Raw genomic sequence first — 68,226 nt, forward strand, 5'->3', positions numbered from 1 at the left:
GCGCTGTGGATATTAGCTTCAATAGTAAGATAATTCTTAAATCAGAGGTACTCCCAAAGAGAACCATTACTTAGAGAGAACCCTTTACTTAGAGAGAACCCAAAAGGCTGAGTATAACTGTGATATAATAACAACTAGTTTAAACATTGGCTATAACTCTCAGTATAGTTGCCAGATAACTTGGTCACTACTATAGTAATGATATAGCATTCAAATGTCTTCAATATGAAAACTGTCATCTCATCTAATAGTGTATTACTAATAGTAGACAATTAAGTTAAAAAGAGATAACATTTTCCTAATAGTGTCAAGTTGTCCACACTCTAAACTAATATAGTTCATAAATTGTTGCAGCCTTAAGATTGTATAGGCTCTATTGAATGTTACTAATAGTCTCAGCTTGTCATCTATCTACCAGGACACTCTGATAAAACAAACCAGCCCTCTATTCTCTTCACTCCACTACAAATTTTTTAATAGAGGAATTTAATATTGAAGAGTATGCCATCAGTTTTTTACAAACAAGTGATAAGATTGATCAAACTCATTGAAAGTTAGCTGCCCATTACTGATAATATGTTATGATAATAATATAATATAATAAGTATGTAGATTTGATATGATCTATGGCACATTAATAGCATATAATAATGATATACTACTGTAGCTATGATACTAGGAATTAATGTAAGATGACTGCTCACATTGACATTGTATTAAAGTTAAAAAGAGACATTTTTTTACATTCAGTGCTACTGACCTGAGATACTGGTGTTGGTCTAGATCCATTTCTTTTAGGAACAGCCATTTCTTAGCAAAGTTTAGGATCAAATCTATCAAAGGAAATACAATCAATCATAAGTTATCATACAGGTAGTTGACTCTAGTTAGATCAATAAACATAGACTAGATATCTTCTCAAATAAGGACAACAACAACAACACCACGTCATATTTCTCTTGATATTATTATCAAGCCTCAAGTTTCACTAAAGTAGATTAAATATTGACAGAGTTTGATAACTGTCATTGAATGGGAACTTGGTATGTTGTTACTAAGTGTATTGTGATAAACACAAAGTCAGTATTGATGGAGTACATGAAATACCAATGGTACTCCAATATATAATTGTTGTTGATAAAAATTATCGACAGTACTAGCTTTAGTCTTTGATGATGTTTCATATCATGTAACAGTGTGTATGACAAAGTTATTAGACTATATTAAGTTACTGTGGTTAGTACATATTATAGGCTATCTTGAGTCATTGTGGTAAGTACTGATGTTCACTAGTCTAGAGCTTACTGATGGTAGCTATCCTAGGTCATTGTAGTAAGTACTGATGTTCACTAGTCTAGAGCTTACTAATGGTAGCTATCCTAGGTCACTGTGGTAAGTACTGATGTTCACTAGTCTAGAGCTTACTAATAGTAGCTATCCTAGATCACTGTAGTAAGTACTGATGTTCACTAGTCTAGAGCTTACTAATGGTAGCTATCCTAGATCACTGTGGTAAGTACTGATATTCACTAGTCTAGAGCTTACTAATGGTAGCTATCCTACTGTTGTTCACTAGTCTAGAGCTTACTAATGATAGCTGTTATTGGATAGAGTTTATTGATGATTATAAAGCAGTAATGGTCACAATTGATAAAGTATACTTCTCAGTTTTTAAGTAATCCTCCAAACCCTTTATAAAAACTATCGCAATTATCAAATTGTAAACTAATAGAAGCCAAGTTAACTAACAAGACCATTAACAATATACACATATCGCTACTACTTTGTACGCATATTTTATACATGACTTGTGTACATTTGAATGGACACATTTAAATAACTTTCAATATAGTATAATGGTCAAATTGAGTTATCAAGATTATATGCTCATCACCAAACATACACTAAATGACCACAATCCAGCACTTCCTTAAATGGAAAATACACGGCAGTTTACATGACAATTTTGGGTAGCTACTGCAAGCTAGTTGTGATGGGGACATTACTGACACTTTAATACAATGTATTGAGAATTAGCATCTAATCTATCTTACCACATCACTATACTAAGTGTTAATATTAAGAAATAACAAGCTCTGTTAATTAGTACTTCGTTGCTATGGTGATCTAGAAAACAACTATCACTAACAAAGCTAGTGAACATTATGAGTCAAAGTCATCGTCCTATTAGAGACTCTTAGTATATTATATGATAGTCAGTAGGCTTATTTATAAATGGCAGTCAAATTTATAAGAACTCACAAGTTTTTCGTCAATTACTAGAGGGTTCTCAGCATGAGCATCCAAAATATATTGTACTGTTTCAGCATCTTTAAAAGTAATGAAACCAAAACCACTAGAAGAAAAGAAAAGAAGAAGAGAAGAAAGACAAGGAGAGAGAAATACAATTAATGATAATGAAACTATATCTTTTCCTCTTAGACTTCTCTAAACACATACAAATTTCACTGAATGAATGTATGTATACAAAGTGTGTAGAACTAATGATAAAGGATGAAAAACTAACAATGTTAGTCAACTGATGTTTAGATAGTTAAATGTCAGTAACTAACATGTTATAATTTATAACACTCACCGTGAACGTTTAGCTTGATCTTTCATAATTGTACATTCCAAAATGTCTCCAAACTCAGCGAAAAATGTGCAAAGTGTTTCTGCATGTGTGTGTGTGTGTGTGAGAGAGAGAGAGAGATGGAGAGAGATAGAAAAAGAGAGAGAGAAAGAACATTTTAAAATTGACATACAAATCTATTTTACATCACAAGTACACATAATTATAAATCAAAATTGGTCACTTAAACCACTTGTAAGACTCACCCATAATGAATACTATAATTAACTGAATGAGATAAGGTTTCAATTCATGCCTAAAGCATGGTAGTTGTATGCTTTAGACATAAGTATCATACCACACACATTCTCTAGGGCTGGTATCAAGTACACATATCTTAAAGTCAATACTTATATCCTGAGTCTGATACCACAATTAAGACTGATACCTATACTCGTAATCTGGCTAGCATCCACAAACATTGTACTATGGGTCAGAACATATCACTAGTAATGGACTAAAAAGGTGGCAATAACCATTAACTATCTTGTCAAGTTTACGCAAACATAATACATACCTTCAGTTGTCTCCAAGTTGAGAGCACCTACAAATAGTTTGCTAAAAAATATAGTGCAGAGAAATGATCAGTTTAGTGTAGCAGAAACAGATACAATAATTCACTCAGTCTGTTATATATAATAATTTTGTGTATTTTCACTTTATAATATTATGTATTATCCAATAGTGAGCAAGCATATAATTCTCTTTGATAAACTACAAAGAAATAACCATAACTAGATATTTCCCAGTGAAAACATTTTAGCTGTGAATTAAATAATTAACTCACTTGTGTTGGCTGTCTTCACAAGCTGGGGGGCTTTCTGGTGGAGAAGGAGAGCAAGTATCTGAGCTATTCGTCTTCTCGGTGACTTTGTCCTCTTCTGGTTGCAAAGTTAGACTCGAAGGAACCGGCATGTTGAGCAATTATATCTGAAATTATAGTTGTAGTGAGAAGACTTTCAGGGGCAGTGACAGGTTGTCTAAGTTCGTTGTTATTAGTGACAGTGTTATAGCGTTTTTTTCTAGTGTTTTTTGTCCAGTAGACAGGTGAAATAAATTTGCTTTTTGTAGGGATAGTGGACGGGAGGTAAGTGAGACTAATACAAATAGTTGTGGAAGTGAGTTTGACGTGGAAGAGTGTTAAAAACTGCAGCGACGCAACTTGCACTACAATCTAAAGCTAAGAAAAGACGTAGAGAGAGACGGACGATTGCACTAAACTTCAGACTAAAGCGAAGGACACTACGACAGCACAGCACACACAGCTAAAGAACACTGCACTAACAACACACCAACTAACTGCAGAACCCTGGCCTGTGAATGGCTGTTCTAAACGTAGTTGTGGGAGTATTAAATGCCAGCAGTAAGCGGAAATTGAGCGTGGGAGGTAGGATTTTCTCTATGAATAAAATTATTTGCCGTCAATGAAGATTAAAAATAAAATATATATTATTTAGTTAAGACACGTTTCAAGAGTTTTAAAATCTGGTCTTTCTCGAAGTTCCTTCATTCCGTGAGCATATGGGCATTGATCAGATAGTAAACGCGGACAGCCTTGTGGATGATGGTCATAAAACCAGCATAACTTCGTTTTATAAAGTAAACGAGATTCCTCTTTTTTCCAGGGACGAGACTTGTACCGAGAGGAGAGTGGTGTTAACTGAGACCAGTCTCTGAGCTCTACAGTACCTCCATGAACTGTAGGAGAGAAAGGGGGAGAGAGAGAGAGAGAGAAGGAGGAGGGTAAGAGAGCATGTACTAATGTTGTAACTAACATAGTGAACAAGAACATTCCATTAGACAAAAATTTGTTCATACATGTGTGTACATACATTGTATGACACATCCCTTCCTTTCTTATATTAATATGAATTGACATTCATCCATCACTCTATCTATTTATACATTCATCAATTGATATCTCCATCCATCCATTCATCTATTCATCTACCCATCCATTCATCTATCCAGTAACCCATCCACCCATTCATCTACTCATCCATACATCCTGCATCTAATTCATCCATCTGTCCATCCATCCATCCAGTTATAGATACATCCCATTAAAATTATGACCACAATAATAAATTTATTAATTACTTTGAAATATTATAACATATCATAGCCAACTATCTCATACAATTGCTTAATAATGTGGTTTTGTAAGTTATGCAACTTTTCTGTAAACTACTATTAACCAACTAGTAAAAGCAACAAATAACTGACATTAGTAGCATAACAGCCATATTTACCAGTAGTTTAGATTGGTAATATAAATGTTGTTACAGATAAAAATAAGATTATTGAGATTAGATAAGGTCTAAACTAGTGAACATCAGTACTTATCACAGTGATCTAGGATAGCTACCATTAGTAATCTCTAGACTAGTGAACATCAGTACTTACCACAGTGACCTAGGATAGCTACCATTAGTCAGCTCTAGACTAGTGAACATTAGTACTTTTACAGTGACCTAGGATAGCTACCATTAGTAAGTTCTAGACTAGTGAACATCAGTATTTACCACAGTGACCTAGGATAGCTACCATTAGTCAGCTCTAGACTAGTGAACATTAGTATTTACCAGTGACCTAGGATAGCTACCATTAGTAAGTTCTAGACTAGTGAACATCAGTACTTACCACAGTGACCTAGGATAGCTACCATTAGTAAGCTCTAGACTAGTGAACATCAGTACTTACCACAGTGACCTAGGATAGCTAAGCTCTAGGCTAGTGAACATCAGTACTCACCAGTGACCTAGGATAGCTACCACTAGTAAGCTCTAGACATTCACATTAGCAATTGTCCTATTAATGAACTATGAACTGGTGATATCACAACTAAACAAGTCACAATTTATGTAGTAAAGTTGCCACTTCATCATAAACCAGTTATTATATGGATACTGGAGGAATGTGTATTTACTGTATTACTTACTTTTGGGAAATAATTACCTGCTATATTAAAAAACAATAATATTATGTTATTATTAGTTAATTCTATCTGTAGGATATATTATTATTAGAACTAGGACATTGTACTATCAATACTAAATTAGAACTGAATTATTACTCTAAACAATGTAGCCTAATGGTAATTATGTGGTAAGTAGTGATGTTGACTAGTCTAGAGCTTACTAATGGTAGCTATCCTAGGTCACTGTGGTAAGTACTGATGTTCACTAGTCTAGAGCTTATTAATGGTAGCTATCCTAGATCACTGTGATAAGTACTGATGTTCATTAGTCTAGAGCTTACAAATGGTAGCTATCCTAGGTCACTGTGATAAGTACTGATGTTCACTAGTCTAGAGCTTACTAATGGTAGCTATCCTAGATCACTGTGATAAGTACTGATGTTCACTAGTCTGGAGCACTGTGGTAAGTACTGATGTTCACTAGTATAGAGCTTACTAATGGTAGCTATCTTAGGTCACTGTAGTAAGTACTGATGTTTACTAGTCTAGAGCTTACTAATGGTAGCTATCCTACTGACGTTCACTAATCTAGAGCTTACTAATGGTAGCTATCTTAGGTCACTGTGGAAAGTAGTGATGTTCACTAGTCTAGAGCTTACTAATGATAGCTATCCTAGGTCACTGTAGTAAGTAGTGATGTTTATTAGTCTAGTCCAGAACTTACTAATAGTAGCTATCCTAAGTCAGAACCGATTGTTCATCTTATTAGTACTATAATAGTTTTAATAATTAGATCATAAAAGTGACCACAACAAAAATCAGTCATTACCATATATGGTATAGTGCTTAAGATGTTATAGTGACAAATATTCTTAGTGATATATTCAATTTAATCCACCCTCACTATAGAAGAGTTATTAGATTACACATCTTCACATATCATCAAACCATATACCACCTATAACCTTTAATGGTAATACTTGTCTAGTTTACAGAGTATATCAATTGACCATCTGTTACATAAACAGGAGGATATATGGTCTATTAAAGGAGATATATATATATATACATCATGTTTGTTGTCTCTACGTTAATTCATCCAATTATCAATATGTTAGAATTTGTCCATTGTCACAACATTATATTAAAAACAATTTCAATACAAATAGAATGTTAGTAAATTATGAATGGATGGACAGAGAAATTCAAATAAAATGATGAACAAAATTGATGTGTGGGTATTAAAATGGACAGACAGGATGGATGGATAAGTGGATAGACAAGCACACAAATGACAAGGGGATAAAACAGTAGATTCAAGAACACTACATATAGACCACATCATATTTACCACCTGCTACCTAACTCCACAAAATCCCAAATGCACAATATAATAAAATTATATCACTTTATGTAGATATACATAACATATGTACATGTACATGGTATTAAGTGTTAATGCTACACTAGATGACACATTGAGAGAACAGAAATAATTTAAACAGATGTGATCACATCAGCAGATAAACAGGAATAACTAACTAATTAATACACGTGGACTAATATGTACATTTAATTAAAGGAACAATATTAATTACATGTGTACCTTCAAATATTTTGGCAGTAATTGCGTAATAAAGTCTGTAAGCCTCCACACTCATTACGTAATATCACAAGAAGATCTCGATCAATCAGGTCAGGTATTTCACAAAGATGTAATTTTCCTTTAAAAAAAAATTAAAATAAATTATTAGTTATAAAAACTGAGGGCATTATCAGACTGTCATCTATCCATCCATCCATCCTCCCCCACTAAACTATTAAAACTATTAAACAAAATTATTCATTACAACACACACATACACACACACCATAAAAGTGCTTTAGCAAAATCAATTTTTTGGCCAATGGAATGTACTCATTTGTAGTTCTTCTCAATAAAATGTACTACAATAACTGACATTAGTGTGCCAAAGAATGATCATTTCATGTTCAATACCATAAATATCTACTACATATAAAATGTACATATATCTTTTAATGGCTGAATAACTCCAAGAGTATGGCATGCATGTTGTATGTAGTGTGATTTTAACCATCAAAGGATCGAAGTTAATATTTGTTCTGAATAAATGACAATTATGTAATGGACAGTTGAACACTACAAATTAAAGATGTCCATATTTAAAATAATTTAGCTGTTTTTTGATTTATAAGACTATATTATGTCACTATTATAATTAGTTGGCAGACCTAAGCAGTGTCAATTGGGGGTTAAAAACAGAATACAAGTCTGTTTTTAAAGCCAATGGACTCTCTAGGGAGATATTAATAAATACTATTATTGATTAATGTCTATATATAACATTGTGAACTACACTGATGTAGTTCTAACTACATGTAACTATGGTGTATAAATTGTTTCAAATTAAAGGAGCATTGATTACTACCAAATTGAGAGCATGAAATAGCTTTGTAGGAGATTACAAAGTTAATGTATACAATTTGTGTACCTCCTCTGTTCCATAGTTTTACTTCTGTCTTGTCTTGTGATAGCTCTATCCATCTTGGTGGTCCTTCTAATAATGCCTTGGTAACTATGGTAATGATGTCCAATTGGACAGATCGATCCACTTGAGAACAATTTTTGACTACTTCTGTGGTAGGTCGAGGTTTGAAATGTTCAGCCCAAGGTTTAGGTAAAGTGGTGTCATCAGTCTTAGACTTTACCTCCTTAGGGAGTTGATTACTAGGGGTTGTCCTCATTAGATAGGTGATTACTATGGGTTGTCTCATTAGATAGTTGATTACTATGGGTTGTCTCATTAGATAGTTGATTACTATGGGCTATCTCATTAAATAGTTGATTACTAGGGGCTGTCTCATTAAATAGCTGATTACTATGGGCTGTCTCATCAAATAGCTGATTACCATGGGCTGTCTCATCAAATAGCTGATTACTAGGTGTTATCTCATCAGGTAGCTGATTAGTAGGGGTTGCCTCATTAGATAGTTGATTACTAGGTGTTATCTCATCAGGTAGCTGATTACCAAGGGTTCTCTCATCAGACAGTTGACTACTAGGTGTTATTTCATCAGGTAGATGATTAGTAGGGGTTGCCTCATTAAATGGCTGATTACTAGGTGTTATCTCATCAGGTAGCTGATTAGTAGGGGTTGCCTCATTAGATAGTTGATTACTAGGTATTATCTCATCAGGTAACTGATTACCAAGGGCTCTCTCATCAGACAGTTGACTACTAGGTGTTATTTCATCAGGTAGATGATTAGTAGGGGTTGCCTCATTAGATAGTTGACTACTAGGTGTTGCAAGTAGTTGATTATAAGGTTCTTGGTTATCACATTTATCATTAGGTAGCTGATTACAATAGTTCACTTCATTTGGTTTCTCGCAAACAAACTGTTTACCACATCTACTATTGATAAATGCTTCTCTCTCTTCATCAATTCTCAGCTCGTCTTCAGGAGAATAATTTCTCATCAGTCCAATCTGGCATACCTGAAAAAGAGAAGAAATACAACTTGCCTAAACAGATATAAACTTACTCTCTTACTGGATGGTATTCTTAATGTGTCTTCCTCTACATGAAATCCCATCACATGACCAATTTCCCGTACATAATCTAGATAGCAACGATACTGACTTTGTGATGATGTAGTCCGACTGAACTAGATAAAAATAATCATTGTGGTAAATACTAGTATAGAGCTTATTAATGATAGGTCACTGTGGTAAGTACTGAAGTTTACTAGTCTAGAGCTTATTAATGATAGGTCACTGTGGTAAGTACTGAAGTTTACTAGTCTAGAGCTTACTAATAATAGGTCACTGTGGTAATTACTGATGTTTATCAATAGTCTAGAGTTTACTAACGGTAGTTATCCTAGGTTATTATGGTAAGTACTGATGTTCACTGATGTTCATTAGATTCTACTAATGGAAGGAGCTAACTACAATAAACATTATGTCATTGTTAAGACTACCACATAAAGTATGTAAGAAGAGCTTGTACACAATTACAAGTGTAACTTAATCCCAACCTTTTTATCAAAGTCATAAGCACAACATGGTAGAAACAAAATATCTTGTTTTATACGATGACCTAATGATATAACCATATATGGCATAATATGAGATTGTGTATTGTGTACATAAAATAACTGAATGAAATTAATTATTAATTTCCTCCGATAACAAACAAATTTAAACTCATTATCAATCAAATGGTTTCTGTCCATAATAGTGTGTGCCATCGCTTATACACATACCTGGCAGCCATAACCGGTATCCATGGTGTTAGTTCATCACTATGGTTACCAATCAGCCAATCAAATTCGGGAAAGCATGTGGTGCTGGAAGGAGTGAGAGACAATACCTAATAGAAAAGCACTATAATACAGCAATAAACAATAATTTGTTGACTGTACTTCCAATCTTGCTGTTGGTTGTAACAGCTGCCATATTTTTCGCATTCTCAAGTCAATACCTTTGCCATAATGCTAGGAGAGGATAAGTATCTTAAAGGCAGTATAATGCTAACATCAGTACTTAGTATAATATTATATGAACAGTAATAAAAGACGATTGTTTAATACATGATTTATCTGATCAAAGAGACATGGACTCAGACTTCATGTGGTGAGTATACAGATCTTAATCCACAAAGAAAATGGGTATTGTCACAATGATTAGCATACTACATCTAGCAACAATATTGCTGTCAATGATGTTTTCTCTTCTCTATTGAGACAATGCTATCTCTTATTGCTTCTCAAAACTATTGGAAAGCAGTTTTGCAGATAAATTTTAACCTGAAAGTGTCCCAAAAATCATATCATGTCAGTTGTTTACGCATGTCAGTTAAATAAGACCTCAAATGATGGGGGACTTACTCCTTCCGATGATAGAATATAAACCAATAAACCATTTCCACATCCTAGATCAATAAATGACTGTTTCTCTTGTAAACCACACCTCTTTCGCTCGCTCCTCCTCCCATAAAACCTAATTAATTAACACAAAATAAAAATACTACATTGTTTAGTATTACCAATAGATATGTTGCTATGGCGATATCCTCATAGACAAATTTATAAGGATCAGTTGACTCTGGCCAGTTCTAAAATAAGTGATAAGTAATAAATTAATATCTATTATCACATACTTCAATTAACGAGGGTCCATATTTTGTTTTCATTTCTTTATAAAGGCTACTATAACGACCAGTAGGGACCACCTCCTCCTCAATTAATGTGCTACTAGTGGGTGTAGCACTAGGTTCTTGATCTGCCCACTTACATATCTTTGTAACAGAACTGTTTGTAACCATTCTTTTTTAGGATGAGACACACTAATAGTTTTAGGATTGTTGTCCTGCTGGTCTGAAGGAGGTTGAAAGGATAGGTATATACTGGAAAAAGAGAGTAGCAGAAAAAACAATTATATAATGTAGAAAGTTATGTGAAGGATAAATAAATTAATGTTGTGAGTTAAAGAGAAAAAAAGATTAGAAATAGCAAATCAATGCATAGATGGATAAGAATGTATAAATGGATGCATATGAATGTGTAAATGGATGCATAGGAATGAGTAAATGGATGCATAGGAATGATTAAATGGATGTATAGGAATGTGTAAATGGATGCATAGGAATGAGTAAATGGATGCATAGGAATGAGTAAATGGATCAATAATAGGATTATTGTAAGACTAGAGGTTTATAGTGAAAGAAGGTAAGTATAACATAGTGTTTCTAATATACCTGATTGAATTGTTTAACACACAATTGAACACACAAGTCATTTCTTATTTAATATAATAATAAATATAAACCTTGAATTTCCATCTTTATCTGTTACTATATGTTTAAATGAATAACTGGTGTATTCACTTTGAGGAATAAAGGGAGTAAATATTACTTCACCCCTATCATTATCTGTAATAACAAAATAAAACAAGAGTAAATATCACCTTGCCCCTATCATTATATGTGATAACAAAATTTAACAAAGAGTAAATATTATTTTTCTCTTATTAGAAGAGGGAATAAATGTTATCTCACTACTACATAATTTTAGAGCATGATCTTAAAGTTTTAGAATAAAAATAAAAACATTTTGGACACTCTAAATGTTATTGAACTATCTCAAATAAGTGAGTCATTTATAAAGTAAAATTTTTTGTCATATCCTCTAAATTTGTCAAATTAATCATTTGCAAGCATTCGTTTTCATCTTTAAAACTCACCTATGGATTTGCTTAGCTATAATTTAGCAGGTGATTTTTTTAAAAAAAATACAAAACTATATTGTATAATGATGTATTAATAACATAATTGTGTCACATAATTGATTTCTCATTGGAAAGTGTCACTATGAGAAGTTACAAATATAGTATATTGTATAGGACATACCAATACAAACCATTTCTTGTTCTGGCTCAAACATATTAGATTTAGGTATCATTTCCCTTACAAAACATTTCTTGTGGGTGGAGACAATATGAGAGTCATCCTCAAAGTGTGATGAGGTGTTGTCTTTAATAACAGCGCATAGGACGCGCTTGTTAATAACTTGAGGCCTCTTTATCCAACATAGAGAGCAGAGAGAAAGCTACAATAACTTGCTGTGCTGCTAGTCTTGGCCACACAGAACCATTTCATCACATCCAGCCGCCATGTGACTCCACCTGCTACAAGAATTACGGATGTGTACGGAAACATTCTGAAATTTTGTACAGAAATACAATGCGAGAAAACAGCTCCGTATACTTAAGGGCCATGGACAAAATGATATTGACTTTCATACTAATACTTTCCATTGGAGCAGTGCTTTGTGACAAACCTGACTACAAAGATGACATCATTGACACACCAATCTTCAATGTCACTAACTCTGAAGCTAAGAAACCCAATCCAGTACCAGAAGACAAACATCAGACCCAACCCACAAAACAACCCCTTCCAGAATATTACAACCCTCCTTTTGATCCTGAGAACCCATCAGAACCATTATTTACAAAGTCAGGGGCTCGTCTTATAACAATCAATGAACTATCCGCACATGGTAGTGTTAATGGTACCTTACGTCCAATATGGCTGGCAGTAATGGGGCGTGTCTACGATGTAGAAAAAAGGCTATGATAGCCATTATGGTCCAAAAGGAGGATACAATTTTTTCACTGGACGTGACGGATCAAAAGCTTTTGTTACTGGAAAATTTGATGATGAAGGCCTCACAGACGATGTCTCAGAATTAACACCTATACAACTCAAAGATATTGAGGACTGGATACACTTTTATGACAAGGACTACACATATGTTGGTAAACTTATAGGACGTTACTATGACAAAACAGGAAACCCTACCAAAGAATTGTACAAATATCAGAGGAATCTGGCTAAAGCTGAAGAGATCAAAGCAGAGCAGCAAGCCCAAGAAAAGCAGTTCCCTCCTTGTAATTCCCGTTACACACCTGCTGAAGGAGGATTAGTCTACTGTTCTACAAATAGGTATATACTGTATTAATAACTACTTATAACAAGTTAACCACACCCATTAATTTCCTCTTTAGTGGTGGTATTCAACGAGACTGGGAGGGACTTCCTCGAAGGTATTTCATTCCTGGTACAAAGGACTGGTGTTGTGCTTGTGTTAATGACAAAGACTTAGACAATCCTCACATTAAATTGTATCCTGGGTGTGCACCTAATGCTCCTAAATGCAAAGTCGATAAACAAAAAATGAGAGAGGAACTCTGAAACTAAATATCATTGTATTAATGCTATTTATATGCTGCTGCTGTTTATAATGCAATTTCATTTAGGTTGGATAGTACAACCACAATAGTTGTCCGATATTCTTTCAATTTTTTGATGCAATTTCAATATCAAAATTGTGATAGTTTTCTCAAATAAGATAGTAATTAACATCATACAAGACTGACAGTGTATACAAATAATATCTAAAAAGCCTTTGTTATATGAAGAACAAAATATAATAAGTGATAGTAGAAATAATAATGAACATACCCTAACTAAATGATATTATATAATAGGTAATTATTACCTATTGTGTTAGCCAGGGATGAGACTTTATAATTTCTCTACTCCTTTCTCCATAATCATATTGTAATTCTTCTCCAGGTGTTATGTTTCTTGTGGCCATGAGACAAAGGTATGGATGGTCGTCTACTGGAATTAATTTTGTTGTTACGTTTGCTGATGTTTTTGCTGTGGTTTAAAAGACGTCCAAATCTTCCATTATCTTTTGTTGCATCAACACTAAAAATAAATAAAACATACTATACTAAATCTAGTATTTGAAACCAATTCCTATATGATAGTTTAGGAATGAGGCTCCTTGATATATTGTAGACTCATTCCAAACCATTTTCCATTCTATTTATGCAAAAATTGTCATTTCACTATGTTAAGTTTCATACTGAATTGATATTCCGGGAATGAGGTTGTTACAAGACCTTTAAATGTAGAGACTCACTCCCAGGCTCACAATCCAGCATGAAAGTATAAGAATGAATATATTACCATAGTTTTTTATTCTTGTATTCAAAGTAGTACATATAACAGCCAATGGAAGTATCTCTCTCATAATCTTCCTCTCTCTTCTTTTGCCTCCTCAAAAAAGATACCAATTCTCCAGAATACTCACAAACCAGTTCACCTTTTGAGAATGGTCTTGTAGCTACTACACCTCTCCCTTTACCTTCAACATCAACAGCCTATATATTGTACATTTATAATACATGTACATAGTAATTGTTGTATAAGGCCTTTAACACTGGTGTACAAAGGTACATACAATTTGTTATCTACTGGCTACTAAAAATAGAATGATACTATTTATAGAACAACATAACCATCATGAAGCATAGTATAACACGATATAATGTCACTAACTTCTAGTCCATCCTCAATTTTGTTCTTTAATTTGTAGACCACATGTTCAAACTTCTCTGTCTATTAATAAGATAATGAATGTACATTACTCTCTGTCTGTCTGTGTCTTTCTCTCTCTCTCTCTCACACACACACACACACATTCTCTTACTTCAATGTCTGATTTACATCTTCTTGTACTTCTTCTAACTGGAAAATGATCTCTTATACTTTGCTGTACAACTCTATTATAAGTTAAGACAATATGCTATAATATTTTGAACAAACTTGTTAATAATAACTATGAAATATTTGATATAGTAAACTATATTTGATATAACAGATTGCTGATATATATATATATATATATATATATAATTATATATATATAACAGTAGTATTAGCAGGGGTCTATGATTTCAAGGATCTCATTAAGTGATTGGGCAGTTGGAGTAATATTTACCTTCTCTGTGGTTTTGTCTGATCATCTTTCTTGGGTATTGCTGCCTGTGCTTTTTGTTTTGGTCTCTCTCTACGACTACGAACACTAGATGAAGGTTGGATCGTTGATGATGGCAATGTCTTCTTAGTGTGAGGTATGTCTTTTTGTTTCTCTTGTCCTGTTTTCCTGGTAACTATAGCAACGTCTGTTGATGATGGCAACGTCTTCTTAGTGTGGGGTATGTCTTTTCGTTTCTCTTGTCCTGTTTTCCTGGTAACTATAGCAACATCTTTATCAGATAAGGTTAAATCAATCACAGTTTCAGTTTCAGATTTCTTTTCAATTGAAGCAGCTGCTACTGGTTGTCTGTCTGTCTCCTTCTCCTCGGAGATCATGATACATTCACCTGTTGTTGATTTTTTAGAGGAACATGGCACATCATCTTGGAGTGTGTCTTTAGTTGTGTCCTGATGTTTAGTAGAGCCAGACATTCTTATTATCCTTTAAAGAGACCCGCCTAAAATTATTAATTATTATTAAAACCACGCCTTTTAAATAATTAGAGAAGGGCGTGGTTTTGATGGCTACGGAAGAAACTTCGGATACAGAAAGAGATGGGCATTCTTCGTCCAAGTATAAGAATACTTCAGAAAACAAAAAGAAAGTAGCAGCGAAACAGGACAGAGACTGCCTTTGTGGTATGAAAGTTGTCATTACTGGAGGCTGTGGTTTTCTGGGCCTCCATCTTGCTCGACTGCTTTACCAAAAGGTTCAAGACATTCATATAATGTTGTTTGATAAGAGTCCTGCTGATGAAGCTGCCATGAATTTTATTACTAATGGAGTACCTAATGGAGATCGTGTCAGTTATGGTGGAAGACACAATGACATTATGATTCTAGAACATCTCAATGCAGCTTTTCAAGATGCTGATGTTGTCTTCCATTGTGCTGCAATAACATCCTCGTGTGCTAAAATAGATTTCAATAAAAAAATGCAGAGAGTCAATGTAGAAGGCACAGCAAATGTTGTCAAAGCTTGTCAGAGACAAGGTGTACGAGCACTAGTCTTCACTGGTGACTTAGCTCAGGTTTTAAGATCTGGACTTCATGTACAAGAGGGTATCACTGAAGATGTCATAGTTCGTGATCATGAGGAATTAGTAATGGATCATTTTGGACGTTCAAAGACTGAAGCAGAGAGGAAAATCCTCCAAGCAAATGGGTTCAAGACAACCTTATACACGTGTTCAATACGTTGTCCTCCTTTATATGGAGAAAATGATACCACATTCTTACCAAATGCTTTCTGGGCTGCTGAAAAGTTCTACAAATATTTTCCTTTAATTGGGCATCCTTCTGTGAAAATGACTGCTATGTATGTGGAAAATGCAGCCTGGGGTCATATATGTGCAGCAAAGAAGCTCCTGGATGAAAATGCCAGACTTAGAGTTGGTGGTCAGTTTTATTATGTTACAGATGACACTCCTTCTGAAAGCTACAGTGATTTCTTTAAGCGATTTCTTAGCTCTCTTGGTTATAGGACTTTACCTATTCGTCTTCCTGTCCTCCTTCTTACATGTTTTACTTACTTAATGGTTGTCTTGATTGTATTCTTAGTGGCTGTCTTTCAATATAAAAGTCTGGGTCGTGCTTTAAACTATCGTCGTCAACTTAAAATGCTATCTACCAGTCATACTGTTTCAAGAGAAAAGGCAAGGATTGAGTTGGACTATGAGCCTCATGTTCCATTTGATGAGGCATTCAAACAGTCTTCTCGATGGTATCTTTTTAACATTGGAATGCTTCTAACTAGAATATGAGTTAAACGATTTCTTAAGTATCTTTAATTATAGAGTTTTATTTATTCGTCTTCCTGTCCTCCTTCTTACATGTTTTACTTATTTAATGGTCGTCTTGATTGTATTTTTAATGACTGTCTTTCGATATAAAAGTCTGGGTTGTGTGTTCTAAACTATCGTCATCAACTTAAAAATGTTATCTACCAGTCATACTGTTTCAAGAGAAAAGGAAAGGACTGAGTTTGGACTATAAACCTTGTGTTCAATTCGATGAGGCATTCAGACAATCTTCTTGATGGTACAATTTTAATATTAGAATGCTTCTACTAGAATGTAAACAAAAATTAAATATTAATAATTATCATTAATTAATATTTGTTTTTAATTATATTTATTATAGTCAACAAAACGGAAGCGAATAATTAAATTTTAGTTCGTACTCAGGCGGTGTCTTTGTTGCTTGGCAACGCGAGACCACGCCCAATATTCGTGGTTCATGATGGCTCGTCCTCTCAGTTCAAAACAACTAAGTAAGATTGATTGATGTAAATTAATGTGTGATAAGTTGCCAGAACTGATTATATATACTCTTTTGTGTGATTACTTTGCTCTAGCTACTGTTTAACTTAGGTTGAGTCCAGATAACTGGGGCCTAAGAAATACTTAGGGCTAATAGTTGTTGTTTTTTTTTACTATCGTTTAGTTTGCTCTCATCAACTGAGAATGTACCTATCTCATATTCTTACAGATATTACTCATTAAATGAAATACTGGAAGTGTTGAAAGCCAGTCATTTTTTTGGAACGAAACTGGCTAACCCTTGGTCTCAATCTTGGTCTATTAATGGACACATTAACAACTGTTGAGGCACAATATGGGCCAGATATTGGTCGATGTCTTAAGGAATGTTTGTCTTTATGGTTACAAAGAATGGACAGGGTTGACGAGAGAGGTGGAACCACTTGGTATGCATTAGCTACTGCTCTTAGTAAATAGGAGACAATGTTTCTGCTGAAAATGCCAGACAGAAAGGTATGTATTAAATGCTTGCATAAAGTCTGATTAAATTTTTTAGCACAAGAAGTTGAAAAAGAAAGAGAAATTTTCTCAGCACCAGTTTGTCCAAATGCTCAGAAAATACTCCAACAGACTTTCACTTCCAGAGAATATTGTCAAAATATTGTATGAAGAGGGAGTGATCTCAAAAGAGATGTTAGATGAAGTAAATAGATTGGGAGGTGTACTATGTGATGGTCCATTACGAGCACTGTGTACTAGTGTGTATAAAAACCCTTATATATTAAAGGTGTTCGCTAGTGTCTTGTTGAAATCTGAACAAACAGTGTCAATTGCTAAAGATATATTGAAGGAATATGGTAAAATAAATTATAACTATGTATATATAATTAATTATTTTTATAGACCAAGTCTTTCCTTTACAAATCAGTCTCCATCCAACCTACCAATATGATTTTGATCAGATGAGAGTGAACTTTGGCAATCTCATTCACAAGGTTGCACCTCTCATTGAGGCTGGTATTCTTCATTAGAAGAGCTCAAAACATATCTACGGAGATGTTTTAGAGAGCTGAGACCTCAATTATCTGTGGCTAAATCATTTGATGACATTATGGACCTCGTTCAAGATACATGTACTATCATTAATATTTGTTGCTTGGAGGCCATTGTTGACCAGTATGATATCACAGAAGCTAAACACCACATTGAAAAGTTCAAGAAAGCAGTTGATGCATTTTGTGAGAAAGTCAAACTGAGCATATGTTGCAATCAGAATTTAAAGATAACTTCCTCATCTGTGTCATCTCATCTATGAAACTATTGTGTTTGTTCTTGAATGGGAAGCAGACAAGTACACACTTAATAGCATCAGAGGATTGTTAGCAAAGGCCTTTGGAAATGTGGCAAAGAGTGTCCAAGTTAGAGCAATAAAAGAAGGCAACTCCATCATTGTTACTTGTTATGCTCCACATTATATATTGGATAATCTACTAACAGTAGCAAAGAAGAATCTTGATGTACTAAAAGCTATAGGATTAACAAAACTAACTATTAGCTACCAGACCATTTACAAGGTTAGATAGTACTATATGACCACACCAAGCTTAGTATAAAACATGTTACACTAGCTAGACAAATATTATTTCTTTATCTGTTATTTTCTAGACTATACAGCTACTGAAGATGAAATATGTCAAATAGAACAAATGAGTAAGGAAGGGAAGGAATGTTGAATATTAAATTTTAATGCCTAATATGATAAACATGTTTGTATGTATAATATATCATATATCTTTAATATTACAATACTATCCTACCTTATTTAGGAGAGAACATAGAAGTGGCACAAGAAAGTGAAAGTGGGGTGATAATGACAAGTAGATTAAGAGACATCAAAGAAGATCAGTATCATCTGAGGGAATGAAATGGCATAATTATAATGTTGTTATTACTGGAGGTTGTGGTTTTCTGGGCCTCCATCTTGCTCGACTGCTTTACCAAAAGGTTCAAGGCATTCATATAATCTTGTTTGATAAGAATCCTGCTGATGAAGCTGCCATGAATTTCATTACTAATGTAGGATATAATAAAGATCGTGTCCGTTACAGTGGAAGACACAATGATATTACGATTCTAGAACATCTCAATGCAGCTTTTCAAGATGCTGATGTTGTCTTCCATTGTGCTGCAATAACATCCTCATTTGCTCAAATAGATTTCAATAAAAAATGCAGAAAGTCAATGTAGAAGGCACAGCAAATGTTGTCAAAGCTTGTCAGAGACAAGGTGTACGAGCACTAGTCTTCACTGGTGACTTAGCTCAGGTTTTAAGATCTGGGCTTCATGTACAAGAGGGTATCACTGAAGATGTCATAGTTTCATGATCATGAGGAGTTAGTAATGGATTGTTTTTGGACGTTCAAAGACTGAAGCAGAGAGGAAAGTCCTCCAAGCAAATGGGTTCAAGACAACCTTATACACTTGTTCAATACGTTGTCCTCCTTTATATGGAGAAAATGATACTACATTCTTACCAAATGCTTTCTGGGCTGCTGAAAGATTTTGTAAGCATTTTCCTTTAGTTGGACATCCTTCCGTAAAAATGACTGCTATGTATGTGGAAAATGCAGCCTGGGGTCATATATGTGCAGCAAACAAACTATTGGATGAAAATGCCAGACTTAGAGTTGGTGGTCAGTTTTATTATGTCACAGATGACACTCCTTCTGAAAGCTACAGTGATTTCTTTAAGCGATTTCTTAAATATCTTGGTTATAATGTGTTACCTATTCGTCTTCCTGTCCTCCTTCTTACATGTTTTACTTACTTAATGGTTGTCTTGATTGTATTTTTAATGGCTTTTTTTCGATATAAAAGCCCGAGTCGTGTTTTTTAATTATCGTCGTCAACTTAAAATGTTATCTATCAGTCATACTGTTTCAAGAGAAAAGGCAAGGACTGAGTTGGACTATGAGCCTCACGTTCAATTTGATGAGGCATTCAGGAAATCTTCTAGATGGTATAATTTTAACATTGGAATGCTTCTAGACATAATATGACTTTTATTAATATATTTTTATGCGTTAATCTGTTTCATTTTTTATTAATAACATAATTTTATACTATGGGTGTTGTAGTTTTGACTGATCGCTAGAATGATGTCTTCTGAGGAATGGAGGAGTCTAGGAGACACAGAAAAACGGCAGGCATTTGTCAGAAAAACGTAGGAGTAATTCAAAAGATGTGTGAACAAAGAGGTGAGTAATTTGATGATATATAATCGAAAGACCCACTCGTTGTTAAGTTACTTTATAACAAGCTTTGATGTTGATATCTCTCACAAACTGACCTTTAAAATAGAACTATTACTATATTGTTATTGTTCTTGTTCAGTGCTGCGGCAGTGAGGATATTTCCTGAAGTCTTAACTCGTAATCCAGGAGATATAGAAGCTACTATCTACAATAAAGCTAAATCTGAGGTAAGTCTCACTTTGTATATTGACCACTAATGATTACTGTATTGTTTAATATTGTAAATATAACAATATATAATTGTATATTGTATATATTATATAATCTTATCATAATTGAAATATTTAAGACTTCTTTGAGCGAAGATACCAGACTATCTTTCGCCATGGAACATGGTAGACTGGGGACAAGACTAAAATAATTAATAAATGTCCCTATATGAACTAGGGCACTAAATAGAACACTGTTATTTATTTAGACTTTTCAAAGTATATATCTTTGCTAACTTTTTTACAGAAAGAGTATATGAACTTGGTATATAGGATAGTTTTAGCCATTAAATTAGGCCTGTACGATATTCGGATAGATTTAGAACCTCAAGACAGTATGTTCTAATATATATATGGTCTGCTTTTATCACTAGAAGCATTGGATACGTCTCAACCGGCATTATAGAGAATGTCTTCTTACGATCAGGACCGGAGGAGGCCCGAAAATGTCTGGTTTCAAGACTTATCTAATAATTGATTTGGGAGATACTAACTTTATAGTGAAATATAATTATACCAACTATAAAGTTACAAAGTTTGGATAGTTAGTAACATTGTCTATACTGATCATGATAGAATACTATAGAAATGTAACTATATAGGTACCTAGAGAAGCAAAACAGTTTGAGCCTTCAAATTAGTCCCACTGTAAATAATGAAATTAACTATGGTCACATCCATCATCATACTGAACACTTGCAGCTGGAGTTATATGTTTTGGCAGTTAATGGATGTGGTTTATTTTATATGGTACTTTCAATTATCGCATACAACAATAATTATGTTAAATCACAAAACATACTATATATACCATTTGGTTCAAATGATTGTAGGACAGTATGCCAGGCAATAAAAATTGATGCACATACCATCCTTCAAGAGATATAATTGTAACCAAAAGGAAGAGTGTATGGCTCTATTATCATATATACATGATCATGAGCAAACAGTATATTCCTGTTTTGCATAATTGCTTAGAATGATAATGAAACTATGACATTGCTATAGTAACACTTCCATGTGGATATCTTATGATGTTAACTTACTATGTATAGCTGGCTGTGTTATCTTCCATCTTTTGGTTACAAATGCATGTGGGCCTATGAACATACATTAATTTTATATGTACATGATAGGACTGTTACTATTGTGGTATTTCTCCTATTTAGTGCTAAGGCAATGAGAACCTTTTCTGGTGTCTCAGCTAATAATCCAGTTCCTATAGAAACTACTAGTTTTAGTAGTGCAGAGTCTGAGGTAAGTGTTTACTTTTGCTTTTCAAATGTATCCCATAATGTCAAACCACACACTGTCTAATCTCTGACATAGTCTTTAATAAGTCTTTTGGTCTATTGTTGTCTCATTTGATTGACTTAGCTGTAGCCTACATGTACATTTACAGTTTAATGTTATTATAAGTTCATTGTTAAAATTGCAAATTCATTGTTAATAGTGTACATGTAGTTAATTCTATACTGTATATGTATTTTAGTTTATGTCAAAAATGGAACTACAATAAAATGTTAAATAAAAATAAAATTAAACTTTACAATTTGTTGGAGCATTCAACCTAATCTTTGTTCTTTCTGTGGGGGTTCATTTCTTACTGTGCAAGCTAGGAAGGTGGAAGGAGTTCCATACTCTAACCAATTTATACTCTAACCAATTTGGTTGTCTTTTTTCATTTCTTGGGATTCTACACATAATTGCATCAATAAGGCATTAATCTAGTTGCTCATCAATCTTATAATTTCACTGACACATATAATATATATGAATGAATGTGACACTGATAATGGAGGATATAGTCATTACTATAACAACACTGCTGTTGTATTCTAACTACACCAAACATTTACTACTTTTCTACTGTTATTGTTTTGCCTGTAGGATGGATGCATGAGCACAAGAAATGTGGCAATTCAGCTAATGCAGCAACAACAGCTTTATGTTGGATACCAACCGCAAACAGGTATATGCATATTCATTTATTATATAAGTAAATTAAAATTAGACTAAAAAAATAAATTCATGAAATTTATTACCTCCAAATTTAATGACCCAATCAAATGTAAGTATTCAAATCCTCATCCACAGATTTTATAGCAAATGGGAAGGTTTTTAACAGAGTGCTAAAATGGCATAGAATGGCTAAAATGGCTAATTTTGCCAAATATAGTTTTCAAAAGTTAGTTGTGTATAGCATTGTATTTTTGAAGTTATCATGGTGTATAAGAATTATGGATAAAGAAGAAATAGAAAAGGACATCATAGCATCCCTACTACTATAATTACATAATTTACCTTGAATTACATGTCTCATCTTGTATCATGTAAGGTCTTTATACTATACATGCAGGAGGCGAAATGATGCAAAGACCGCAAGGAATGAGGGAAAGGAATCGTGTGAACCATAATGTCCCGGTAGATCCTACAGGCCTAGGATATTCCAGCTGTCCACCTGGAATGCGTCTAATGCATCCACCAGTACATTATGAACAACCTGCTGGTATGCGTATGGTAAACCAACCTACTCCTCAGCTGACAATGCACAATATGACACAGCAACAGGAACAACAGGAATGTCAATATCCACGGCAACCAGATAGATGGCAACCACAATCAGGTAGATTTATAATTCTTTTACTCAATCACTGATTTTGTCAGTTCATACACTTTTGTAATAACAATAATTTATAACAACACAGTTTCAAATCCATATATTGAAAGTCTCATACAAGCATTAGTCTCACACACATATACTTTAAAAGTATTGTACCCTACCTTAAAAATCTAATGTGTACCTCCTCAGCCATACATTAATAGTCTCATACTAATACATATATACAGGAAGTGAAATGATACAAAACCCACAAGAAATGACAGAAAGGGATCATGTGGACCAGAATATTCATGTAGCTCCTACAGGATATTCCAACTGTCCAACTGGAATGCATTTAATGCATCCACCAGTACATTATGAACAACCTCCTGGTGTGCGTATGGTAAACCAACCTACTCCTCAGCTGACAATGCACAATATGACACAGCAACAGGAACAACAGGATGTCAATATCCACGGCAACCAGATAGATGGCAACCACAATCAGGTAGATTTATAATTCTTTTACTCAATCACTGATTTTGTCAGTTCATACACTTTTGTAATAACAATCATTTATAACAACACAGTTTCAAATCCATATATTGAAAGTCTCATACAAGCAGTAGTCTCACACACATATACTTTAAAAGTCTTGTACCCTACCTTAAAAATCTAATGTGTACCTCCTCAGCCATACATTAATAGTCTCATACTAATACATATATACAGGAAGTGAAATGATACAAAACCCACAAGAAATGACAGAAAGGGATCATGTGGACCAGAATATTCATGTAGCTCCTACAGGATATTCCAACTGTCCAACTGGAATGCATTTAATGCATCCACCAGTACATTATGAACAACCTGCTGGTATGCGTATGGTAAACCAACCTACTCCTCAGCTGACAATGCACAATATGACACAGCAACAGGAACAACAGGAATGTCAATATCCACGGCAACCAGATAGATGGCAACCACAATTAGGTAGATTTATAATTCTTTTACTCAATCACTGATTTTGTCAGTTCATACACTTTTGTAATAACAATAATTTATAACAACACAGTTTCAAATCCATATATTGAAAGTCTCATACAAGCATTAGTCTCACACACATATACTTTAAAAGTATTGTACCCTACCTTAAAAATCTAATGTGTACCTCCTCAGCCATACATTAATAGTCTCATACTAATACATATATACAGGAAGTGAAATGATACAAAACCCACAAGAAATGACAGAAAGGGATCATGTGGACCAGAATATTCATGTAGCTCCTACAGGATATTCCAACTGTCCAACTGGAATGCATTTAATGCATCCACCAGTACATTATGAACAACCTCCTGGTGTGCGTATGGTAAACCAACCTACTCCTCAGCTGACAATGCACAATATGACACAGCAACAGGAACAACAGGAATGTCAATATCCACGGCAACCAGATAGATGGCAACCACAATCAGGTAGATTTATAATTCTTTTACTCAATCACTGATTTTGTCAGTTCATACACTTTTGTAATAACAATCATTTATAACAACACAGTTTCAAATCCATATATTGAAAGTCTCATACAAGCAGTAGTCTCACACACATATACTTTAAAAGTCTTGTACCCTACCTTAAAAATCTAATGTGTACCTCCTCAGCCATACATTAATAGTCTCATACTAATACATATATACAGGAAGTGAAATGATACAAAAACCCACAAGAAATGACAGAAAGGGATCATGTGGACCAGAATATTCATGTAGCTCCTACAGGATATTCCAACTGTCCAACTGGAATGCATTTAATGCATCCACCAGTACATTATGAACAACCTCCTGGTGTGCGTATGGTAAACCAACCTACTCCTCAGCTGACAATGCACAATATGACACAGCAACAGGAACAACAGGAATGTCAATATCCACGGCAACCAGATAGATGGCAACCACAATCAGGTAGATTTATAATTCTTTTACTCAATCACTGATTTTGTCAGTTCATACACTTTTGTAATAACAATAATTTATAACAACACAGTTTCAAATCCATATATTGAAAGTCTCATACAAGCAGTAGTCTCACACACATATACTTTAAAAGTCTTGTACCCTACCTTAAAAATCTAATGTGTACCTCCTCAGCCATACATTAATAGTCTCATACTAATACATATATACAGGAAGTGAAATGATACAAAACCCACAAGAAATGACAGAAAGGGATCATGTGGACCAGAATATTCATGTAGCTCCTACAGGATATTCCAACTGTCCAACTGGAATGCATTTAATGCATCCACCAGTACATTATGAACAACCTCCTGGTGTGCGTATGGTAAACCAACCTACTCCTCAGCTGACAATGCACAATATGACACAGCAACAGGAACAACAGGAATGTCAATATCCACGGCAACCAGATAGATGGCAACCACAATCAGGTAGATTTATAATTCTTTTACTCAATCACTGATTTTGTCAGTTCATACACTTTTGTAATAACAATAATTTATAACAACACAGTTTCAAATCCATATATTGAAAGTCTCATACAAGCAGTAGTCTCACACACATATACTTTAAAAGTCTTGTACCCTACTTAAAAATCTAATGTGTACCTCCTCAGCCATACATTAATAGTCTCATACTAATACATATATACAGGAAGTGAAATGATACAAAACCCACAAGAAATGACAGAAAGGGATCATGTGGACCAGAATATTCAGCTCCTACAGGATATTCCAACTGTCCAACTGGAATGCATTTAATGCATCCACCAGTACATTATGAACAACCTGCTGGTATGCGTATGGTAAACCAACCTACTCCTCAGCTGACAATGCACAATATGACACAGCAACAGGAACAACAGGAATGTCAATATCACGGCAACCAGATAGATGGCAACCACAATCAGGTAGATTTATAATTCTTTACTCAATCACTGATTTTGTCAGTTCATACACTTTTATTTATAACAACACAGTTTCAAATCCAGTCTCATACAAGCATTAGTCTCACACACATATACTTTAAAAGTATTGTACCCTACCTTAAAAATCTAATGTGTACCTCCTCAGCCATATATTAAAGTCTCATACTAATACATATATACAGGAAGTGAATAACTGGTATGCAACCACCTATGATACAAAACCCACAAGAAATGACAGAAAGGGATCATGTGGACCAGAATATTCATGTAGCTCCTACAGGATATTCCAACTGTCCAACTGGAATGCATTTAATGCATCCACCAGTACATTATGAACAACCTCCTGGTGTGCGTATGGTAAACCAACCTACTCCTCAGCTGACAATGCACAATATGACACAGCAACAGGAACAACAGGAATGTCAATATCCACGGCAACCAGATAGATGGCAACCACAATCAGGTAGATTTATAATTCTTTTACTCAATCACTGATTTTGTCAGTTCATACACTTTTGTAATAACAATCATTTATAACAACACAGTTTCAAATCCATATATTGAAAGTCTCATACAAGCAGTAGTCTCACACACATATACTTTAAAAGTCTTGTACCCTACCTTAAAAATCTAATGTGTACCTCCTCAGCCATACATTAATAGTCTCATACTAATACATATATACAGGAAGTGAAATGATACAAAACCCACAAGAAATGACAGAAAGGGATCATGTGGACCCAGTAGCTCCTACAGGATATTCCAGCTGTCCACCTGGAATGTGTCTAATGCATCCACCAGTACATTATGAACAATCTCCTGGTATGCGTATGGTAAACCAACCTACTCCTCAGCTGACAATGCACAATATGACACAGCAACAGGAACAACAGGAATGTCAATATCCATGGCAACCAGATAGATGGCGACCACAATCAGGTAGATTTATAATTCTTTTACTCAATCATTGTATTTTTGTATGATAAAAATACAAACAAGCCTTAGTTTTATACCCATACAGTAAACGTTTCATACCCATGCATTGAAGTCTCATAGTCATTAATTAAAACTTTGATTCTTGTGTACACAGGAGGTGAAATGATGCAAAGGTCACGAGGAATGAAGGAAGGGAATTATGTGAACCATAGTATGCCAAGAGGTGTACGTCAACCAGATCCAACAGGATATCCCAGGTTTCAACCAGTAATGGATCTAATGCAGCCACCAGCACATTATGGACCACATTCTGGTATGGGTATGCCAAGAATGATAAACCAACCTACTCCTCGGCCTGCATTGTATAACATGCCACAGTCAGGAGGCTCTGTGATGCAAAGACATCCACATATGGGAAGTCACCCTAGAATGGTTCGTCCACCTATGAACCCTCCTCCATTCATGACAAGGGGAATGCAACTAGGAACAACTGTAATGCAGCTTTCTGGAGAACATTGTCAAATGATGACTCATCCTTATACTAGTGTAGTCAGCTCTTTACATCATCCTCCAAGTCATTTGCCAGTGGTGTCTCACTTTCTCTCTGAAACCCCTTCGACATTCTTTTCCAAAATGTTTCAAACACCGCAAAGACCCATTAGTGGTCCTCGATCATCTGTATCTCATCTAGTTATTCAAGACAAATCAAAATCACTCCTCATAAACGAAATCTACACTCTCAATGTGATAAACTAAGCAAAAGACCAATTAATCCTCTCCTATCTTTACCATTATCATCAGCTTCATTAGTGAATTCTGAAACTGTTATTGTATCTCCAAATGATTCATCTGGTTTTGTTTATAATAGTGTAGATGTGCCAATATCATCAGAGCATCAATATGAAAGAAAGAAATCCATTGAAGAGGAACAGAAAAATGGCAGAAAATCACCAAAACAAGTGAAAACAAAAGAACCTCCTGACATAGCGCAATGTAAGATCACATCTAGTGCTTTTAAAAATGTTTCTTCTTTGGTGGTGGTATCATCAGATCATGAACATAATGTAATGACTACTCAAGAATCATTAGTTAGGCAGGGTCATCTATATTTTAAAGACCGTTCAAGGAAGCAATCAAATGAAATTGCATGTTGTAGTGATACAATCAATCAACAGTCATGGAAGGAGGGATGGGCTGATGGGTGGATGAATGGATGGATGGATGCATCAAAAGGTCTACCTCTGAATCCTGAAATACCGTTCAATTATAAAAATTTACCTCCAGAGCTAACAAGACCATCATCACTACCAAATTTTCAATTAACTATAGTAAGTAACCCATGTTATTGTGATAGCAAATTGCATTTTTGAGCAAGAATAGTACATTATATTTAAAGGATAATGATTTTTCATTATTAACAAATGTTTGTATATGTCATGCTGTCGCTGCTACAAATGTATCATTCAGAGGAACCAAGTATATATGAAACTACAAATCAAAATTGTGTGTTATATTGTATATATATATGAACCAATTAATAATATTCAATAATTTGTATGCTTTAATTTGTTTTTGCACAATAAATGCTTTACCAGCCACAATTAAGACAATGCATTGATTTCTTTTATTTCAGTAATGTATAAGAGAAACAACCTTATCAATGAAATTCATCATGCATCCTATTGATGTTAGTGATCAGTTTATGCCACCATTAGCAAGCAATTAGCTTGAAAAAGTGATTTGAGGCCACAAGTCCCACTTTGATATGCCTGCATATCAAACAATAACTAATACTAATGCACTCTTCTTTATATGTAGTGTTCTCACAAAATACTTTGACACAAAGTGTACAAGAGGGAAACGTCACAGGAACACACCAATCCATTGGTAAGTATAATGAAGCCAACAATGGATGAATATTTTCATATTTCTAGATAAAATATTTCAAACCTATTTTGATGATCTTTGTGTGGCAATCGAAGCTTACCCACTCCGCATTGTTAATAAACTTATTTCTTCTCAACTAATAGATTCTACTGTTAGAAAAGATGTAACAGATATGCAGAGTGCATATCAAAAGGCTAACAAAATTGTTATGAGTATTGAGAGCTGTTTAAAAGGTAATAATAATCAACTTGAATATCTGCAAAAGTTTTGCGACTTTCTTCAAAACAAAGTTGATTATAGAATTCTTAATATATTGGTGCTAAAATGGGGACTGATTGTAAATTAGCTTACCCCTTTCTTCTGTAGAAAAGAGGGTCTGGAATTAGACTCTTTTAATAATTTATATTATAAAATCATACATTCTAGGTTATTTATTTGAAATTTATAATCTAAACCTAACATTATAGTAAAAACAGTTTCTATAGAAACTATACAAGAACTCCTAAAAGTATTATTCCAAATATGTATATAATAATTATCTGTATTTTTTGTTTTAAACAATAGCAAAATTTTTATACTTTTCTATTATTCTGTCAATCCGAAAATCAGTTCATTGCTGATGTTGGAAAAAATATTAACATTTAGATAGTGTGGTAATGAATGTTTAATATAGGGGGTGGTGCATTTTACGACCAGTTTAGAAATCATGATGTCTGTCACGGAATATCTGGACCCCCGAAATAATTGTTACCCGGAACAATTATTTCAAAGTTTTAAATGAAAGGAAACGGCCGCCTTTGAAATGTAGTGACCCCCTTTATATATTTCACACTTTTTTCAAGTTCTCTGTCAGATGCTAGTAACATATCATTGAGCGACCATAAAATGGCATGCTTGAGCGCTTGGTGTTACAGTAGATCTACTGGACGAACGGAGCATGGACTCAGAAAGTGAAATCAGTACCACTGAGCCCGAAGACCTGATTTTAGATCTAGCCATCCATTATGCTGTACATCGCAGCTATCCACCAGGGTCGTCAAAGGAGAAAGCAGTACTTATTAATAATGGCTGGCTGACAGACAAGATCATCAATGAAGCTCAAAGTTTACTGAAGAAAAAATACCCCTATGTTAATGGACTTCAGGATGTGACACTAGGACTACTTTGTCATTTGCTATACAAACAGAGGAGTTTGTTCAATTTTTCATACTGGACATGCCCACTGGGTAACAGTTACCAACATTGGTTGCAAAGATGGGGAAATCAACATCTTCGATAGCTATCCCCCAGTCACTACAACACACCTACTAGACCAGATTGCAGCACTGCTTGCAACTCCAAGATCTACCAGATATATGGACACCCAACTGCAGTGTGGTTCAACAGACTGTGGCATCTTCGCCATTGCATTTGCTGCAACCCTAGCAAATGGGATTAACCTGGGGCTTTCCATTTTGATCAGCCACAAATGCGAAAGCACTTGATACACTGTCTAGAAACACAGTGTCTCTCAGACTTTCCAGTTCAGCGAAGAAGGAGAAGAGGAAATGTAGTTAAGCATTCATATGCTCTGTACATCTACTGTTCCTGTAGAATGCCTGAACATCCAGGATGTACAATGGTGCAGTGCTCTACCTGTGGAGAGTGGTTCCATGTTGGTGTATGTGTGACTATACCCACTGAAATTTTAGACTCATCTACAAAGTGGTCCTGTAACAAGTGTATTTAGTATAGTGTCAACACATTGCAACATAGAGATTATTAATTATTCATGGTGGTCTTTATGTTTTAGTTTTGTTGAAATATTAGTTCCAGGGGGGGGGCAATATATTATGAAAAAGAAGGACCTAGGGGGGATTTATTATTTCAGAGAGGGTTCATATATTTCAACATGCCACTGAAATATAAGTTCCAGGGGGATCAAATATTGCAAAATATTAGGACCGGGGGAACAAATTAAGGGGAACCAATTTTTTGTGACATGTCTTCTGAGGAATGGAGGAGACCAGAAAAACGACAGGCAATTGTTAGGAAAATGTAAGAGTAATATTAAAAGATGTATGGACAAATAGATGAATGAACTGATGATATTGAATCGAAAGACCCACTTGTTGTTAAAGTTATATTATAACAAGCTTTGATGATATTCTTACAAACTGACCTTTAGAATAGAATTGTTACTATATTGTTATTGTTCTTGTTCAGTGCTGAGGCAGTGAGAATGTTTCCTGGAGTCTCAACTTGTAATCCAGGAGATGTAGAAGCTACTATTTACAACAAAGCTAAATCTGAGGTCAGTCTCACTTGTATATTGACCACACTACTGATTACTTTATTGTTTAATATTGTAAAGATAACAATACATCATTAACACAGTATTTATTGTTATATCAAAAAAATATATAATTATAACAAATATAAAAAATATCACAACAATCACTATAATATGAATACAAAATGTTTAATTATAATAAATTACAGTTTAATAATTGGGACATTAAATAGAACATCTTAATGGGTCTATATTTTTCCTAATCTATTTTATAGCATGAGTATATGAACATGGTTGGTAAGATAGATTTGTCTATTAAGCATAGAGGAATGGGACTGATCCAACAAACAACAACATCCTGCACAGCAACCAGGCGGATGGCAACCACAACCAGGTAGATAGATAAATGTTAAAGATCTTGTACCCATCCAATGAAAGTGCGATACCTATAAATTAAAACTCTCACACACCTGTTCAGTAACCTCTTACTCATACATTAAAATGTCTCATACTCATACACTTGAACTCTCATACCCATTATTAAGAGCTTTCATTCTCATGTGCACAGGGGCACATTGTAGACCACATTCTGGTATTGGTATGCTAAGAATGATAAACCAACCTACTCCTCAGCCTGCAATGTATAACATGCCACAGTCGGGAGGCCGTATGATGCAAAGACATCCACATATGGGAAGTCACCCTGGAATGGTTCGTCCACCTATGAACCTCCCTCCATTTATGACAAGGGGAATGCCACCGGGACAATGCCTCCAATGAGACCTGTAATGAATATGGCCTCGATGCAGGGTTCTGGGAAAACAAGTGGTGACAGCATTACCTAATCCATATATCACTGGAGTTGACCCTGCCCATCAACCTCCCGGCCATCCATCTGGTGCTCCCTCCCCTTATTCCAGAAGTGCTTCCTCGTCTGTTTATCAACCCTCTCATCCAACAGCTTCTTCAGGTGCACCTCCTCCACAACCACATCCTCCTCAGACCAATTCTCCAAAGCCTCGTGTAAGTTTGATAATTACCAATACATGAACGATCCTCCTTTTCCATATAGCCTCATATCCCATATCTCATATCCCATATCCCATCTCCCAATACTCCTTGGAATCCAATTAAGAAACTCTTTGTTGAGAAAGAAACGGGTAACTGCTTTGATAATCTAAGATCATCCACTCTCTATCTCTTTCCATTTATTTCATATTACTTTGTCTCCAACTTCCTCTCTTCTCATATGCCTTTTTCTATATCCAAATACAGCCCTTCTGATAAGTCACCTCCTAAGAAGAAAGCAAGTTTTGAAAACCAAAGTTGTTTACATAAAGTATATTATGAATTTATATATTCTTACCTAATACAGTTACATAAGGTATTATTATATATAGTAAAACACTTAATATAATATAGTAATGAGGAGCATATTAGCTTGCAACATTGGTACTATTATTTAAAGGAGAAGGTTGGGTATAAAGCAGTATGTGTGTGTGTGGGGGGGGTGTTACTATAGCAACAATATTATAAATTGTTAATTGCAAGTAAACATTACTTCTTTCTTAACAACCAAGTAGGCTATTTATAGTATATCCTGTGTTTGATCATTTGTAATTATATTAAATGATAGTATGGGACTGTATACACTTCTTGGTTATGTTCTCTTACGAGGCAATTAACTATTAAATAAATGGTGTGAATATATTATTTATAATTCAAGACTATTAGGCAATAGATTAAACAAGAGTATAAATCGAGATTGTCTTGACAGTACTAGGCTCTTATCTATGCTATTGTCTATAATACACAATGAGACTTCTCTACCTAAGTGCTTGAACCTAAGCGTTTTTGTTAGCACCCTACTTAGATATTCAGTCAAGTTAAATGATTAACTAAAGATTCCAAGTTGGCAAAAGTAACATCTTTCTTTGTCACTTACAAATGGAATCATTAGCTTCTATGTAAAAAAGCAAGGTTTCATTTTTGACAGTTATTATAGTGAAAAAAGCTTTATGGCTAAAGTTTGAAGTATTTACTGACTACATCAGAACTGTACCCATAATTCAATTTCTTAGCATTAACATCATATATTATCAAATTTTAATCTGCCTTACTTAATTTTATATCTCTCCATTTTCCCACATTTTTTCCTTTATAATATCTTAAGGTACTATTAAGGAACAACAAGCCAATAAATTAGAGTTTGAAGAATTTAAAATTGCCACAGAAGTACAGAGTAAGGTTCGAATTGTTATATTAAGTAAATAGGATCAATTACAATGTCATTTCTTTAGATGTATCTGTTCTTCAAAATAATGCACGTTTTAGACAAGTATTTGAAAAGGCTACACCAGAACAAAGAAAGGTATGAAGATGATTAGTGACTATATGTTTATTATTATATTCTCTTTAAGATGTTAATGGCCAGATTTGAACAAAAAGCACGACAGCAAGAACAAATCAGTATGTTTATAGTCTTCTAAATAATAAGTGTTACTTTGATGGTTATGTGCAGTGATGAAAGCTTTATGGCTAGTTAAATTCTAAAGAATACATCAGAACTGTACCCATAATTCAATTTCTTAGCATTAACATCATATATTATCAAATTTTAATCTGCCTTACTTAATTTTATATCTCTCCATTTTCCACATTTTTCTCATCCTAAGTCCTTGATCCTTTTAATGGCAATGAAGTAGTGTAACTTTTAATCATTATTTATTTTGCATTGTCCATGTGTGTGACATTAAGAGAGGTTGGGGAATAGCATACCATAGAAATTCTAAATGATGTCACAGCACTGTATCTGGATACAATGCTGTGACATCACTTTATCAAGTGTAAGCACCTTTTTGTCATTATGAAAATTGAAATTGTATCATGTCGAGTTTTTACTATATCTTGTTGTCCTTATTGTAGAGATCTCACAACAGACTTTCACACGAAGTCTACAGAGGGATATGTCCGCCTTACTATTTTAAAAATTATTTCAATTGGACCTCCAGGAGTAGGAAAAACGTCATTCAAGTCTCTCCTTTTTAATTGGCCTCCAGTTTTACAGCACCACAGTACTGGTATAGACTAGTCGTCCTGTTAAAAGCCATTGAAAGAATGATTGGAACAAAATGATGAGAAGATCTGGGAAAATGTCACAGCAGAGAGATTATTAAGTATATAACAGGTGCTATGAACGCACTCGAAACTATAAACCCAGCTGTTTCTGATCTGTTACTGGAAGTCATAGTGATTATTTGGTAGAAAATCCTACTTTCCTCCAATCTTCCACAAACAAGAAGTAGAATTTCAGTCCAGAAAGTATCATCTGAGCTACAACCTGACCCTCATTTATTCAACAAAAATATTAGAGCCATTGGAAAAAGAAGGTATCTGAAGAGCTCTACCAGTCAACTTGGATCTATTTCTTGTGATAGTGGTGGTCAACCACACTTTGCTGATGTATCTCCGAGCTTTATTCGTTTTCTAACACCATTTATACTATTGCTATCAAATTAACTGATAGACTATCAGATAGACCTGCATTTTGTTATTCTTTAAAAGGCAAGTACTCACCAATCCTAGTGAACTATGTATGAGCAATTTACAACTTATCAAGCATTTTGTTCGCTCTATGGTTTCATCAAAATCAGATGCACCTTCTAAGAGCAGTAAATCTTTGATATTTATTATTGGTACTTGTTCTGATCTGTATTATTCTAATGTGTCAAATATGGAGTCTATTAAAGAAAAAGATAATCGCTTATATCTGAGTTAGGTGAGTTCGGGGAGCACTTAATTTTTCATAATGAACTCTCACATGAATTGATTCATCCTGTCAACAATTTGTGTGAAGGGGAGTATCGTGAGAAGCTCTCTCTAAGTTAAGGCAAGTATTTATGAGTCGGATAAAGAAAGCTGAAGTGGAGGTCCAAATACCAATACGATGGTTTGTATTTGAAATTATGATGAAAGACCAGGGTGTCAGGTGAGGGGAATAGTTACTTTGGAGATTATGTTATTACAATTGGCCGAAAGTTGGGTATAGAAGAACACGAAGTAACAGAATGTTTGAAGTACTTTGATTCTTTGTCATTAGTTCTTTATTTTCCCAAGATCCTTCCCAATATAATCTTCTCTAATTTTCAGTATCTTCAACTTGACATGCTTTCAAATCTCTGATAAGCATTTCATTTGTAAATTATAGTTTAACTCTGGTGCTCAAATTAAAACTACGAGACGAGGGAATATATTGAAGAATCATTATTGGATGAGTTACCTACACTGAAGTTGTTCCATTACACTTCACAAAGACAGAGTTCTTAAAATTACTCAAATATCTTGTATTGTCGCTCCTATTTCATCAACATTGATTTATTCCTGTTGTTTATCAGTGAAGGAGAAGAAGAAAGAAAAGTTAAAGAATGATAATATAGAAACAAATGATTATTAAGTTTCAAAATCGGGAGTAGTACCTCAGGTAAATAAACACAAAGCTAATAAATTACTCTAATAAACAGCAACAACGACACTATTAATGACTAATCAATGGCCACTGCATGATTGTATGAGGGTTGTCTGTCTGTTTAGATATATGACAAATATAACATGTAGGTAATAATACAATAACAATAATATATAATATGTCAACTTTGTAGTTGTTGTAATCCATTTCCACCAATCGGGACCAAATAAAAACCAGCTGGTAAAAGCATTAGCTACTACAACTAACTAAATAATTTTGGATATATTGTCATGTATCTGTTGAATATTATATGTCTGCATAGTGTGACTCGTGAATGTTGATTGCTAAAAGTAAACAAGAAAGAGGAAGAGGAATTTTAGATGAGGATTCTGAAGTTTAATATTTCTATTCTTTCTAGGGTGTATTTCTGGCAGAGTAGTTGTGGGTTGTAAACAGGAGAAATTATCCAAAGTTCTCTGTAGATTTAAAAGTAGAACAAATGAGACAAGCAGTGGAACTCTTCTATCATGATCTCAGTGCAACCACTTGTACTAATTGAAGAATTTCAATGGATTGAAGTACATTTTTTTGGTGACAGAGAAAACGTGTCATGATTTAAAGAAGCTATCAGTGAAACTATATTATCTTGTGCTGATCTACTTGCTTATGATTTTTCAATAGTGGGAATTGTTATTTCAGTGCCCTGTCGGCTACCACATGAGGAAGGGTTCTTACCCATTTCATCATTTTCCGTTATCAATAAAGAATCCCTTATCATCAATTGCCCATATGAAAAGCGTTTTTTTTTTTTTGCGTTCAAGATTATCACCTAACCAACAATGCTGGTTTAACCAGGGTTAAGTTAGTAGTCAAAGTTAGTTACATATTTCAATTGTAATTGACATATGTACAAGATAGCAGGTTGAGTATTGGTCATGTTTGTAAGTATCCTCCATGTCAATCAATTGTGTATTAACTTGGTCCTTCTATGCTTGTAGACACTTGCCAAATTGTTTCTAAAGCTCTGACAAACAGAGATGCTTTGACACTACTAATGCCTATTAAGTATGAATCGATTTTTAATGTTTTCATCCATGTTTTTGTGTGTGCCTCATGACAATGCTTTTACATTATAAATAATACAACTATAAGTAACTGGAAAACTGTCACAACATATTGATTACAGACTCATACTACATTAACATATATGAGTGATTTGATAACTATATAGTTAGTTTTTAACAAGAGTGGCAGAAGGTCAAAGTTAACATGAACAGACTCTTAAGTCTTTGATTTTGCAGGTTGATGTTAACAATAATAATACTGTACTACATACTACAGAGGTAAGTTTGATATCTCTCATTTCACTTTGTACTAGATGCAGTTCAGAAATCTTTCAGGAATTATTTGCTATTACTGATTTTGCAGGGTTGTACTATTACTGATTTGCCAATACCATTGGTAAGTATATTAAAGTCATCAGTATAATTATATAAACTTATAATGCCTTTTCTTTCAAAGATCCTCTTAATATATTTCAAACCTATTCTGCTAATCTTTTGTGATGCTATTGAGCTGATCCCCTTCGTATTGTTAATAGGCTTATTTCTCATAGACTGGTACGACCAAGTATTAGAAAATGAATATTACAACAATGACTGGTACAGCATATGACCAAAGCTAGCAAAATTACTCAAAAGTATTGAGAGCTATTTAGAAGGCCAGTAATGAACAAGTCAAATTTCTACAAAATCTTTGTGACTTTCTTCAAAACAATGTTGAAGATAGAACTCTTAATGATATTGGTGCTAATATGAGGAAACTGTTGTAAATCACTTTTCATAAAGTCAGTGGAAAAGCTATCACCTCTCTTCTCAGAAGGCATGGCTACACAAGATTACCACTTGACATTATCTGTTGAGTCAATGCAAGAGAGATATTAGAAACATATTATTTATTATAATAGACACAATTTTGACAATTTTACTGAATGGGTGTGGCCTCGGTGGTGATTATATTTGTGGGGTGGGCATTCCATGACTACACAACTATTCCATGACTAAGAAATCATGATGTCTTCTGAGGAAGGAGGAGACCAGAAAAAGCGACAGGAATTGTCAGGAAAATGTAAGAATAATATTAAAAGGCCCACTTATTGTTAAAGTTACATTTATAACAAGCTTTGATGTTGATATCTCTCACAAACTGACCTTTAGAATAGAACTATTACTATATCGTTGTTTGTTATTCTTTTTGTTCAGTGCTGATCCCCCGGGCAGTGAGGATGTTTCCTGAAGTCTTAACTCGTAATCCAGGGATGTAGAAGCTACCCTATCTACACACAAAGCTAAATCTGAGGTAAGTGGTCACTTTGTATATTGACCACTAATGATTTACTTTATTGTTTACATATTGTAAATATACCAATACATCATTAATTAGTATCATATTGGTATGTCTAAAATATATATGGATTATAACAAATGTAAAAGATATCATATCAACAGTAATGTGAATAAAAAATACCCTCATTTAATGATAATTAATAGATTTACTGATAATAACAAGATTGTAAGATTAGTAATTGGGACATGTAATAGAAACGTACTTAATGGGTATATATTTTTGCTAATCTCTTTTATAGCATGAGTCTTATGAACAGGGTTGGTAAGATAGTTTTGTCTATTAAGCATAGAGGAATGGGACTGATTGCAACAACATCAACAACAACAACAACAACATCCTCCACAGCAACCAGGTGGATGGCAACAACCAACAGGTAGAACATAATTGTTAAAGATCTTGTAACCCATCCATGAAAGTTCTCGATACCTATAAAATTAAAAACTCACACTATTCATTTAACCTCTACTCATACATTAAAAAGTCTCATACCCATTCATACAACTTTTTTTCATTCTCATGTACACAGGAAGTGAAATGATTCAAAAGACCACAGGGAATGATAGAATGGGATCATATGAACCAGGGCCTGACTGGAGGTGTACCTCAACCAGATCCAAACAAGGATATCCTGGGTTTCAACCAGGAAGCCACCCAATGCAACCACATTATGGACAACATTCTGGTATGGGTATATTGCCAAGAATGATGAACCAAACCTACCTCAGTCTGTATGTATAACAATGCACAGTGGGGGGGAGGGCCTATGATGCAAAGACATCAACATATGGGAAGTCACCCTGGAATGGTTGTCAACCTATGAACCCCCTCCATTAATGACACAAGGGAATGCCACCGGGACCAATGCTCCTAGGAGACCCATAATGAATATGACCTCGATGCAGGGTTCTGGAGACACAGTGGTGACGGCATTACTAATCCATATACACATGGAGTTGACCCTGCCCATCAACCTCCGGCCATCCATCTGGTGCTCCCTCTCCCTTATTCCGGAAGTGCTTCTCGTCTGTTTATCAAACCCCTCATCCAACAGCTTTACAGGTGCACACCTCCTCCAACACCACATCCTCCTAGACCAATTCTCCAAAGCCTCGTTGTAAGTTGATAATTACCAATACATGAACGATCCTCCTTTTCCATATAGCATCCTCAAGCACCTTCCCATCGTCAGCCCTTATCCCACCCCCCCCCCCCCCATCTCCCAATACTCATTGGAATCCAAATTCTCATCAATATATACCAGCCCTGGTCAAACCTCAGGCCAGCCATCTATCACACCAGAAGCCAATACAGTGTTCTTGTTTAAAACTTCAGGAAAACTACGCCTTATATACCACTGTTAGCTAGAATGATTGACAGATTAAATCGAGCTAAAGGATCAAGTGATGAGAAGAAGTCGGTTGACCAGCTCTCAAAGTTAAAAAACAGTCTTTACAATGTTGCAATCAAAAAATATGAGTAAATAGATATAAACTTATATGATGGAATTAGCATTTTGAGTTAATGAAGTTTGGGAGTGTTAATAACATCTTCTTTCCTTTAGGTTCCTTTGCAAAACTTTAGAAAAGTGCCATCAAGCTCTTAAGAAACTCTTTGTTGAGAAAGAAAACAGGTAACGCTTTGATAATCTAAGATCATCCACTCTCTATCTTTCCCCCCCTCTCTCTCTCTCACACACACACAGGAGTACCTTCATTGGCTCCTTCCACATCTACAGCTCCAACTAAACAAGTGACTCTTTGATCGCTCCATCGACTCCCAATCTCGTCCTCCTATCCCATCCACTCCACCCATCTCATCCACTTCGCTACACAATTTCAAAAATGCTACATTCGCCACCTCCCCTCTCCTCGTATCTCTATCCTACCCTTGATTCTGATGAAGATCTCTGATAGGTTACACCAGAGAGAGAGCAAAGCTTGAAGAACAAAGTAGTACTGAACATTACTCTCTATCCTGTTCTAACACGTTTGTCCTTTAGTTTCACAGTCTTTTCACTATGCCTTGAAGAGAGAAATTAATAATTTGAGACACTTTAAAGTTAAGCAGATACAACCCTTAACAAGCACGAAATGGACGCCACTCAGTAAACACTAGAATGTACTTTAAGTAAGTATCGGAAGAAAATCTCTCTCTCTCTCTCTCAGTCTCTTTCTCTCACAGTCTCTCTCTTCTCATAAAAAAGCTAACATCTCATTTTCCTTTTTTTAGTTGATGACAGCTTACCAAACAAATGCTCCTTTAATTGTTAATATCCCACGTGGAATATCCTCAGTTCTCCGAGTGTCAACTTAACAGTACTATTGCAAAACAAAGATGACTCTCCTGCTATCACAGCTGTCATTGAGGGTTTGTGGAGAAAGAAGCTGTTAAAGGAGAAACTATCACATTGTGGACATAATTATACACTAACTTCTACTTTTACAAAATTGGGAAGTGCTATAATTGAAGTGGTAGCGAGGAGATTTGAGTGATGATAAAGAATAATTGGTTTTTTTGTTTAGTTTTTGTTTTTGTTTTTGTTTACTAAACAAGCTCAAAAATTAATTTCAATTTTTTCCCCTATTGTAACTGCCATTGTCCAATTGTATCAATATTGTTATGATAATTAAAAGTACTTGTTAAACGTTCTATCAGTTAAATGGTATAGAGAGGATACTTCAGGTCAATGAAGTCTAAATGTTTCAGTGTGTATACCTATCTGAATAATTTGAGTTAGTAATCATCCCAACTCCAAAGGAACAGTAGATGCTTATCAACAGACAACTAACACTGTTTCCAAAGTTTGAAATCCCTCTGATGGTTGTAAATGCTAGAAATACGAGAGTACTTACAGCAGAGTGTCTGATTTTAAACTTTTATCGTTAATAGTCTTGGCAATCTCAGTTCCTATTATAAGTGACAATATTTTCTTATTTGAGACCAAATTCCTTTCGGACTATCCATAAACCATTACTCTCATTCAGTCTTTTGTTAACACTCAATGTATTGATTAAATTTTCTTCATAGGACAGGACTATGGATAATGGATATGACAACTCCCCTTTCCAGAAAAATGTACCATTGATGATGTATCATCAAATACTTTCCCACGTACATGTTTGGCTATAATAGGTACATGTACAGGATCATGTGGACAGACGTGGGTACCAAAGCATCCATTAAGGTTAGATAAACATTTAGAGTGTGTTTTTTGAACCATTTGGAAAGCAATACCTTATCATTTGATCATAGTGTAAATATGTAATTAAATATATGTTGTTTAAAAGAAATTTAGCTTAATACTTATATGATATTTAGTTCTTTGTGGCTCCTATTAATTTAAATAATGATTTAAAAATTAATATATCTAATGAGAGTTTAACAAATGTGTCATTTAGTTTAGACAAATTCAATGGGAAAAGTTCAGTAAGAGATGTTTGGTTAGTCAAATCGATACTGTAGAAGTGGGGAAAAAATTATAAATTGTCTTTATATATTTTTACCTTTTGAAACTATCCACTCAGCATCTTTCAAGGCTTGTGAATAATTTGTTGAATTCTTTCAGTATCTCTCTCATCAGAGTAAACTACGAAACTCCTATACCAAACAACATGTAATAATAATAATAATAATAAACAATAACAATAATAATAATAATAATAATAATAATAATAATAATAATAATACTGTGTCTTATTCTGTGCTTATAATGCTGCTGTACATCTTCTGGTAAGAGTTGTAGCCTCCTCAGCAAGTGTCTGTAGAGAGCTAGAGGAGTCCTCACTACCAAGGTACCTACGAGTGCCATTAGCTTCAATTTTTAACCATTTCGTTCAATAATGGTCCACGCATGCGCAAACTATATACGTGTATTCGTGAAATAAAATTATAGTCATGCTGATTACATAATTATATACAGCCTCCTTGTATCACCAACACAGTAGCACTGCAATTGCTATGTTAGTGGTGTCCTCAATGTCTGATGAACCATCCTATTTTTTAGAATTCCTGTAATCAACCAGCAAACAGTATGTTGTGAATGTACAAAGTCAGGTATAATATTTTAAAGTTAAAAAAATTCAAATTAATGCAAAACTTATGCTGTCACATAGGAGTATGTTTACTGAAGGTATTACTAAACTTATACAGGATGTACAGTTATAGCAGTGGTACAACAACACTTTTATCAGAATCTCTTGTTCAAACTCTATCATGTAAAAGAAAAAAATACAATAAATATCAGAGCTTATTATTGAAAAACAGATACGAATTAATCATTGTTCCTGATAGATACCAAGATGTCATGAGTATTATGTTCAACTAGTCAATAATTAACTGAATTATTGATGCAAGGTAAGGTCTTGTATCACATTTTAAAAATGTTATTATTGACTACAGGACAAAACAACTAGTAGAACAAATTTCTAATGACGGATGGAAACAGGTTAACAAGTCAGTAATATTTTTATCAGCTATCGGGGGGACTCATTTTATCACAGTGACATGTAAAAATGTAATTACAGCAACAATAAGACACAGATAGTAGTGTGTGCTTGTATTGAAAATACATGTTAGTAATGATATTAAGAGTGATACTCAATATTATGTTGAACAGTGTGTAACAAGAAAAATTCACCTTCAGGACTTGATTTTTGAGTTAGATAATTCAGTCAATATTCTAGACTACATTTGTGAAGGGTATGCACCTATAATCCTGTTATTTGACAAGATCAGTCATAGACTTGTCCCTAAGTTTAATATAATATAAATTTAGGTATGGAAGCTGTGGTGAATCTCTTCAGACTATTGATGTAACAAAAAACATGCCAACCTTTATGTATTCACATAACAAAGACTTCAACATCGTTAGTCAAATATATTGTAACAAATAACATTTATAACATCAATTGTTATGTTTAATAGAAACTGAGTGTCCAGTTGTTCAAGTACAGGTATAAAACCTTAGATAAGATGTATGTAGCTAACACATACATCTGTATATTAACAATGTATGTATGTTATTTGCATATATCACATTCAGAAAACTACATTAAAAGGCCAGTGCCATTATAAACTTGTGGGGATAGTGAATATCAGAAATAGACACTACTCTTCATTATATACTCCACAAAAAAACAATACTTAATAGTTCTATATCAGTAATACTAATGTATGTGCAAAATTGTATTTTTGTACAATTAATCACCAGTAATATAGGTTTACTCCTGTTAATACAGCAAAATCATTCAACAAGATAACTTCTGCTTACATAAGAGAATGCAATAAACTTAAAAGGGGTTAAAAATTTGGATAAATAGCTGTGGGTAACCTACCTACTTGCCAGCCATTTTATTATTGAGAAGTAAACACCCCAAAATAAAATAAACGTACTTTTCAATTAATACACTTATATATAATATATACAGTCCACATGATAATCACATGATTTATCAGAGAGGTACTGATTCACATGATGCATGATACACATACATCTTTGTTCTCCTCTGGTCTACTGGTGATGAATTAAAAGAGTACAAATATTTAAATATAGGTTCATTCATACAGCAAACCATTTGAGGTTGAGATAATTCATTCTCCTATCCAGTGTGGCCAGACATGAACGAAGAGGGTAGAGAAGCAGCAAATGTTGCTAGGGATTTAAGTTCTGTCGAAAGGGAGGTAAAAGGGATATGAAAAGTGGGGTGTTGGTCATAAACTCCTCTGATTGGAACGTTGTTGATAATAGTCTAATGCTTTCTTAAGAAATGTGGAGACAGAGGCTTTGGACAATGTAACAAATGTTAACAAAACAGCTGCTAGTTCTAGAACACAGTGGAGATGACAAAGTCGCTGACAACAGTCAAGTATAGTACCATCTGACGAGAAAAAGACCTCCACTTCTGATTGGGGTAGCTAGTCCATTTGAAGTAAAATAGATGACATAATCACGTTGCATTTTTTCAAGACCTTATTTCTGCTAGACATTGAATGGCTTTCTTTCTGTTAAAAGTAATTGTAATTTAGAGGCAACAACTTGTCGGTTCATCGTTAGATTTAGCTGAGAGCGCTTGACGAAAGAGATTTGCTAAAGTACTATTCTTATTATGATGAATGTAGGGTTGTGTACGACCAAGCAATACAGCTGTAAAAAACTAATCCAAACGTATCAAAACTAAGTCACTAGGGTCAGCTGCATGTTTAGCACAAAAACATCCATAATTGACCAACAAAATCAAGATCTTTCACGAGGTTGAAAAGGAGAACACTCGATAGCCGGAGAGAGGATTGATACTTCAAATGCACGTAACATTTGAGAGGATGCTTCTTCAAGAAAACCAGCTGTTTTGGGTGCTATACTTGTCGGGGTTTCCAAAACATTTTCTTCATCTGACAAAGACCAGTAGAAACAGCAGAAGCAACTTTACAAAACTCCAAAAGGGACTCTATTTCTTTATAAACATTGTAAAACTGGTGAATATTGAAAACCCAGGAGTTGCTTGGACTCTCAAAATAACGTCAGCAGTGTTAGGTGGAGGAGAGAAGACAGCATCTACTCCTTGCCACATGAACTCTATCGCTAGTTGACTATTAAGATATTCACTAGTCTCATCGACACATGGACCAATGGGTAGAGACTGGTCATCCAAACTAGTCTGTTTCGTAGTTGCTCAGATGATGATTTTTTCCGCGTAGGAAGAAGAGTTTTGGGTTTAATAGAGTAGGGCTGATTAGGATCAATTAACAGGGACTTCCTCTCTTGTATTCTGTAGAGGATCAAAGTGGATTGTCCCGATAATTTGTCTATATTAATTGAACAACCAAGTGCGACAGTATTTTTTGCATTTTTACTGCAAGGAATCCATAATTCTGGTGCTTCTTCTAATGGTATGTTTCCACGACACCAAATAGCATAGCACGAACATAAATAATTAGCCAAATGTAGTGGGAGGGGCTTTTACATCAGTATCCATGGCAATCGATAATGATGGTACTTCAAGTGGGCATGATTGTTTGTGTTGTTAAGTAGACCTTTTGTTGTTTTAGTACATGAGAAATTGATACCTGTGAATGGGCAGTAATATTGAATGGAGCTTTGTATGGGGTGGGTGTGGTCATGTCGGGACTCTCCTGTATTATTGGTTCTTGAGGGGTACTTGAGGATAACTGGTGACAAATACTGGCTTTCTGTTGATGAGGACCTACAATATGACTAAAAGGAGTCACAGTCCCCTTATCAAATGCAGTTAATATGTAGCGGTCTTTGTATAGAGTTGATGGAGTTGTTGGTCATGACTGATGTTATGGCTACACACTAACAGTGCTTGGCAGAATTCTTCTATCAAGCCATCTTCTAACCTGGTGAATGTAAATGAAGTCTCATCTAGTTCGTTTGTGACAGTACCAGCCTGTCTTAATTCAGATGAAAGATCCATCTTTGCACAATCCACCCTCTTTTAACAGTCTTCAAAGTTCAAATTAAAATTTCCGCAAAAAATTGTAAACACGCCTAACTACCACGCCCTTAAAATTGACCAAATCAGATTCAGCCAGATCAGAATAGCTACGGTATTGTCACTATTGTGTTGCATCAGTTACAATTGACCAATCAAAGGTAAACAAAGTTAGCAGAAGTACTAGAGAGAAGAGTATTAATAATGACAATAATTATTAAATGATTCCTCATCTCAAGAAGTAATAGAGATGGATGCAAGTTTACTTACCAAAGGATTGTCGCCGAAACCAAAGATTCCTACTACAACTGGTGACAATCAATTATTATTGTTGGGACTACAGCTCCTCAATAAATCATTAAAGTTACCTTATGCTGTGGTCAAACCTCAAGTTCAACCTCCTGAAAAAGGTGGAATTGGAGCTCTAAAGGATGGAGGAGAAGAGTTCGATAAAAATGATTCTCGTGAAAGTACACCTTCACCTCCGATGACTGGGAACAGCCGCAAGAGAAAAACATGATGGAGAACTGAGTGAAATGGAGAAAAGAGAGAAACGGTAAGGTCCACAAGTTCACTCAAGACAATCAATTATCACTACATTTAGGAAAATGATGAACAGAGTAGTAGCACAGAACGCTCGAGATAGGAGAAGAATTATCTTGAGAGCTTAGAAATGAAGGTTGCACAGCTAGAAAAACAAGTAAGTAATTGATGAATTACATCGATGTTGTCATATGTTATTATTAGAAAAGGAACTCCTTGAACAGAACAAAGAACTAAAGAGCAAAACAGATACTTTAGTTACTGAGAAAAGAGCTCTAGAATTGAAACTAGCACAATCATCATCTTTGGAGGCAACTCAAGATGGAGTAAGTATATCTAGTGTGACGGAAGAGAGTGGAATGGAGTGTGCTGGTCTGCCGTACCCTCAATTTCTCTGCAGCAGAAATGCACTCTTGTTCTACTCTCCCAAACCTGGATGATCCTCAGGTCAGTAATCCACCATTTGTCCAATATAATAGGACTTCTCATACTTTGAGTTGTGGACACTTGTGTACTAAACAATGGTGTTAGCAATGTCCACTCATCATTTCTCTCGAACACAGCAAGTCATTTACTTTCTTCTCTTTCTTTCTCTCTGTAGTCTCAGTTGCTTGCTTTCCTGTATAACGAACTGGCAGGAACCAAACAGTCTCCCACACAAACCCTCATCAGAGCTTTTCATCACTACCGAACCAACTACCAGATAGCTACCAAGAATTTGTTTCCATTAGAGCGACAACGCCCACCAATAACGACTCTGGTGGGGACCACATCAACTCAGTTGGAACCACCCATGAACTAACATCTAATTTTTCCCCTTCTCCTAATATTGCTACTGACTTTTCGATTTCTTATCAAACACACCAGATACCTTCCAGTATCCTTATCAACCATTGACTCCAGAGAGCGTCAGGATGTCCCCAAAGGGATTTATGTCTGATAGCGAACTGGACAAATTCCTATTGGATTTGAATCTGACAATGGCGCGATACTGGTTTTGATCTGGACAGTTTATATGACTTGTAAATTGTAGTATTATATATAGTATTGTAATATTTGTTTAAAACTAACTGTTATTTGTTGCAGTATATTTTTCTTTGTTCAATTAATTGCTAATTTTTTTGTCATTCAATGATTTTCTATTAATTTCAATATTCTAACATATGTTGTCATAGAGTGGAGGATATTTACATGAAGGTCTGTGCTACTGATGAACTGAGCTTTCCTGAGTTGTTTCTCTTTCTTTCTCTCCTGAGTTTTACGAGTCTGTCTAGTTCTTTCTCTAACTCTTACACTTTTCTTCGTTCTTTCTAACCCAGTGGTTTCCTTGTACCAAAATCCTAGTCCGCCCTCCTCCCAGTATTCCGATGCTTAACGCTAATACACGACCTCCTGTTGACATTTCTCTCCAAAAGAGGGGAGAGAGCTTTAATTAGAATTTTAGGGTTATTTTTTTTTTAATTATTTTTTTATTGTTTGTTCTTCCTTTGCTGCTTTTTTCCTTTCTTCTTTGATTTTCAATGGAGGTAGTGTTGGTAGTTTGAAGTGAGTTCTGAGAATAGGAAAACAGGAAAACAATCAACTATGATCTATTGTATCACAATAAACTAGCAAGATATGTTGGCAAACTCTAATAGTACTGGACACATCTTATAAGCCAATATCAACCTAAGTTAGGGCTGGTTCGTAATATTACGCAGTATCATAAAGAGAGATATTGAAAATTGACTTACTGGACAGACTGAACATATTGGAATGAAGTTACAGAATACTAGTGAAAAATAATGTTATATAAATATTATAATATTGGGTACTTACTTGCTAGACATACTGAACATACAAACCCTATATCAACTAATTTCTGATGACAAAAACCAAGCTGCTCTATAATCAACAACAGATGTAGAAGGAAGAGAGAGAAGAGATCGTGTACTAATGTCAGGTAGAAAAAATCCACTGAATAAAAAAAATGAAAAGTAAACAATATCACATGTAATGTAAAGATCTTCCTATACAATTAAAAGATTGTTATATCAGTATTATAAAGAGATTGTACTAACAAAATGTGTTATTGTTATTGTTAATTACCAGTAGAAATTGTAGTAATGCAGCAGGTTCAGGGACTTTGATATAAATACCACCAGTAAGATCAGCTGCCTGTTTGTAGATAACTAGACTCCTCCCCACAATACACAACAGTCAATTATAATGTTCTGTGTATAGACCATGATAACAATACTAGTATATAAGAAAATCTCTCTCTCTGGCTCTCTGTCTCTGTCTCTGTCTCTCTCTCATCGTTCTCTCTCTCTCTTACTCTCTCTCTCCTCTCTCTCTCTCTCTTCTCTCTCTCTTCTTTCTCTCTCTCTCTCTCTCTCTCTCACTTGTTTTTGTGCTGCAAAAAGACAATTCATAGTTGCCATATGTTGAGCTGCCATATCGGGAGCTGATCTGATGACTACAATATATATATAGTTTTTAAATGTATTATGTCAGTTTAATACTTACTAAAATTCGTGGCTTTATAGTTTTTCCCCTGCTTGAGCTTCTCTAATACATCTTTGTATATCTTAAAATATGAGTCAAAGAAATAGCTACTTTCTCCATCCATTCATCCATTTATTAAAACATTCATTCAGATACAACAAAGACATCTACTTAATCCACTAGACAATAAAGTAGAACTCGCCATTAATACCGGAGGATTCTCTATAATAACATCTATGACATCATTATGACATCATCATATAACACACCTGCTATTGATGCTAACACGCACTTCATTTCTTGTCTCAACAGACCATTCATGTGAGCGAGTGGTTCATACTTTCCTGACATTAATTCTTCATCTGTTTCCTCAAGTTCCAAACGACCGGCCACAGGATAAATAATATGACTATTTAAAGCAATTGCAATTGGTTGTTTCCATGGTAACCATGTTATGTTTTGTTGTACCTTCCAGCTTGATGACACAGAATGACACTGGACTGAATTAGAGTGACAAGAGAGCAGATATGAGTTGAGAAAAGTGATCACATGATCTACACATTGCTGAAAAGTTAACTATATAATTCAAAAAATTGTTAAATAAAAAATTTAAAATGCATTGTTGAACAGCAATAACGCACAGTCTGTGAAGAGTCTTCTAATGATGTGCTTAGGTCATAATATTCTGAGAGGTCCAATACAACTAATAGAGTTTTTTTCTCTGCAGATGCAGCCATCTTGTTTCATTGTTAAAATTTAATTTCAATGTTTCTAAAATGTCCTACAATTAGATCATTTACGGTAATATGTTCAAGCACTCCGTTTTATTAGATTGAACTTCCGCAGGCGTTGTCGCTGCTTAGCAAGGGTCGTCTCACTAGTTTGCTGTATCATTCTCTCTCCTCTCGCAGCTCGCAGATTAGTGGTAAGTTCTATTTGCATGCTTACACACACGCTTTGACTGAAAAGTGATGATAAATGTTTTGCATGAGTAATGCGTAATCTGTTTGTGGGGGGGCGGTTCGTTTATTGCTTTTTGCTTGCAAGTAGGTTAACCATTATGGAGAGGACTGGCGTAAAGAAGGACGGAGAATCTAAAAGTATCTACCGTATACCACCACACTACTATCTTCATGTTCTTGACCAAAATACCATGTTACAAAGGTAAGTGAATGCAAACCAATATCACCACTCTTATCTTAAATAACAGGTTGAAGTCGGACCTAAGACCTTCATTCGTCAAGACAATGAAAAGGTCATCGTTGGTCCTGAAAAAATGATTGTGGTACCTCCACGTCACTATTGCATTGTTGAGAACCCAATACTAAGAAATAAGACAACTTACCTATTGTTGACAGCCACGGACAAGTCAAGTTACGTCATGCTGATCAAGAAATTAGGCTGGCTCAAGACCCTTTCCCGCTATTTCCAGGAGAGGTTCTAAAACAGGTATATATAACTAATGTTAGCAAAATAGAATGCATTATCTCTCTTTCTCATTTCAGGCTGTGACACAGTTGAAAGTAGTACCAGCTAAACTCCGCCCTTCGTCTGCGTGCTATTTTGGACTTTGAGGAGTTTGATGGTACTAAGAGAATTGCTGGAGATGAATGGCTGTTTGAAGGACCAGGTAAACATATCATTGGTTTGTGTTGTGTGCCCTAAAGATTAAATTAGTTTCATTATGAGTGCCACAAATTTATCAATTGTTTAGTGAAATTAAAAACGGGAATAAAGAAGTTTAGTTTGAGTTTAGTTTCTTAACTTGACCTTCCCTCTCATGATCTTCTCTTGTTTGCTCTCATTGAATGATACATTTAGTAACACTAAGAGATTGTTCACTATAGTAGGAGTTGTGTGTACTGAACATATTACATTAAACTATGTGGCATTCTAGAGTTACAGATAATGCATAGACATTACTATCATTACACCTCTGAGGATAATCCTGCTTACCAAATTTCTAACTACCCACAAACAGAACTAAATTTAAAAGTATATTATACATCAAACTCTCTTCTCTTTCTTGGAAGACATTTTCAGCCCTGACCTAGCCAGCTAAATTAGGTCAAAGTGTGTAATTAAATTCATTCTAGTTATCTTAACCAGTTTAGCAACAAGTACAAGTAATAGCAACACTTAACAGGTGTTTGTGTTTTGAATAAACCAGCACCTGTCAAGACCTTATCCATTCCTCTTCCTCCCTCCTTTAGGGACCTACATACCTTGCAAGGAAGTGGTTGTTGAAGAGACTATCAGAGCTACCGTCATCCGACCTAACCAGGCGATCAAGCTGAGAGCACGCAAAGAGACAACTGTGCGTTAAAATGTTGCTTCAAATTGTTTTTAATTATGTTTTCTTTTATAGGATCGTGATGGTAATCCTCGTGTTACTGGTGAGGAGTGGCTTGTAAAGAAAGTTGGTGCATATTTGCCAGGAGCTTATGAAGAAGTTGTCGATGTTGTGGATGCCTACGTCTTGACTGAAAAGGTAAACTGACAAAATACTAACTAAATTAAATACTGACCAATCCTTATTTGGAACTTACTCATTTCTCCATGTCAATTAGGTTGCCCTGCATATGAGAGCCACTAGAACATTTACAGATCGTAACGGAGTGACAAGAAAGAATGGAGAAGAATGGCTGATAAAAATGGAGGACACTGAAGCTCATATACCTGATGTTTATGAGGAGGTAAGACAGAGAGACAACAGACAAGTAACAGGCTGATTGTTGTATGACAGATACCTATTTGATAAATTTTTAGAATCTTTCTTCTCTATTTCTAGGTTGTCGGGATCGTCAACATTACTACTCTCAACAATCGACAATACTGTGTCATTTTAGATCCTGCAGGAGATGATGGCAAACCTCAACTGGGTCAGAAGAAGCTTATAAAGGGAGAGAAATCATTCTTCTTGAGACCTGGAGAGAGATTGGAGAAGGGTATTCAAAATGTCTATGTTTTGGGTGAAGACGAGGGTCTTATTTTGAAAGCCAGTGAAAGTTTTGTGGACAATGATTTGGTGAGTTCGTGTTACAAATCTGAAACCCAATCCACAAGTTTCAGACTTGTTCCAAAATCATAATTAAATTCCATGATTCTAGGGAGCTGAGCGCAGACCAGGAGATCGTTGGATGATCCGAGGACCTTTGGAGTATGTTCCACCAGTTGAAGTTGAGGTACTGACAAAACGCAAGGCAATCCCTCTTGATGAGAACGAGGGTATCTATGTGAGAGATATTAAGACAGGTCGTGTACGAGCTATCTGTGGTGCCACCTACATGCTAACGCAAGATGAAGAACTATGGTCTAAGGAACTTCCTCCTGGTGTCGAAGAGCTCCTCGCACAAGGGAAAGACCCACTGGCTGATCGCTCAGATCGAAGTAAGAGATTTTAATTCATAGTTTTACTTTGCCGTTATTTATGGTAATTCAGAATTCCATTCCTATTATTTCATATCTTCATTTCTAATATTCCATTCTTAGTTCTATTTGTGACTTATGTTTTTCAGGTCGTCCCTCTGCTCAAATAAAACGTGACAAAACAAAGTTGTAAGCTTCAGAGTACCACACAATGCAGCTGTCCAGATATATGATTATAAGGACAAGATGGCTCGTGTTGTATTTGGTCCTGAAATGGTCATGTTAGGACCTGATGAGCAGTTTACTCAGCTTAGTCTTTCTGGCGGGAAACCAAAACGACCCAATCAGATCAAGTCACTCTGCTTGTTGCTAGGACCTGATTTCTGCACTGATATCATTACCGTGGAAACAGCTGATCATGCTCGTCTTTCTCTACAGCTTTCCTACAACTGGTCAGTCTTGTTTTAGTCATAGCAGCTGTTTTATTTATCAATATGTTTTTGGTGTAGGCATTTTGAAGTTGACAAGACCAATGCCGATGATGCTGCTAAGATCTTTTCTGTTCCAGATTTTGTTGGTGACGCATGCAAAGCCATTGCCTCTCGTGTCCGTGGTACTGTTGCTGGTGTCCAATTTGATGACTTCCATAAGGTAAGTATCAATCAGTCACTTGTTATATAATGTGTCCTCCTCTTTCTTTGTAGAATTCTGCTAGAATTATTCGCTCGTCTGTGTTTGGTTTAGATGATCGTGGAAAAGTCAAAGATCGTTTCTCCTTCCCTGCCAATAATCTTATCATTACAAGTATTGATATCCAATCTGTTGAACCTGTTGATCAACGTACTCGTGATGCCCTACAAAAGTCTGTACAATTAGCTATTGAGATCACCACAAACTCACAAGAAGCTACTGCTCGGTGAGTCAAAGAGACGCATGTATAAATATGACCTCTGTCTCTTTCTTTAGCCATGAGGCTGAACGTTTGGAGCAAAAAGCAAAAGGTGCTTTGGAAAGACAAAAGATTACTGACGAAGCTGAAGCAGAGAAAGCTCGTAAAGACTTGTTGGAGCTCCAGGCCAAACAGGTCAGGATACTCTTAATAAATTGTAACTGTTTAGTTTTGTACTCTTGTTATACAGTGCTGCTGTGGAGTCTACTGGTCAGGCCAAAGCTGAGGCTCAGTCTCGTGCTGAGGCTTCAAAGATCGAGGGTGAGGCTGCTGTAGAGCAAGCTAAGCTAAAAGCACAGGCCTCTAAGATTGAAGCTGTAAGTTAGGACTTACTTAGTATCAAAAAATTTAATCGTTTCTATCTCTAGGAATCTGAGCTTGAACGTCTCTCGAGGGCACGTGAAGCTGAAATCAAAGTACATCGGAGAACAAAATGAATTAGAGATTTCAAAATCTCGTGAGCTCTCTGATATTGAAACTTCAAAATTTAAAAAATATGGTTGATGCCATTGGAGCTGATACTATTGCAGCTATTTCTACAGCTGGACCAGAAATGCAGGTCAGTGGTAACAAAGAACTGTAATAATGATACACTTAATATATTGAAGTATTGATACCAAACTAAGTTTAGTATTTTAGCTATTTTGATCATGTAAACTATATTTACTTGACCTTCTCAATTTTATAGGTGAAGATGTTACAAGCTCTTGGTCTACGTTCTACACTCATTACTGACGGAAGTAATCCTATTAATCTGTTCAATACAGCTCATGGTCTTGTTGGCTCACTTCAAAGTGCTCCGAGAATTATTGAAGAGCCAGAGGATTAAGAGAAGAGACTGATAAAATTTGAAATGGCTACAAATTAGACAGCCTTTATCTTGTAGGAAGTATGTTTGTTTTAAACCCGTTCTTTTTTAGTTCAAATGACATAATAGAATTTATATTACATTTGTTTATGCAAATTTATAGAATCCCTTTTTACAATTAAGAAAAGTGTCTAAATACAATAAAACAGTGTTTGTTTTGTCTCTCTACAATAGCTGGGTCTTTGCTAAGACGGAGGAAATATCCCTAAGTCCTCTCCAACGATGACGAACAGCTAATAGAAGTACTTGAACTGATGACTCACCTGGTTTACTACAAATGGACAGATGAATAGATCAATGTATCTGTTTGACATATAGACAAACAGATACACACCCATACCTTGATAACCTCATAAATGTAATAGAACCGACCAACCTATCTTCTATTCCAATTGAAACAAAATCTAATGGATCCATGTTCCTTCTCTCTTTAACTCGAGTCAAAAATCTGTCTCGTTCTTTGTCATAAGTTTTTACTTCTTTTCATTCTCTTCCTCTTCCTCAGCCCTATAATAAAGAAATAATTAATAAGTTCATCCAATTAATGTCTTACTTACTTACTTGTTATCATTTTATATCATTATATTTAATGTTTTGTTAAATTGCTTCTAGTTCCATGTCTGGAAAGCAGCTGAATAGAGAGTTAGCTGCCATGGAGTGAAAGAGATTACATGAATCGATGTGTGGGGAGACACCACGGATAGGACTCCAGCCATTAGAACTCTCTCTTTTCTCTCTTACTTCATCATCACCATGACCTTTTAAACAATAAAAAATTAATTGATTTTTTATTTGTTGTAACATAAAAAAGAGACAATGATACTTTGCATTAGTAATATGAAATTAGCACAATAAAACAAATATTCTGACACAAGCAGACAACTATGCTATTTAGTGCCACATTAGCATTAACTTTACTTTGGATTGACTGACATTTCTTGTAGTTTATTTAAAAGTTAAGATTTATTAAAAATAATAATAAAAAACATGTTGTGTTGCCCAAACGATTCCTACTCGCTCACCCACTCAGGCTTCCACTTAGGCTCCAGGATTCCCTGCTATTGCTAGCTGGGACCGCCACCTGGCTTGGTAACCCTCGTCTTCGCGAGGTAATCCTGGCTGGAGCATCGCCCTAACTTAAAACCAGCCGTACGGGATTCCAGCTCTTAGGGAATGTCGCATTCAGGAACCGGGAACCACAAATACACCAGCCTCTTCTCGTTTAAAAGGGAGACTACCAGCCCTATCCTAGTCGGCCTTTCGGATACTCCGTAGAGTATGCTGGTAACCATCTCAGAGGTCTGATGCATTGCAGAACGCTGGCCCACAACACAACCTATCCAAGGTGGTTTTCATTTCCTTTTATATGTACTGCAGATTTTGTCTTCAGTCTCTTGTGGGGCGGCTCTGTGTACGCTTATGAATCTCATTAACGGTACCGATGAATATGATTACTATCATCGATGAACTAAAAAGACTGTTGAAAATTAGTTCTACTTAAGCAAACTAGAACAACATTACTAATTATAATAATCTTTATCATATCTTAATTTTATAGGGCTTAAAAAAATAAAAATCATTACCTAAAACATTCTTCGTTATCTAAATTTATAACAGCTCCTTTAGTTCTTCAAGTCCTCCAGCTTTGGATAACTTTCTTCAGTTAATGGCTATTGACTTACCTTGTCGTAGCTATAATTAGCTAATTATATAGGGTCAACCTAAGACTGTTTTATATAACAACAGTTAATACAGAAATGGACATTCATAATTTTATGTCTCAATTTTATAAGAAGTGGTGGCATAATCTTTAAGCTTTTAAAAAGTTGCAATGGTACATCGAGAAGCCAGATAAATAATAAGTTATAGGACAAAGTTAAAAATACCAGTCAAACAGGTTTTGGATATAATAAATCTATATTATCAGTAGCAACAAGGGACAGGGGTCAACTCCCTTCTGGAAGTGGAGATAAGGAAAGAGGTGAAGCTCCATTTTATCTCTCTTTAGTAGGTGTAAGTCCTTCAGGTACTTCTAATATTAACTTCTCAATTGTACACATATCTTGTGAAGGGACAATGTCCTGATCTTGGTAGTTTGATGCCTTTCCCATTATGATGTCTGTATACACTTGAATGACCTGAAATCATTTCTTCAGACTGACCATATAGTATAGTTGTAGTATTCACCTCAGTTACAACCAAGACTTTGAAACATGGTGGAGTGAGTAGTCATCAAAAAGTAAATTATTCTTAATAGAAGGGGTAATTATATGTAATTATATGTATACCTATGTTACTGGTGATTGATTGTACAAAATACAATTTTGCACATACATTACTGTTACTGATATAGAACTATTAAGTATTGTTTTCTGTGGAGTGTATAATGAAGAGTAGTGTCTATTCTGATATTTCACTATCCCACAAGTTTATAAATGGCAGTGCCTTTTAATGTAGTTTTCTGAATGCGATACATACATTGTTAATATACAGATGTATGTGTTAGCTACATACATCTTATCTAATGTTTTTATACCTGTACTTGAACAACTGGACACTCAGTTCTATTAAACATAACAATTGATGTCGTAAATGTTATTTGTTACAATATGTTTGACTAATGATGTTGAAGTCTTTAAGATGTGAATACATAAAAGCAGTAGTGAATTAATGATATATAAGGGGTTAAAATCACTAGGTGGAGTTATATACACAACTAATGGAGCAAAAGGTTTATGGCAAAGACAAATGGTACCATGGATTAGAGGTATAGGTGGTTTACTATGGTAACAGTATATATGGTTACAGGATGTTAACATAGTCATAGGAAGTAGAAAGGTATACATTAAATTATTGTTATTACATGTGTAGTTACAATGAGTATACTATATATGTTGTTTGTATTAGTCTTGTCATTAGATTTTTTTAAAGTTGAAGGAAATTTAGAATTTATTACAAAATACACATTGCTGTGTTTGTTGTCGGTTAATTCACTCCACCCACACTGAACCTTTAACTATCTTTTTTAAATCGATCTATCTTAAAGTATGACAGATCATAAGATGGTGGTAACTCCAGAGTTAATTCAGTGAGTATCTTGCCTACAACTGGACCTAATTTAAAACCATGTCCTGTAATTAAAGGGTTAAAATTAACTGTCCAGTTTGACCGTTATTTTACCTGAAAATCCAGCTCCTATAATATATTAGGATGGTTTGGGTGTCTGTCCAAGAATGGGTTTTTTGTCTGACTATAGAACATAGAAATTAAATTAACTCCTTCCTATACACATATTCTCACTGTCATTGTGTACATGCAGAATTCCATTATAGCAGGTTCACTAGAAACCACACCCTTAAAATGATCTTTAACAAATTGTGACGTAATCTTAAAAGAGTAGCTGTCAGGACTGGCATCACGACTATCAGGATCAACGTCAGGACCATGATGTAGACAAACCTAATATAATATAACTATATGATATTAATATTCATTAAAATGTCATATTATAGGCTCAATCCCATACTCCATATTATGTACAATACCATAGGCTCAATCTCATACTCCAAATTATGTACAATACCATAGGCTCAATCCCATATTCCATATTATGTACAAAACCATAGGCTCAATCCCATACTCCATATTATGTACAATACCATAGGCTCAATCCCATACTCCATATTATGTACAATACCATAGGCAATCCCATATTCCATATTATGTACAATACCATAGGCTCAATTCATACTCCATATTATGTACAATACATAGGCTCAATCCCATACTCCATATTATGTACAATACCATAGGCTCAATCTCATACTCCAAATTATGTACAATACCATAGGCTCAATCCCATATTCCATATTATGTACAAAACCATAGGCTCAATCCCATACTCCATATTATGTACAATACCATAGGCTCAATCCCATATTCCATATTATGTACAATACATAGGCTCAATCCCATACTCCATATTATGTACAATACCATAGGCTCAATCCCATACTCTATATTATGTACAATACCATAGGCTCAATCCCATACTCCATATTATGTACAATACCATAGGCTCAATCCCATACTCTATATTATGTACAATACCATAGGCTCAATCCCATACTCCATATTATGTACAATACCATAGGCTCAATCCCATACTCTATATTATGTCCCATACAATTCCATACTCCACAACACACTCATTATTTCATATTACAATAATACCATAGTCTGCTCTAGTTACGCCATACTACAATCCTCAGGCTCATTCCCATTATTCCATACCTTTAAAAGCCCAGGATACTCATATATAGGAAGACCATAAAATTCAGTCTTGTTGATAGACTTGCAAATAAAAGTTGGAAACTCATTGGCAGAGAAGATCTTTGGATCCTCAGTTTGCCAATATAGAACTTCTGTTCTTATTGGCTATTGGAGACATACTGTTAGTACGAATGTATGTATATCGTTGTTACCTGAAGTGGTAATGTTAATCCAGTGAGTGTTGTTAATTTATTAGTCCATGCTCCAGCTGTTAAGATTAGTCTCTTAGTTTTAAAGTTGTTACCTCTCTCAGTTTGAACAGTGATAATATCTCCTGGAATTATATCAGTAACTTTATGATTGTCTAATAGTTGACCTCCATGTTGAATAAAAAGATCCTGAGAGAGAGAGAGAGAGAGAGAGAGAGAGAGAGAGAGAGAGAGAGAGAGAGTTAGAGATACAGAGGTCATTTTTTACGACCTGTATTGTAGCAACAGCTTTACTAGCTCGTAGTACTCCACCATGTTCCTCAAAGACACAGGTATAGTCATTAGGAAGTTGTAACTGATGAGTATATTTCAAGTTAGCTTCTTCACCAGATAGAACTTGATGTGGTGTGTTGTTAGCTTCTAATGACTTAATAAAATGATCAACATCACTGCCTCCAAATATGATGGTACCAGTTTTACTGACGGAAGAGAGAGAGAATGAAAAGCAGAGAGACAAAGACATATTTAACTTACACAAACAAGGTGTTGTTCCAGATTTAATCTCAATTTCTGACCACATTTTGAAAGCTTCATCCATCATTTTAACATAATAACTTTGATGATAAGCTTTCCTTGTAATACGTGATCCGCCATGAGAAACTACCACGTACATGACCTCTATCAAACTAAGAATAGAAACATATTTTAGTGACTATAATTCTGTCTATTCTAGTCTCATTTCTATAATATTCTAATATCTATGTTCCTAGTCTCCTTGGGACTATTTATTTCCTTACTTGTTCCAAGAGCAGTACATTTTGTGTACCTCTAGAAGTAAGGTAGTAAGCAGTAGAACTTCCCTCTATACCAGCTCCAATAATAATGACATCATAAACACTAGATTCCATCTCTAGAGACAAATTGTTCTAAATGATATGTGTGTATGTTAACAAAAATTATAATATTATTTCAAAGTTACTTTAAATCGATCTATCCTGAAGTATGACAGATCATATGATAGTGGTAATTCCAGAGCTAATTCAGTGAGTATCTTGCCTACAACTGGACCTAACTTAAAACCATGTCCTGTAATAAAGGATTAATTAAAAAAACAACCATTTTGGTATGGGTTCACCTGAAAATCCAGCTCCAATAATAATATTAGGATGGTTTGGGTGTCTGTCCAGGAATGGGTCTCTGTATGGCTACAGGATTACATGTACATGGTACATATAGTTACATATACCCCACTTACAGTATATGTGTTATGCAAGTTTCATATATTGCAGGTTCTGAGAACACCACACTTTTAAAATGACCTTTGATAAACTTAGACACAGACTTCCACGTGTATGAACTAGGATTATAATCTCGAGCATCAGGATCAATTTTTGGTAAGTATCTCCACAAACCTAAGGAGTAATATTGCAGAGTACAATGGACTCATTTCCATACCTTGAAAAGACCAGGATATTCAAATATCGGTTGTCCATAAATCTCTAATGTTTAGACTTATATGCAAAAACTGGAAACTCATTGGCAGAAAATACTTTTGGGTTTTCAGTATTCCAATAAAGAACTTCTGCTTTATAAGGCTAAGAGAGAGAGAGAGAGAAAGATAACAATATTAGTTGTATATCATTGTTACCTGAAGTGGTAATGTAATCCAGTGAGTTTTATTATTATTATTAGTCCATGCTCCAGCTGTTAAGATTAGTCTCTTAGTTTTAAAGTTGTTACCTCTCTCAGTTTGAACAGTGATAATATCTCCTGGAATTATATCAGTAACTTTATGATTGTCTAACAGTTGACCTCCATGTTGAATAAAAAGATCCTGAGAGAGAGAGAGAGAGTTAGAGATACAGAGGTCATTTTTACTGACCTGTATTGTAGCAACAGCTTTACTAGCTCGTAGTATTCCACCATATTCCTCAAAGACACAGGTATAGTCATTAGGGAAGTTGTAACTGATGAGGATATTTCAAGTTAGCTTCTTCACCAGATAGAACTTGATGTGTGTGTTGTTAGCTTCTAATGACTTAATGTATGACCAACTATTTCACCATCACCAAATACAGTAATACCAGTTTGTCTGAGAGAGAGAGAGAGAGAGAGTAACATTAAATTTAGTATAATTTTGTTAATAAACCCCACAATCTCTTTCTCTAGTTAAAGCATAGGGGTGGAGCTTATGTAATAACTACTGGGTACTATAAAGATATCCGTAAGGGTACAAATTTTCGAGGGTTTAAATTTTCGTGTTTTTTAAATTTGCTTTATTATTTAAATTTCGTGGGTATTAATTTTCGTGTTTAGTGGGTGTGAAGTATTAATTAATGGGTGTGGTGTCAGACACAGTGTTGTGTTAACACAAGCGTGATTTTCCCGAAGTATGGCTACGTATTCCAATTAAATCCATGGTGAGAGGGTACCATGTATACAAGAAAATCTGGGAGGCAGTTGATGGAGAGTACTTCAGTGTAAAATAGAAAGAAGTAACCCTTTACAGTAGCCGTTATTTACACGCTTATTGAGATCACGTGATTATGCGTGGGTGGAATAAAAGTTAAATTTCGTGTTAAAACAACAACCCACGAATATAGCGAAAATAAATCCCCCCACGAAAATTTATACCCTTACGTATAGCAAAGGTCAACATTAAAGGTATGTGACTTACTGGTATAGCTGATTTCCTGATTTGATCTCAATTTCTGACCACATTTGAAAGCTTCATCCATCATTTTAACATAATAACTTTGATGATAAGCTTTCCTTGTAATACGTGATCCACCATGAGAACTACCACGTACATGACCTCTATCAAACTAAGAATAGAAACACATTTTAGTGACTCTATAATTCTGTCTATTCTAGTCTCATTTCCATGATATTCTAATATCTATGTTCCCATTCTTCTTGGGAATGAGACTATTTATTTTCCTTACTTGTTCCAAGAGCAGTACATTTTGTGTACCTCTAGAAAGTAAGGTAGTGAGCAGTAGAAACTTCCCTCTATACCAGCTCAATAATAATGACATCATAAACACTAGAAGAAATAGTGCCTGCACTGGTAGACATTTTAAGCAGTGATATCAGCTGATTTTTATGAATGCTAACTCCTCAATTACAATTGTTGATATGTAATATATATACATCTGATATTAGGTAATTACTCGTGTGGGATTTAAGAAATACTTATAAACAAATAAATAAAACATCTATGATAATATAAATATGCTCTAATATCTATGATGAATAGTGATATAGGAATATTAATAATTAAAACTCGGGACAATTTGTCATGGCTGTTAGTGATAAATTAGGTTTTGTTATGTATGATGTTATTATTATTGGTGCTGGTATAGAAGGTAGTGCTGCTGCTTACTACCTTACATCAAAATCCAACAAGAAAGTTCTTCTTTTGGAGCAAGTGAGCTATCTCTCTCTCATATATTTCCATCTATATTGTTTTCAGTTTGAGGTACTACACACTCGTGGTAGTTCTCATGGAGCCTCTAGGATAACGTCGATTAGCTTACAATGAAGCTATTTATGTTAATATTATGAAGGAGGCTTACCAGTTATGGGAGGAGATAGAAAAGAAATCACAACGTCAAACTTTACTGGTACATCTCATTGTACATGATGTCTTTATTGTAACTAGTCATATTCATCTATTCATCCATCTGTCCATTATACACATGTCTATTTGTCCATTTACCAACCATCCATCCATCCAACCATCCTTTATATGGTTTCTTCAAATAGGAAGACAGGAATATTGGCTCTAGGCAAAGCTACTGACTCTTCAATAGACTTATATCATAATTCCTTAGATTTGAATGGAGTACCGCACATAAAGTCCTTACTGGGAGAGAAGCCAAGAAACTCTATTCTTGTCAACTGAGTATTCCTGATGATAACAGGTGTATTTTTGAACCAAATGGAGGTGTATTAAAAGCCTCCAAGGCTTTGAGAACTTTACAGGTATTTAAGGATATTACACATATTTATTTTGACAATCATAATTTATAATTATTATTTTTATTATAATACAGGAGTTGTTTCTACAACAAGGGGGTTGTCTCCTTGACAACCATCAGGTCACCAAGTTAATTCCTGGAGCAGTTGTTTACCGCTGTGACTGATAAAGGTAGTTTTCAAGCATGGAATGTGATCTTAACAACTGGTGCTTGGACAAACAGGATACTGAATCAACTGGACTAACATTACAATGAAAGTATGGGAGAAGAACACTAACATTCTGTCTATTTATCCATCCATCCATATATCTATCTGTCCATCCATCCATGTATCTATTTACTTATGACATATAGAGCTGAAGTTCTTTTATTTTAAAGTTGATGAACCAGATGCTTTCTCAGCTGACAATTTCCCTGTCTTTCTAAACTGCACATCCACCTGTTACTAATGTACCATCTATATATGGGACACCAATATTGGAAATATCCTGGACTACTAAAAGTAAGGTCATCACATGTAAAGTATCTTTTTTATTTGTTATGGTTTACATGTAAAGTATCTGTTTACTTGTTATGTTTACAGGTAAAGTATATCAATTGTTTACTTGTTATTTTACATGTAAAGTATCTTTTTTACTTGTTATGTTTACACGTAAAGTATCTTGTTTACTTGTTTGTTTACACATAAAGTATCTTGTTTACTTGTCACATGTCATCTATTCTTGTAGCAAACACATGTTCTGTTATTAAAAATTAATGATATACTTTCTCAGGTTTGTCAGTTTTTTGGAGATGACAAAGAGATTGATCCTGAGACCAGAGATTCCATTCCTCAGAGTTTGACTCTTGAACGAATTAAAGAATTCATCAAGAATCATTTCAAAGGAGTGAGCACTGAACCTGCTATTTTTGAGCTATGTCTCTATGCAGATACTGTGAGTTGGTCTCATTCTATTTTCAGATTTTTGTTCAAGATTTCCATTCTCATATTTCCGTTCATGTATCTTTTTCTTCTTTATAGCCAGATAACAATCCCTACATTGACAGACATCCTAAATATTCAAATATCATCGTAGGAGCAGGATTTTCTCATGGTTTTAAGATGGCTCCTGTTATCGGCAAGTTATTAAGTGAACTGGTACTGAATTTGTTACCATCTTATGACCTGACACCTTTTAAGGTTGACCGCTTACAAGACCCCCAAGGCAGGATTGTGAGAAATTTTAAACTTTATTGTATTTGTAAAGTCTATTATTGTCATTTAAAACTTTATAATGTTTTTGTTTTTTCTTCTTTAATTGATACTACATTTGACGGTATTATTTACTAATTAATCATCATTAATGGGCGTGGTAGATAGAGAGACACAAAGAGATCACAGGAGGAATAAATAATTTATTTCTAGCTAATTACATGTTTCATCATTGTCATATACAAATATAGACAAGTCCTACAAGTATAAAACAAATGTAGTTATACAATAGATAATAGCCCATCTATTCTATTGTTATACATACATATATCTAAATGTACATGTATATGTTTGTTTAGTATTAAGTAAACTAATATCTTTGGAGCAATCCAATATAATATATGTTATTATAATATATTATTATAATTGTAGAACTGTGTGTGTGTAGAGATTGATATCTTAATGTGTGTTATCACTTACTTATCTATATCTATTTCTTCATAACAATTGTTCTTTAATCTACTAAATAATTTTACAATACAATTAAAACAACAAAATAGGTAAAAAATTACTCAATTACTCAATCCATCCATCCATCAATTTTTACCATTCTAGTCCAGTTCTAGTTAAAGTAGTATATAGTATATTGGCATAGTAGTTATGCGATCATTCCATACTTTGTGGCTGGAGTATTTCTAAAAGTAACAGTTAGTTCTGTAAATAAATATTAAAATATACTGTCCAGTTAATTAAGTAAAGATTAAGCATTATAACTTGTAATTGTATCAATAATAAAATACTTTAGATATTAATAATTATAAATAATTCCCTTGATTTAATAAGAAACACTAGGTATCTATCTACTGAGAGAGGTTTACTAATAAACACAAAATATCTCTCTATTTCCTAGGTTTGATTTGGTGGTACGAGTGGGCTAGCTTGGGTTTGCTCAAAATTGGTTAAAACAATGCTTACAGGAAATAGGGCAAGTCTATTTCTTGTAGAAACCTTTAATCTTATGTCTAATCTATTAATGATATTAATTCTAAACTGATCAGATTTTAGTGAGCACTGATCTTATAAGGCAATATACTAGAGTCTATTTCTTGTAGAATGACTAATTTTAATACAGTAGTAATTCTAGTAGCTGATCAAACGTCAAAGTTCAATTCTACTATAGTACTTGTTCTGGTAGTTGGCCGAAGGTCAATTCTAGTACAGTAATAGTTCTAGTACGTGGACGAACATCAAAATTCAATTCTGCTATAGCACATGTTCTAGTAATTGGTCAAACGTGTAGTACTACATAGTACCAATACTAGGACACTAATATATAGTGATAGTCATGTGACTTTATACAAACAATGCCTTTGGAATATTGGTATCAATTCTAACAAGTTATATTGAGATGACCAAACTAGTTATCCTAGAAATATCAACATAATAGTCAAATAAGTCCATATATGGTATAGTTCTAGTATTTTCTACTAAAATAAAAATAAAAATAAAAATAAAAATACTAAAATTATATTTAGTCTAATATCAATATTAGAACAAACACTTTAGTATTCTATTTATTATATATTATAAGTAATATTATATATATAGTGTATAGGTGTATTATATAACATAGTGTATTATATAATATATTGTATAGTGTGTATTATATATTATAGTATATATGTGGATTATATATTATAGTGTGTACTACATGTAGTGAAAAATTACACAAAGAGATTTAATTTAAATAATAATTACTCACTCTTACTTAAAGATATCTGATATAATATTGAGATCTTTCTAAGTTATTGAACATCTGTCATCCTTAAAAAGAAATATTAGTTCAGCTGGTCCATCCATTTTTTCAATTAATCTATCCATCCATTAACTCATCATCCATTAATCTATCCATGCCATCAATCATTCATCCATTTTCACTCACTAGATACCAATCTGCAAACCTAATATTTAACCCTATCTACACACGCGCGTGGTAGAATAATTAACTCCTAGTATGTGCAGTTGACTGAAGGGTCAAGAAAATTTAATAAATTTTCCCCAAATCACACACACACACATGATAGGAACTTAATAAGGTAATATTTAATTATAAAAAATTATCAAAATTATTATAAATGATTATTACAGATGACGGTGGTTGCCAAAGGTAAGGATTGAATTACAACATTCAAATTTAACAATCATATAGAAACTAACTATTGACAGTTACTTTTAAGAACTGGTCTCAGTCTCCTTAACATCGGAACCAGTCTCTTTATCACTTGATTTAGTCTCAGACATAGTGACTCAGACTCACTGCAAGAAGGCACAGACTCATCTCTTCATCACCAAGCTTAGCTTTAGGACATCAGGAGGGTACAGACTTGTTTACACTATCCTCAGACCCAATACATTTATTAGGCCTCGGACTCAGTACCTTCAGTAGACTCAGACTTGGTCTAATGTCAGACTTTTCTATCTGAGAAGCAGCACTAGGAGGTTGAAAACTCTTAAAAAACACTACTATTGCAGTGAGGTTATCGCCTGATCCCTCACTACGAGCAAATTTCACTACACTCTTAGCAGCATTAACCATAGTTCCTCCATTTAGGAAATGCTTCCTCATGCAATCACTCATCTCTTCTCCGTTAACAACATCCCATATCCCATCGCAGGCAACCACTAAATAATCCTCAGAACCGTCCAAGTCAACTGTCGTCACTTCCGCTTCGCCAATTAATATTTTTTATCTTTAGCATCACCAATAGCTCGAGATACAGCAAGGTTACCATTAACTCTCCATGCTCCCAAAAAGATGACAAGTCCTCCTGATTCTTCAATGCGTTTCTGTGTCATCTGTGAAAGGAGAAAGAAAGGAAATAAAGAGCGGAATTTAGGAAGGAACAGGGAAATGTAATGTAATAACTTAAATGTGAGTCACTCCCAGGTGGTATGAGGGTAAGAAGTGACTGGGCTGCCGGGGATGTAAACTAATAATGTTTTGTCAACATCTTTATCAGGCAATTTTAAATTTTCCCTGTATGGTAATTTAATTCCATTGGTACTCTCTATGACTTCTATTATCATGCTTTAGCACTCAACGTTAAACATTCAAAGACACAATCTTTCCCCTCATTTCTCCCTTTCACTTTCTCTCTTTCCCTTACTCTCGTCTCTCCCGATGCATACCTACTCTATCTGGCTTGTGTGGGTACCATAATTTCTACGGCTTGACCTTTACGGAACACACATAGCTTGAGAATCTCCTAGCCAACGATGTATAGCTTAAGTCCTCTAAGTAAAGCAACAACAGCTGTAGCACCAGCTTTGGTGTCCTGAAAAGAGGAAGGAGAGAAGTGAGCTATAATAGTCCCAAATAAGGAAGTGGTACAGACAAAAATCAATTTAATGACAATGGATCTTAGGATGGTAAGTTCAAAGAGGAGGCTTCTAACTGGAGACAGTTTCTATTCTAATGTCTCAAGGATTCATTACAAAGAGGTCATGTCTTGCTGGTGCTTTGATGACTAGGAGACCACATTATTATGACATCATCATATAGAAACTGCTTAAACCACATTATATGTCATCGTAATTGGTATTATAACCTTGGGGCAACTGAGCATCTCAACAGGTGCATACCTTTAATACTACACTAAAACCACATAGTTTATTAAAAACCAACTTATCTAGCTAGTCAGTGGTATTTTTATTGTGACTTTTGTCTCTTTAACATAACTCGTTCCTTTTTCCTTTTAAATATTCTATGAAATAGCTTACAAGAGAACAAAAATGAATTAAAATCACCATAACATCAGATTAAAAAGGTCAAAAGATAATGTGAACAGACTTCAAGTCATTCAGTCAAGTACTGTTATATAGAGGGCTGTCACTAAGACTTACTATCTATATTATTGTCATTTGTCTAATGAAAGAGTCAAAAACATCTTATTTGAATGCTATAATAATGGTCTACTATATCATCATACAATCCCACATTTCAATAGTAGCTTTGACCATTTACAGTACATTAAAATTACGTTAAGAATGATGAGAACTGAATGTCATTGATGAAAAAAATGAACATGGGTTCAAAGCAATCTAGATATCAGGTGGGTCGGTACCAGATAAACAAACAAAGACATGATGGTACATAGAGTCTGCCCGCCACTTTATATCCATCTAGTTTCATGACAAAGTTATATATTGGGGTCAAGTTTGTATAAAAGAACATGTATGGTAAATTTAAAAAAATATAATAAGATACTACAAACCACTGCAGTACCCTATATATACACAGTACAACTATATATGTGCTATAAGGTTGCTCACCCTTTTATCACACATCTAATTCACAACCCATAAGCTGGAACCAAAACGTAATGTAAGCTGAAGTTTAAAGGGATACTTACAAGACTTTAAGTCATTTTCATTTTTCCCGGAAAAAAATTTTTGTCTTAGTACGAATGCCTTTAATGGCCACCGGACGAAGGAAATGGGATGGCGAAATGTTTGATGGGGGGCGGCGAAGAAGGCTTCCACTCACAGCCATATATAACCAAAGAAGGACGGTCATGGGTAGCCTAGGAGAAAAAGAAAATTTATAATTAGATTAAATAAGAATTTACAAAAAT

The 68,226-nt window shown here is 34.7% G+C and overlaps 2 protein-coding genes across 2 annotated transcripts; both read left to right on the plus strand.

Annotated features, from left to right (window-relative positions):
* Positions 1-12,361: 12,361 nt before the first annotated feature.
* On the plus strand, positions 12,362-13,333 carry LOC121391086 (neuferricin-like). The gene is given in 3 exon segments (XM_041522838.1): positions 12,362-12,709; positions 12,711-13,084; positions 13,147-13,333. Coding segments are annotated over 3 exon segments (909 nt in total).
* A 32,637-nt stretch (positions 13,334-45,970) lies between these two features.
* LOC121391087 (major vault protein-like) lies at positions 45,971-53,897 on the plus strand. The gene is given in 20 exon segments (XM_041522839.1): positions 45,971-46,190; positions 46,468-46,589; positions 49,961-50,099; positions 50,102-50,199; positions 50,256-50,285; positions 50,287-50,380; positions 50,964-51,067; positions 51,119-51,241; positions 51,321-51,446; positions 51,542-51,778; positions 51,861-52,144; positions 52,269-52,571; positions 52,629-52,770; positions 52,824-53,035; positions 53,086-53,198; positions 53,255-53,385; positions 53,437-53,481; positions 53,483-53,557; positions 53,559-53,627; positions 53,757-53,897. Coding segments are annotated over 20 exon segments (2,808 nt in total).
* The last annotated feature ends 14,329 nt before the right edge of the window (positions 53,898-68,226 follow it).

The sequence above is a fragment of the Gigantopelta aegis genome, unplaced genomic scaffold, assembly GCF_016097555.1.
Source record: "Gigantopelta aegis isolate Gae_Host unplaced genomic scaffold, Gae_host_genome ctg1619_pilon_pilon:::debris, whole genome shotgun sequence".
Lineage (NCBI taxonomy): Eukaryota > Metazoa > Mollusca > Gastropoda > Neomphalida > Peltospiridae > Gigantopelta > Gigantopelta aegis.